Source organism: Trachurus japonicus, chromosome 4 (assembly GCF_045865225.1).
Source record: "Trachurus japonicus isolate A0001 chromosome 4, Traja_1.0".
Lineage (NCBI taxonomy): Eukaryota > Metazoa > Chordata > Actinopteri > Carangiformes > Carangidae > Trachurus > Trachurus japonicus.
In genome coordinates this window covers 4241683-4313771 of record NC_140910.1, presented here as the reverse complement: position 1 = coordinate 4313771, position 72089 = coordinate 4241683, and the positions used below count along the sequence as shown (strand labels likewise).

The following is a 72089-nucleotide window of genomic DNA, read 5'->3' as shown; positions in this document are numbered from 1 at the left end:
GTGAGTTGGATCCGCTGGCAGGGGAGGAAGCTGGTCAGACCTGGAAGACCCAAGTGTATCGTGAGGGTCTGCTGGGAACGTCTGGCAGAATCCCCTGTCAGGGAGGTCTTCAACTCCCACCTCCGGGAGAGCTTTGACCGGATTCCGAGGGAGGCCGGAGACATTGAGTCTGAATGGACCATGTTCTCCACTTCCATTGTTGACGCGGCCGTCCGGAGCGGTCACGGAAGCAAAAACTCGGGTCTGGGAAAAGTTCGGGGAGGCCATGGAGGAGGACTACCGGTCAGCCTCGAGGAAATTCTGGCAAACCATCCAGCGCCTCAGGAGGGGGAAGCAGTGCTCCGCCAACACTGTTTACAGTGGAGGAGGGGAGCTGTTGACCTCGACTGGGGATATCGTCGGGCGGTGGAAGGAATACTTCGAGGATCTCCTCAATCCCACTGACACGCCTTCCGTCGAGGAAGCAGAGGCTGAGGATTCAGAGGTTGATTCATTCATCACCCAAGCTGAAGTCACTGAGGTAGTCCGGAAGCTCCTCAGTGGCAAGGCACCGGGGGTGGATGAGATCCGCCCTGAGTACCTCAAGTCTCTGGATGTTGCGGGGCTGTTGTGGCTGACACGCCTCTGCAGCATCGCGTGGCAGTCGAGGACAGTGCCTCTGAACTGGCAGACCGGGGTGGTGGTCCCTCTCTTCAAAAAGGGGGACCGGAGGGTGTGTTCCAACTACCGGGGGATCACACTCCTCAGCCTCCCGGGGAAAGTCTATTCCAGGGTGCTGGAGAGGAGAATTCGGCCGATAGTCGAACCTCGGATTCAGGAGGAACAATGCGGTTTTCGCCCTGGCCGTGGAACGCTGGACCAGCTCTACACCCTCCGCAGGGTGCTCGAGGGCGCATGGGAGTTTGCCCAACCAGTCCACATGTGTTTTGTGGACTTGGAGAAGGCTTTCGACCGTGTCCCACGTGGCATCCTGTGGGAGGTGCTCCGAGAGTATGGGGTCGGAGGCCCTCTGCTGAGGGCTGTACGGTCCCTGTATGACCGGAGCAGGAGCTTGGTTCGCATTGCCGGCAGTAAGTCAGACCTGTTCCCGGTGCGTGTTGGACTCTGGCAGGGCTGCCCTTTGTCACTGGTTCTGTTCATTATTTTTATGGACAGAATTTCTAGGCGCAACCAAGTGCCGGAGGGGGTACGGTTCGGGAGCCACTTGATTTCATCTCTGCTTTTTGCAGATGATGTGGTCTTGTTGGCTCCCTCGAGCCAGGACCTCCAGCATGCACTGGGGCGGTTTGCAGCCGAGTGTGAAGCAGCTGGGATGAGAATCAGCACCTCTAAGTCCGAGGCCATGGTTCTCGACCGGAAAAAGGTGGCTTGCACCCTCCAGGTCGGGGGAGAGTTCCTGCCTCAAGTGGAGGAGTTTAAGTATCTTGAGGTCTTGTTCACGAGTGAGGGGAGAACGGAGCGCGAGATCGACAGGCGGATCGGTGCGGCGGCCGCAGTAATGCGGTCATTGTATCGGTCCGTCGTGGTGAAGAAGGAGCTGAGCCGAAAGGCAAAGCTCTCGATTTACCGGTCGATCTACGTTCCCACCCTCACCTATGGTCATGAACTCTGGGTCATGACCGAAAGAACTGGATCCCGGATACAAGCGGCCGAAATGAGTTTCCTCCGCAGGGTGGCGGGGCGCTCCCTTAGAGATAGGGTGAGGAGCTCTGTCACCCGGGAGGAGCTCGGAGTAGAGCCGCTGCTCCTCCACATCGAGAGGAGCCAGCTGAGGTGGCTTGGGCACCTGTATAGAATGCCCCCTGGACGCCTCCCTCGTGAGGTGTTCCGGGCATGTCCCACCGGGAGGAGGCCCCGAGGAAGACCCAGGACACGCTGGAGTGACTACGTCACTCGGCTGGCCTGGGAACGCCTTGGGGTCCCCCCGGAAGAGCTGGAGGAAGTGTCCGGGGAGAGGGAAGTCTGGGGATCCCTGCTCCGACTGCTGCCCCCGCGACCCGGACTCGGATAATGCGGCGGACAATGGATGGATGGACCTCTTTCCAATGATGGGAACCACCCCAGATAGCAAAAACCTTTTGGCATCATTTTGGCCCAAATCTGGCTGGTCATTTTGGCAAGATTATGGCCAGGCTTCCGGGCCCTAAATGGCCCAAAATAGGCAAGCCAAAATCAAACCAAAAGGGGGCCAAAACTCACCCAAAACTAATTGTGGCCTTCCAAAATACAGCCATAATTGTCCCAGAAGAGTCCCCAATCCCCACAATCCAGCCAAAAGGAGGCCAAAAGGGAGCCAAAAGGGGGCCAAAAGGGAGCCAAAAGGAGGCCAAAAGGGGGCCAACCCAGCCAAAAAGTAGCCAAAGCTAAATAACCCCCATTAGCTGCGCTCTATTCCTGGGGTCCACATTTAAAACCAATACATTCAAACATAGCCTACATCAACAATCACAACATGTAAAAGACAAGGCAAGTCAACAAAAACTTACATTAAATCACATCAAAGAACATATGTGAGATAACTCCAATATATACAACATATGGCAACAACTGTTTCATAAAAACAGAATAAAAGGCTGAGTGTGAAGGTGTGTGTGTGTACTTATTATTGGAAGCCACTCAAATATTTCAAACGTGTGTGTGTATTTGTCTGTCTGCCTGTCTGTCTGTCTGTGTGTGTGTGTGTGTGTGTGTGTCTATTTATCTGTCTCTGTCTGTCTATTTGTGTGTGTCTGTCTGTCTGTCTATCTCTGTGTCTGTCTGCCTGTCTGTCTGTCTCTGTGTCTATCTGTGTCTGTCTGTCTCTGTGTCTGTCTGTCTGTCTATCTCTGTGTCTGTCTGTCCGTCTGTCTGTCTGTCTCTGTCTATCTCTGTGTCTATCTGTGTCTGTCTGTCTGTCTCTGTGTCTATCTGTGTCTGTCTGTCTGTCTGTCTGTCTCTGTCTATCTCTGTGTCTGTCTGTCTGTCTATCTGTGTGTGTGTGTGTGTGTGTGTGTGTGTGTGTGTGTGTGTGTGTGTGTGTGCGTGCGTGCTTACTTCCACACATCTGACTGCAAACTGAGGAATTTTGGAGGCGTTGCCTCGAAGATATTGGTTCCTCCCAGATTGGAGCTGGGCACACACCCCCAGCCTGTCCTTGTACTTGTGGGGTGTCAGCTGGCTGAGGCTCCATGTCATTGGCCACCACAATGGCCTGCCTAAGTGAGGTCTCGAGGGGGATGTTATCCTAGGCATGGGGTATGAAAGATATTGTCATGATTTTTAATCCTTAATATGACTAATTTAGACATCTGAATTACTTCTCATTTCGCATCTGAAAAATAATTGTAACACCAACAACTGATATTGAATGAAATTTTGAAATTTACACTTCTACCTGATAATCTGAAGTCGAGCCCTGGTTGAGTGCAATGCACTCGGTTGTGCCATTGGATGGTCTTATCATAAATCGTTGAAATGATTTGGGGGCTTTTGCAAGAGCTCTTTTTTTGGGTACAAAGCCATCCTCCTCACTCTCAGAACTGTCCATGTACCTAGTAGGCCTGGCAATAAATACAACAGAGGATGAGAAGAAGTAAGTTTAAAAAAGTACACAGCTTACATTACATGAACATTAAAGTATGTAGCATACCCATAATTGACTGTATATCCAGTATTTCCTATTACTGTAACTAGGCTTCCCATAAAATATCAGCAACCAACAATTTAACTTGTATAAATTACCTCGAGATGCAAGGATATGTGCAATAAATGGGAGAAAAGTGCAGTGCAGAGAAGTTGCAGTAACACTAAAACACTTACAACATTTAGCCTAGATTCATGAAATTCTTACTTGATCTTCCTCTTTGGAGGCCTTCCACAGTCAGCCTCAGCATCTGACTGGAGGTCTGTCTGCTGCTCAGCAAGTGGCAGCTTTCTCCTTGCCTCCAGATAATCAGCTGTTTATAACAAAGCTTAATTTAATATTATGTCATTACTTTTTCACAAATCAGTTTATTACAGAAGTATTTACACATACTTGCTGTGTATAATATTCTGGCTTTATACGAGCCCCAGGTGTGGTCTGGTTGTAGCCGGCTCTTTATGGCCCTCTGCACACCCTCTGTCTTAAAGGGGGGCCACTGGCAGATGCCATTATTGACCCACAAGGCCGGCACCACCTCTACCTCCGCTGTTTCATCGAAACTGACGATATGATACATCATGAATCTCTGCAATTAAGAAAAAAAACACTGTCATTAACCTGTGTAATCCCTCCTGGAGAAGGGGTTTAAGTATTCAGTAAATCTATTTCCTCACCTCCCTGTTGCCATCAGGCACTGGTAAGGTGAAGACCCCAGCCATGTCAAAACTCTCCAGATACATCTAGTGCTCCTCTTGGTGAACCCAGAGCCCTCCCTGATAACCAGGCTGAAGTGTATCTTCTTCAGAGCACACCCATGAGGATTAACACCCATCATCTGGCGCTGCGTCTTCAGCTCCTCCAGATTCAGGATGGCTCACCTCTGGGGCACACCATGGACTTTCTCGCACTGACAAGGACTCTCTTTCTCTGCCTACCAGCACTAGTATCCAACTGCAGTATACAACAATAGCTTCCTCTACTTCAACACCTCATAAACACAACAAAACACTAGACTGTTGTAACACAGGGAACTGCTTATGAACTTTGCAACACACACATTACACCAGCATCACAGGAGAAGTTTTTACAAAGAAACAAATTGGTAGTTGAGGCCAGTATTCCCTCCTCTGGTCGTATCTACATGTAGGAGAGTCCACTTCACTTCAAGAGTTTTGTCCCTTCTGCTCTAAAGTTGAATGTTTATTGAACTATCTTGTACACCAAACTGTGAAAATGATTTTCCTCTGGGGGGAAAATAAACTACCTAACCTACTGAAACCTTAGGGTTTAACCCTCTCGTACTGTTGGGGACGTTTTTGTCCTCTAGGGCAGCCTTTCTCAAAGTGGGTGCCGCGGCACCCTGGGGTGCCGTCTGACTGCGTCAGGGGTGCCGTGAAAAAAACTTCTGACATTTCATAGAATAGCTACATTCTTTTTACATATAGGCCTATGCAAAGGGGCCGTGTCCACCGGACGCTCTTTTAACCCGCCCTCGGCGGAAAAAAAGCTCTCGGGTCGGGGCTTCTCTTTTTTTGTCGCGGCGCTCAGAGCGCTCAGAGTTGAAATAATCAACTTTTGGAACAGCGCCGCACTTATCAAGCGGCTCGGACGTGAGGCGGCTCGTTTCAGCAGCGTTCAGAGAGAGAGAGGGAAAGGGAGGGGGAGAGAGAGAGAGACCGCTCCGTGGACACAGCCGTTGGTCACGGGCGCTCAGAGCAGTAGGGGCCGTGTCCACCGGACACAGGACGCTATGAAAAAAATGCGTCGTACAGACAGGCACACATCACGAGTCACCCCCCCTCCTCTCTCCAGTGGATCTGTGTCCGCTCTGTTCCGACTCCGGTGCGTTTGATGTATAAAAACACTCTGCAGTGACACGGTAGAAACTCTCTGATTGAGAGAGTCAGAATGGAGCGGAGACGCCGGTGGATTCATTTGAGCGCGTGCCTGCGCGCTGCGCGCATGTAGACCTTTCTCTCTTCCTCTCACATTGCGGATTATTGTGTGCGTGTGCGTGTGTGTGCATATGTAGGCTACAGAGGCACCTATGCACCCTGCATTTACAGTTTGTATTATGCTCTGTTAAATAATACTGTCTCATCTAAATAAACAGGACATTTACATTTAGGCTATGCAGTGTTATTTTGAATTACATTTTACACAGGGGTGCCCTGAGATTTTATTCACTTTTGAAAGGTGCCCTGACTGAAAAAAGTTTGAGAAACGCTGCTCTAGGGGGCATTTTTCACTCATTATTTTAAAAAGAAATCTCATTATTTGGCCATAACTTTCACTGTGTAACATGAAATTGGATGATTTTTGGTGATGAATCTTAATTTTATAAAGGTCAATAATACACTAGGGTAAACCCTAGACCGGAGATTTTAATGTGTTATCACAGTCTTGCCTAAGTTAGTTGTAATGTCAAACATATGTCTGTCTGTCTGTCTGTCTGTCTCTGTCTATCTATCTCTGTGTCTGTCTGTCTGTCTATCTCTGTGTCTGTCTGTCTATCTCTGTGTGTGTCTGTCTTTCTGTCTGTCTGTCTCTGTGTGTGTGTGTGTGTGTGTGTGTGTGTGTGTGTGTGTGTGTGTGTGTGTCTGTCTGTGTGTGTGTCTGTCTGTTTTTCTGTCTCTGTCTATCTCTGTGTCTGTCTATCTCTGTGTCTGTCTGTCTGTCTATCTCTGTGTCTGTCTGTCTATCTCTGTGTGTGTGTGTCTGTCTATCTGTCTGTCTGTCTCTGTCTATCTCTGTGTGTGTGTGTCTGTCTGTCTGTCTATCTCTGTGTCTGCCTGTCTGGCTATCTCTGTGTCTGTCTGTCTCTGTCTATCTCTGTGTCTGTCTGTCTGCCTCTGTGTGTGTCTGTCTGTCTGTCTGTCTCTCTCTGTGTGTGTGTGTGTGTGTGTGTGTGTGTGTGTGTGTGTGTGAGCGCGTGTGTGCGTCTGTCTCTGTCTATCTCTGTGTCTGTCTGTCTCTGTCTATCTCTGTCTGTCTGTCTATCTCTGTGTCTGTCTGTCTCTCTCTGTGTGTGTGTGTGTGTGTGTGTGTGTGTGAGCGCGTGTGTGCGTCTGTCTCTGTCTATCTCTGTGTGTGTCTGTCTGTCTGTCTGTCTGTCTGTCTGTCTCTGTCTATCTCTGTGTCTGTCTGTCTCTGTCTATCTCTGTGTGTCTTGCATTAGTCAAAAATTATTTATATAGGTGGATCTGTCTGTTTCCCAGAAAATATAGTGGGTAAATGACATAATCTTTACCTCTTTCCAACGAGGGGGACCGCAGACACCACAGAATGTATGATTATATCCTTTTATGATCGTGCAATCAAAACATGCAGTTATAATGGCAATCTATGGGACAAAAAATTCCTCTAACAGTAAATTAAGGTGAAAAAGTTCAAATATAATACTACACAAAAATGAATAATGCATAAAAAACTTTTTTTTAATAATCTTTGACATATTCAAGACTGTGATAACATGTCAAAAATCTCTGGTATATTAATCTGATACAGCCATCGTTTTTAGAGGACGTTTTCGTCCCTAACAGTACATTTGGGAGTTTTTAAACGATACCAGAGGCTTAAACAGACTAATCAAGGTGTAGCAGAGGGAAAACAACGAAGCTGCCCCTAGTCTCGAGTGGAATCCTAATATATTTTCTCATATTACTGTCAAGCCTTGCACATTTTAAGTCTGATGACAGACCTGAAACAGCAAGGATGCCAAAGTCAGAAGAGTCAGAAGGATACGTGAAAAAATTCTCCTTTTTGGTGCACTCCTTATACACTACATAATAAAAACCCTCATGCAGAAGTATATTTTGTACCAAAGCAACAGCACTGTTAATTCCAATGCAGTTATCACTACATGAAGTTGTGATAGTCACACCATCAATCAATAAACGCTTAAACTGTTTTACAGTGTCCATTAAATGAGGCACAGGTCCTTCTCTGTGCTACCCCTTTGCTATAGTTTTCTGTGCCTCAGTTATGGTTTCACAGGTGCTGTCCATTTCTGAGATACGTCGGATTATCTGACTCAAAGGACTGTGTGGTTTCCTGACCAGTTTCTTTAATTTATAGAGATAATTTTCAAAAGGAAATCCAGATATGAGATCTAAGTGGCCATGAACCTTAAAGGGATAGTTCAACATTTTGGCAAATTGGCCCATTGCCATAATTGCTATAGTCATAGCAGCAGGTTCGTTACCTTTAATTGTAGGTGTACGCTATTTTCAGTATGGCGGAGCGCAGCAGCTGGCTGCTCAGAGCTACGCTATGGAGGCTAACGGAATTTCTTGGTTTCCCTCATTAAACTCATCAAATACAAAATCCCAAAACTCCACAGCGCTTTTGTAGACAAGTTGTGACCTGCACAACCACCACGCTATGAGATAATGACGGAACGATACGAAACGGAGCCGTTTTCGAGGTAAATACATACAAAACCGCTGATGCGCGTTGCGTTCAGGGACAGTTTTTCAGCAAGCAGTCTCCGTATTTACCCTGTATTTACCTCGAAAACGGCTCCGTTTCGTATCGTTCCGTCATTATCTCATAGCGTGGTGGTTGTGCAGGTCACAACTTGTCTACAAAAGCGCTGTGGAGTTTTGGGATGTTGAATTTGATGAGTTTAATGAGGGAAACCAAGAAATTCCGTTAGCCTCCATAGCGTAGCTCTGAGCAGCCAGCTGCTGCGCTCCGCCGTACTGAAAATAGCTTACACCTACAATTAAAGGTAACGAACCTACTGCTATGACTATAGCGATTATGGCAATGGGCCAATTTGCCAAAATGTTGAACTATCCCTTTAACATCGTCACTGAGGTGGACTAAACCATGAATTTTGTACACAACAAAGTGAGCACCATAGCTGACTGAAATGGTCCACAAATGAGCACAGTAAAGCCCTGGCAAAGTCATTCATCACTAAACATAATGATGGGCTAGCTAAAATGTGAATGGCAACTGAAAGCAGCATGAAGTTCTTGTAGACCTCCTCAGCCAAAACACCCCTTAAAACAACTGGACCTGTGTATAATAGAAACTGTCTCTGTTCAGTTGCTTTCCACCTCAGTCTCTCTTTAAGTGCTCGCGGTTTCCTGGCAAACTCAGCTGGTATAAAGGCTTTCAAACTGATCAGTTTTTCCGATATGACACTGCACTGACCAGCAGATATGCGGCAACATAGAGGTCCAGCACTTCCCATCCATAGATCTAAAAGCCTGCGTACTACCCCAAGACATACTTAATGCATATAGTCATGGGGGAAACAGCTCACCATTCCAATATTCACTTCAGTAAAAGGTGAGTGCCCCACATGATGATCTTCATCACTACAGCATTTGAAAAGCTCGTCAGTCCTCGGAGCAGCATGCATATCTGGGAAAGTCATACGATGGTTCAGGTAAAGACCCGGCTGAATACATTTGTCACATCCAGAATACCCTGTGTGAGACTTAACGGCTTTAATGTAGGATCTAGCGGGAGCATCACATATAACTGAACTCACTTTCACAAAAAAAGTCTTTGCACCAATAAGAAATCCATCTTTCAACTGTTTGAGTTCATTTACAAGAGCACCCAGGTACTCAGGCAAAGAAGTTGGTTTGGATACACCACTGAACAATGCAATCAGTACAGGTCCTTTCACACAGGCATGTTGTAACATGCCCAAGATGGGCCAGAACTGCACAGAGGAGCTTTTAAAAAGTGGTAGACCATCAATGTTCAGCTGTAATTTGAACACGTGTCTATCTTGGACTTTGCTTGACAGTTGCTCGAAAGTTTTCCTAAGTACATTCATGACACCAAAATAGTGAAAAGAGCCACCTGCTACATTTTCCACCACATAATGTGTCTTGGTTTTCAGCAAAGAACGACCATCCTTTGGGAGGCTGGGATGGTAAACCTTGAGAATCGACAGCAGTGCTGAAAGAGCAACTAAAGAGACACCATACTTAATGGCCCAGACTGATAACACAGATGCCAAGCTGGGATGAGAATCATTGTCATCATCGGAACTTTCATCAGTTCCAGCTTCACTGCTTAAATTCTCCTCCTCAGACATTCCCATAGAACTGTCAGCTGTACAGTAGCTGTGTCTCAATTCAGGGGCTGCAGCCTTCGAAGGGTGCATTTGAAGGCCGATTACGTCACAGCGCTGCGCGAAGGCTGTCCCAATTCAATTCAATCCACCACTTTCCGGAGAACGACGCTGGGTGTCGCCATGACACTCCATTCATTACATTTTAGATTAACGTTAGCTGGGCTAACCGTTAGCCGTTAGCAGTGTCTTAAATAACTCAATATACACTAAACAGCCCATGAAAAATATTTTTTTTCCAGCGGATATCTTTGTAACAACATGACTGAGCTAACTGGAGTAGTTTCATGTTGTGTCCGACAACGGGAGGGTTTTAACAGCTGACGTCCTGATGTTGGTTTGCTGCTGCTGTTAGCTGTCAGCAGCAGCGAAGCTAACGGCTACGATAGCCATGACTAGTTGCAGAGGCGTGCACACAGAAGCGGTGGTGTTTGTTCGGTAATTCGTTTTGTAGACTTGACAAACATCAGATTAGTCAGGGCGGTTTTGCCAGCCCGGAGCCCCCACATTTGGTGCCTACACCGGTGGCTAACGCTACCAGTTAGCCGCTCGCTACAATACGGGGTTGAAAACCGACTTCCGTTGTGGTGTGATGCAATGGATTATGGGAAAATAAAGTGGTGGATACAGAAGGCTCCTCCAAATGCAGCCGACAAATGCAGCCTTAATTCCCTGAGCTCGGAGGACACAACCGTTGGATCCTTCACGGCCCACGCTATCCCAGAATGCAAAGCGAGCCGAACAGTTGCCAGGCAGCAGAGACGTTCAGGCAGTCGAGCAGTCAGAAGCCGGGTACCGGTAAAAGAGACCGACGAGAGATGGCATCGCCGACGGAGGAGTATACGTTCAAGTGTAAGTATCAAGTTTACATTCACTCGAATAACTCAAACGCTTGTGACAACTTATTAAAATTTCAAGATGTTTTTTAAAAAGCTATTTCGGGCCGTTCCCCTGTTATCTACCTGGAGCCGCATATGTGACTGTTCGCATCTGACCAACCAAACTTTAATGCTTATATCTTACCAAGATTGTGGGGATTTTATACATAATTTGAGCTTCATATTGAGTTGCCTGTCACTTTTCACCTTCAGTACGAGCCCGAGGATTATTTAAAAAGCACATTCATCAGTAACGTTACACAGGCACAATCATCAGTACAAACGGGATTAACGTTAACGTTAATTACATTTAATTTAAATTAAACAGCCAACGTTAACCCTAAAGAACGTCCGTTTGCTGTGGTCCGGACGTTTCTTCAGTTGGTTCTTTTGTTTTATTTTGTTTACTGTGATGCGCAGTCATGTTGCACTTCTTTGCATGCGGAGTAAACAAAAGCCACGTGTGTTTGTGTGTGTGGTAAACAATCTTGAAGAGTGTACACACTGCAGTCGTTGTTTTGATACTGATCTGGCTCAGACATGATTCACAGATCATTTTGATCATCGGAGTGTTCAATACATGTTAGTGTTATCATGCTGTTCTCATATTCTGTTCTTATCATCTCACATCTTATGTCATAATTTTTGCTTCAGGGAGCAAGGAGCACACGGAGCTTTTCATAAAGCTTAGAGGGGAGAAGGATGACCTGTTCACGGGGGCCAAATTCTCTGCCAGTGTTGCTTGGAGGTAATATAAAGGCACTTTAACCTCACCTTTCATATAAAGGCAACACAGACCATACCACCATAGCTAGCCTATATAATTTGAGTAAATGATTTAGTAAAGTATTTTGAGTCTGTCCTCCAATATGCATATGCATCGCTGCCTCAACATAATTGCTGAATGTTTCACCTTTTTCTTGTTTTCTCCACATTTAGGACAATTCTGGATGAAATGGGCCTGCAGGGGAAGGTTACTCCTCTGCAGGCCAAAAAAAAATGGGATAATTTAAAAAAAAAAGATATAAGGTAAGTATGTAATTATATTTATTGCAGCAATTCTTCACACTGTGTGTCCTTACTGTTTCAGAAATAATAATAGTAATGTATGTAGTCATTTCTTCAGTGTCTGTAATTGTTGTTGATTCTGTGCTTGTATATGTGAACTTGCTTAGTCAATAAAGCTGATTCTGATTCACACTGTGCTGGAATTTGTTTTGTTGCCTCTGCTATTGTTAACTGCCGTGACTCATTTCCTCTGCCTTAGGATTGCAAGTATCCAGGTTCTGGAGAGGGTGTTGGAGGAAAACCCACTGCTGCTACCTGGCCCTGGTTTGTCCTCATGGATGAGGTCTTAGGGCAGAGGCACTCCATTACACCCCCTGTCCTAATTGCCTCCATCCCTAAGGACAAACCAGGGCAAAGTGCAGCAGTGGGTGACCAAGAGGAGGAGGAGGAGGAGGAGGAGGAGGTTGAGGAGGTAGAAGAGGAAGACCAGGAGAGAGAGAGCAAGGGAGAAAGAGAAGGAGAGGGAGAGAGGAGGATGAGATGCTGACGCTGATGAGGGAGGACATGAAGTGGCAGAGAGAGGCAGAGGAGAGGAGGGCCAAGGAGAGCAAGGAAAGGATGGACAAGCTCTTTACTGTTTTAGAGTTACTTGCAAAAAAATAAAAAATATATATTGTTAAATAGATTGTTTGTTTTTTTACTACAAATATGTGAAATTTCATGTACAACAATTATTCAGCTGAGCAGGGAGGCCTGGGTGCTGCTGCTGGACCTGAATGGGTGTCCTCTGTCAGTGGGACATCATCTGGGGTGGTCTAAAAGAAAGACTAAAACTTATGTTACAATGTATAAAGTTTATTGGTTGACATTGATTCAAGTTATTAAAAATATATTTAGGATTAAAAATGTATTTAAGATTAAAATTGTAGGCTGAGCAGGAGTCTGTGGCAGTGCTGCTGGGCTGGATGGGATGCCACAGAAGAGACCCTGGTGTTTTCTGGCTGTGCAAGTGGGACATCATTGAGGGTGGTCATCACAGTGTGCATCGGGGTGCAAGGCTCCACAGTTCACCGCATCGTCCATCATATGGGTTTGCTAGGGCTGACTCAATCGACGGCTGCCATGTCACTAAAAATGAAAAGGTAAAATGAGTCTGTAAATATTTGTAATTATGGAAAATACAGCATTTCACTCTATTTAAATAATTAGAAATAGCACTGTGACTACTTCATATGCAATGCATTTCTTCCCATGGTTTGTTGGAGTTTAACAGATATCTCAGATCTGAGGGAAAGAGTTTGAATAGTCTGTGCAAAATGGTGCAGAGTCAGTGATCATAACAATAATAATAACTACTTGCCTACTACAAGTAGTCGTGGTCTGGGTTAACCTCCTCCAGGGCAGACACCTCCGCAGACAGCTGGTTACGCCACGGAGCACCACTGACGTTCTCCAACACATTCTCCCCCTCATCCTCTGGCATGTCGTCCTGCAGTCCATCCTCTGGGGCAATGATGTCACCAGCCCCCAGGCAGATATTGTGCAGGACTGCACATGCTGTAATGACCTGACAGAAAAAAACAAACACATTTTTACTTTCCTCAATATTAACCTCAATATTTCATAGGCTATTGTTAACTTTTAACTTTTTTTTCTTGCCTACTCCTGCTGTGTAATGACATACCTGTGGTACAAAGGTGTGGTGCACCTCCAGCGCTTGCAGGAAGATGGCACGGAACCTGGTCTTCATCATCCCAAAGGCACGCTCGATGATGCAGCGTGCCCTGGAATGATGGGCGTTGAAGCGCTGGGCTCCCACACCTTGCACCGGCCGCTTGTAGGGAGTGATGAGGGGGAGTGGGTGCTGGAGGCACGGGTATCCACCGTCTGCGAGGATGAAGTGCCCTGGAGGAGGGTAGGTGGTCCGTCTGTACAGTGGGCTGTGCCGGAGTACTCTGGAGTCATGCACCGACCCCGGCCAGCCCACGTACGTGTCGATAAAGCGGCCCTGATGGTCACAAACTGCTTGCAGGATGATGGACAGGAACAGTTTTCTGTTTTGGTAACAGTGACCATCAGGGCCGCTCGGGGGCTTCATTCTGACATGGCAGCCGTCGATTGCACCTGCAGCTTTTATAAAAGCTCGGTGTCTTGCCAGCCCTGCAAACCCACGAGTTACTGCCGCCAGGTCGTCTGCGGTCTGGGGGAGGTGGATGACCCTGTGGCGAAGGGCCACCACCTCCTCAGTAACTCGGTGGACGATGCGGTGAACTGTGGAGCGAGGCATCCCGAACACCCTGGAGACCACCCTGTATGATGCCCCACTTGCCAGCCAGAAGAGGAACACCAGGGTCTCAATTGTGGCACCCCACCCATGCCTGCGCTCCTGTTGGAGCAGGTCCAGCAGCACTGCCAGGGCCTCCCTGCTCAGCCGGAAATCTGGCTGTGTGTCCTCTCCATTGAAGTACTGGGCCAGCACAGGTACAGTCATGTTGATCCTGCAGTACAGGGGTCTGGTCTGGAAAAAAAAGAAAAAACTGATATGTAATCATCCTGTTGTAGCTGACTTAAATCTAATGCTATTATTAATAATAACGTATTTAAAATATAAAAGTACAACAGAGTGTTTTTTAAAAGATACAATTAAATGAGATCATATTATCAAAGTTGAATGATAATAATCATAACTGACCGTTATGTTCACTGACCGTTAACCGTAGTTAACGGTGGAATTACACAGTAAAGTTAAATTAAATAACTTAATAATTTCTATTATCTTCATTTACCTGGCCACGGTCGCCTCTCACCCGGAGGAACAACACACGCCGGCGCAGGCGGTGAAACCGCTCCATCTCCTCCAAAATTAAATAAATGAGCACAGTAAAGACGATTGCTGTCTCTCTCTCCATCTTGCTTGTTGTGTTGTGCTGAACAGCTGTGACCGGCGGACGGGTGTCAACGTTGCTAGGCTACGGGAGCAACGCTCTCTTACGCAAGGACGTTGATGGCAACGTAAATATGACGCCGCGGCAAACCAGACCGTCTCATTTACCGACGGTTGACGCAGCCTGCGGAGGAGCCTTCGAAGCCGTTGCCTCCGGAGACCGCGTAGGCTGGGTCCTCCGAAGGCTGCAGCCCCTGAATTGAGACACAGCCAGTGTGCCACATCATTTTCCTGAGCTAGCTCTATCCCAGAATTCTCAGGCATTTCATTTTCCAAGGAGCTAAGCTTAAGATCGACTCTTTTCAGGGCCCTCTTGCGAATGTTACATACATCACTGCATGCCATTTTGCACTGAAAACAAAAAAGGAAAATAAAGGGAAAATGTAATTAGTTTTATTGAATGAAAAACAAACAAATTAAAAAAAAAATGAATCCATGAACAATGTCAAAAATAGTATAGAAGACGTATAATCTGCTCAGTGTATTCTTTTAGAGAAACATATACTAAAACTACCACAACCTCATGGTGAAAGAAAATAAAATAGTGGAGGTTTGCTCCTAAATATTTGAGAGAATTAAAAGCAATTTGGTAGCAAAATGAAATGTTGAACCTTTAAATAATGATGAGGGTCAAACCTGACACATTTTTACATTTGAGAAGTAAAAACATTCCTAACCCAATTAACAAATAGCCTAATCAACATTGAAAATCAGAGGAGTGATATAGGTATATGCAATGATGAAAAGGACTACAAGAAGTTTTGGAAAGCGAGTAGGCTATACCAGAATATTTAATTATTTACGTATAATTTATCATAGTAATCATAAAAAGAGTTATCGTAATTTAGATGTCTTCTTTTTAATGCAATGTTAGCTGGATATATTTTATATAAATACTACACAGCATTTGTAATAGTGGTGGTAGTCTAGTGGTTAGTCACTTTGTCAATTGCTTCATTTTACATCATGGGTTCGCCAGTTCGCATCCCAGCCCCGGCGCTTTCATTAGTGAATTATTGATTAGTGTGAATGCTGAAACCATTTTAATTACTGTTACAGTAATAGAATCTGTGTACCCAGCGGATATTTTTATTGAAATGTGTAACAAGAGATGATGGGTAAACATACGTGATTAAATGTATAGCCTAATGAAAAATAGGCCATGATGATAATGATAACATTGGTGCGTGACACCCGGGGGTCAAAGCCAGGGGGCGCACTACTTTGGGTTAGGGTTGAACGGGAGACAGACGATCAGCCAGCATAAATGGTCAAAGTTTATTGTTTACTGTAATGTTTCTACAACTCAAAACACATATTTCATATCATAGTATTACCATACTACAAATTGCATATTGAAACGATATGAAAGATGTGTTTTGAGTTGTAGCAATCTTAAACTATAAACTTACTTGAGGACTTTGAGCAGCAAGGGTGCCTGGGCCGGGAAGCGAACCGGCGAACCCATGGTGTAAAACTGAATTTTTAACAAAAGTATTAACCTCTACACTATCATCACTACTGCTTCTTTCATACAAAATTTATAGGATACAAACTATATCCCGCTAATATTGAATAAAAAAAAAAAACATTTAGGCTACTGTAACTCTTTTTAGGATTACTTATAAAATAAATTATACATATGATGGCATCAGGTGATGATTCAAATAGCTGGCTAATATGGCTCAACTTCCGCCCCCACAGTGCAGGTGGCCTCATGTCTGCCACTGCTACGGTTGGTTGCACTGGACGCGGAACCGAAGCGCAGCGCCCTGGAGCGGAGCCGCGAGCGCTGAGACCGCCGTTTGTCAAGCTACATAGACCGGATCGTACCAGACAGGAAGTCGGGCACAGAAAAGGCGAGAGAATCCGGTCAATTTTCAAAATAAAATAAATAAAATGATGATTAATGAAGTTGTTGCTTGTCCATCTATAGCCTAAATACTTGTCAGTTGCGTCTGCACACGAGACTATACACACACACACACATGTTTAAAATGACATGTGTGTGGAAAACCGAGTGAATACGAGTATGGGCGACTGCAGTCGATGTCTGACGGGCGCGGAGAGAGGGCACGCTCCCAGTGCGCGCGCTCAGCTTCTGCATGCAGTGCTGGGAAAGCCGACCACTAAATAATAATAACAAAATAACGATAAAGACAAAACGATATATCGAAAATGGAACCATTAACAAGTGTGGGTAACATAGATTAATCCACATTAATATAAGACTCTTTTATAGCAAAACAAAACAGAAAAAAAACTCCTCAATGTCCGTTTAAGAAAGAGGAGAGACACAGCGCGAGGGGAAACCGGGTCTCACACAACACCTGTCTGGCACAATACCGGAGGGAACCGTGCCTGTCCGCAACGCACAGACGCACGGACGAATAATGTTGAACAGTAACAGTTAATTCGACTTAAGAAAGGCAAAGTCATTCGTTGTTTACATCAATCTGACTTTATACACGGTTGTTATGAGGTTAGCTTGTAGTTCACCGCCGGTCTCCAGCTGCTGGGCTCCAGAGACGGAGCGGAGATGCATGCAGTGGAAAAGAGTTTGGAGTCGGAGCTAAACAGCAACGGGGCGGAGCGGTGGAGCAGTGAAATGAATGAGCAATGGTTCTGATGATCCTTTATTACTTAACCAACAAAAACTGAAGAAAGAATTAGTTTCCCCCAAAAAATTACAAAAACATACATATGACAGTGCTGATGAAGATCTGACGGAGTTGACAAAATTGTATTTGCATTTCTGATTAATGAGCAACAGCTTTTTTAAACATTTGGAAGTGACAATAGATTAAGAAATAACAATCCCTTGTCTTATACTGAACATATTTTTTAATTCAACTGTAATAAACTTTTTCAAACTATAACAAATTGCACTTCTTCATTCTGTACTCTGAAGCCCTTCTATTATGGGTATCAGTATCTAGCATTTGATTGGAAGATGTGTCTGTTTTGGACAAATCTGCCACAGATGACACTGTACTGGAATGTAATAACGGTGGAAAGGAAGGGTATTGCACACCGAGTCAAAGAGACTGGATGCTGTGACATTCTGGACACATATCCTATGGATCATGTCTTAAAATATATCAAGACAAAATTACCACAGGTGCACTTTGGGTCTGATGGTCCAAGTAAACTGATTGGAAAAAGCAACATTGAACTTCGTCCCCGCTCTATCCACCTTATTCCTGGGGTCGTTACTGTAGAAACGGTTATGGGTGGAACTTCCGGTCAGCACCGGAAGTAGCGGTGAGCCATTGGCTAACAGCAGTGGTTGCTAGCGGTCTTCATTACTGTTAGCGGTTTATTTGAAAGTTTTCACATTGTTTTCTGTTTTCTTAGTTAATTCGGTAGATGAGGCAATTCATGTAGTGATAATAGATCGGTTATTGATCCACGGTGGTGAGCGCTCGTAATTAAAAAATCAGCTCGAGTGAAGAGAGGGAGTAGCGCTGTTTGGTTGACCCGTCTGCAGCTTCTGGGGGCTGCGGGTGGAGGACTGGACTGTGTTGGACGAGTCAGACCAACAGGTCCGCTTGGACCGTGGCCACTCAGACCAACAGGTCCGCTTGGACCGTGGCCGCTCGGACCAACAGGTCCGCTCGTACAACGTAATCTGGGCAGGAGACCGGGGCTGAACCGGGAGAGAGGCAGTCACTGGGCGTGTGTGTGTGTGTATGTTGTGACGGGAGTGAGGGGGCGCGCCGCCCGTCACAGAGGAGAAATGCATTGTAATGAATGTAACGAGACCCCCCCCCCGGAGATTATTGTTATTCTGACACATGAGTTAAATACCGTATTGACCCGAATATAAGACGATATTTTTTCCGTCAAAAAAAGTCGGAAAAAGACGGGTCGTCTTATATTCGGGGTCTAGATATTTATATGCAAATCAGCGGGTGACATCAAACAACGTCTGTCCAAGCAAGTCAGGGCTTTTCTTCCTCACTCACACACCAGTGACCTGGAGAGATGCAGCTGCGTCTGCGCCAAGTGTGTGTGTGTGTGTGTGTGTTGCCCCTTCGCCACACAGCAGAGCGCTGCCACACAGTTACAGCTCAACTTGACTCGGTTTAGGTCATTTTAATCACAGCTGACTCCGGGGGCAGGGTCGTCGTATCACAGCGGCTATGGCCGCGTTGTCGCTGGGGACAGGGACACACCGGACACACCGGACGCGGAGGCGCCGAATAGCTGCGAAGCGCCGAGAAGCTGAGCCAGTTTCCTTTCGGGGCTCATGTTAAAAGATTGTGTCGTTCACACCAGACGTCCTGCAGTGAACGTTTCGGTGTCTGGTCTATTTTGTGCGCGAGCTGCGAGTGATTGCGTCAAGCCGGGCAGGTCAAACAAAGAAACACGAGAGAATCCGCTCAACTTTCAAAATCAAAACAATTTTCAAAATAAAACACCGCAATTGATGCGCGTGCCTTTTTGTGTAAACAGAGCGCAAGAGAGATGGACACACACCTACACACATTCAGAGAGATCAGTGGGCGCTACAATCTACCAGAACGTTATTTCACAGATACTGAAAACATGATTTTAAAAAGATTAATTTTTTCTTTGATTTTGTCTGAAAAAGGTATTTTTCCAAAGACAGGTCTTGAAAAAGGGGGGTCGTCTTATATTCAGGGTCGTCTTATATTCGGATCAATACGGTAACAGCTGTGTTTGAAACCACGCTGCGGTTCGTAATCGCGGTGCAGAAGAGTGAGTTTGGAGCTGACGAAAGGAGAGAAAAAAGAGAGTCGGTGGAAAATGACAGCGATCAGCTCCGGTGCAGCTGTTCCGTGGTGCTGACGAACCCGCTTTAATATGACTATGATTGTGATTAAAAGAACCTAAACCAAGTCGAGTAGAGCTGAGCTGTAACTGTGTAGTGGAGAAGGGGCAACAACACACGCTATGCGCACACACGCACACGTCCCCTCAGATGCGGCTGCATCTCTCCAGGACACTGGTGTGTGTGAGTGTGAGAGAAATAAAAGCTGTGACTTGCTTGGGCAGACGTTGTTTGGTGTCACCCGCTGATTTGCATAGGTACATAAATATCTAGACCCCGAATCTATAAGACTCCCCCGTCTTTTTCAGACTTTTTTCGACGGAAAAAACACTGTCTTATATCCTGGTCAATGTATAAAATATGTATAAAAAAATTGCGTGTATCATTTAGGGGTTTTTATATCCCTAAATGATACACGCAATTTTATGTTTACTGTTTCATTCCGTGTAAACGTTGTGTACACTGACACACATGTACCCCTGTATCAAAAGTATAGGTCATTATGATTAAAATAAACTAAATAATGGATTTTTTTTTTACTACAACTTTGTTGGTTGGACACTCGGATGTGTCTGTGTGTGGTCTTATAATAGATCCATGGTGAGAACCTACAGTAAAATACCCCCCCCACCACCACCACCACCACCACCACACACACACACAATCCCTGAGAGCAGACAGTAAAGAGCTGGGTGAGTGAGAGAGAGAGACCCCCCCCCCCCCTCCCACACACACATATGCATTTCTTTATAAAAGAGGAATGTGTTTTAAAATAAACTTATTCCAACTTATATGAGGCAACTTTCCAGAGCTAGCAGATAGCTCGTTGCCTCAACAACTGAAGCAACCAAGTTAACAAGTAGCTAAATATGCTACTGTACGTTATCTTTGTATCTTTGGCCACTTTTTTAAGTCGTCCTCACACCTCACAATATTAGTAGGCAGCGGTATTATGATATTGTCTCGTTTGAGTTGTAAAAGGTGGTGTTTTATGTCTCTAACGCTCGCAGTGCGTACTGTTAGCATGTAAACAAACGCGACTTCCGGTTTGCACCGGAAGTTGCGCCCATAATTCCCGCAAAGCATCATGGGGGGCTAGGAATAAGGTGGATAAGAAGTGTGTATATGCTGCAAAGTTATTCAATAATAAGCAGATAGAAAAGAGAAGAAAATGATTCAATAAGCAGACCACAGCCTGCCTGTGCTCTACAAATCTATTGTAAAATAATGTAATTGCATGCTACCTACATTAATGCGCAGATAAAACCCTAAAATAACATTCTATTCCTTTATTGTGTTTGAAAATAGTATAATATTAGTACATTAAGCGGTTGGCGAAATGGCATGTTTTTTCCTTCTGCAGAAAAAAACACTGCAGCTAGCTAGCTAGTTTTTGGGAGGACACAACTTTGATGGGTAGATTTCTACGTAAAAGATTGTAAGATGTTCATGGCATGCATTGTTTTATAGATTTATCTTTGATTTGATATAAATGTTTTCATAAGGTTTTTAACGTTTTTTGAGGCTGGTGAATATTGTGGTGTTTTGCTGAGGACAAGAGAAATAACATGGGCCGTCTAATCACTGGTCATAAAATTGAACAAATATCCCCCAAAAAAGGAATTATCTATGCTAAAACATAACATCAGTATTCACAGTTCCTTTAGATCTAACTTTGCATGTCAATCGTTATTAATTTCTTTATTTTTTATATAAATAAGACTTTTCTACGTGGGACATGTTTTGTCCCGACTCTCAATAATCAGTGATCTAATAGCACAGCTATTAGAATATGATTTACCATTCATAAAAATCCTAAACACGCAAGATTTTATTTTGCTTTTATTGGTGAAAAACAGACAAAAATCAAGTTCATAACCATGTAAAATCTAAGACAATTCAAAACATAGCATGATCTTTCAATTTCAACAGGCAAATATTAACATTCTGCATCACTTCAGAGGATAGCAAAAGTTGAAACAATAATAATATAAAAATCTATTGACAGATATTTGTAAAAGGGGATGCAACATGGTGATTCTGTAGGGTCTGTGCTGCGGTGGGTTCCTAAAATAACATTCTATTCCTTTATAGTGTTTGAAAATAGTATAATATTAGTACATTAAGCGGTTGGCGAAATGGCATGTTTTTTCCTTCTGCAGAAAAAAACACTGCAGCTAGCTAGCTAGTTTTTGGGAGGACACAACTTTGATGGGTAGATTTCTACGTAAAAGATTTTAAGATGTTCATGGCATGCATTGTTTTATAGATTTATCTTTGATTTGATATAAATGTTTTCATAAGGTTTTTAACGTTTTTTGAGGCTGGTGAATATTGTGGTGTATTGCTGAGGACAAGAGAAATAACATGGGCCGTCTAATCACTGGTCATAAAATTGAACAAATATCCCCCAAAAAAGGAATTATCTATGCTAAAACATAACATCAGTATTCACAGTTCCTTTAGATCTAACTTTGCATGTCAATTGTTATTAAAGCAGAAGTAAGTGATATATTTGTGTTAATATAAGTCTTAAATAGTTATATCTTCCGACAGCAATCACTTACATAGAGTGTTTGGACTGAAACACGGGTCTCTCTGTCCCTCGGCTCTACTCTGAGTCGAGGAGAAAACATTTATCGTATCCTACAGTTTTTATCCAATGAGGAGAGAGAACGGCATGCAGGGCTGTGTGTGCAGCCAAGGGACGCCGTGAATGTGGCGACGTAGGGATGAGGACTGTTATGGTGCGTTCAAGGAAACTCATATTTTTCCGACCGTGAAGTCGTACCAGTTCGACCTGGTACGAGTTCACGGGTCGGAAGTTACGAGTGGCCGTTATAGTGACTTTCACAGGTAAAACAGGTCGGAAAAACACGAGTGGGTTGCCTGGAACGCTACAAAGTCGTAAGTTGTGACTTGAAGCTGTAATTTACGATTTCAAAAGCCTGCCTGGAACGCAGCATTAGCGAAAACGACCGGACCACTTACTTCTGCTTTAATTTCTTTATTTTTTATATAAATAAGACTTTTCTACGTGGGACATGTTTTGTCCCGACTCTCAATAATCAGTGATCTAATAGCACAGCTATTAGAATATGATTTACCATTCATAAAAATCCTAAATACGCAAGATTTTATTTTGCTTTTATTGGTGAAAAACAGACAAAAATCAAGTGCATAACCATGTAAAATCTAAGACAATTCAAAACATAGCATGAACTTTCAATTTCAACAGGCAAATATTAACATTCTGCATCACTTCAGAGGATAGAAAAGTTGAAACAATAATAATATAAAAATCTATTGACAGATATTTGTAAAAGGGGATGCAACATGGTGATTCTGTAGGGTCTGTGCTGCGGTGGGTTCCATAGCATTGGAACGTAAGTGTAAAGTCAAAAGATTGCTCAGTGAATTTCTCTGGTCTCCTTAACCACCTTGTGGTAGGTTGGGGTTGCGCTTACCGTGGTGGAAGAGGTATGAGAAATGTTACCCATCTTGGACAGACCTTGTGTCTCTTGCACCAACTGCCCTCCACTGCCTGTTGCCCCTCCAACCACCAGGACTCTCTGAGATCCTGAAAGCCCCCCTTGCTCTTGCACCAACTGCCCTCCACTGCCTGTTGCCCCTCCAACCATCAGGACTCTCTGAGATCCTGAAAGCCCTCCTTGCTCTTGCACCAACTGCCCTCCACTGCCTGTTGCCCCTCCAACCATCAGGACTCTCTGAGATCCTGAAAGCCCCCCTTGCTCTTGCACCAACTGCCCTCCACTGCCTGTTGCCCCTCCAACCATCAGGACTCTCTGAGATCCTGAAAGACCCCCTTGCTCTTGCACCAACTGCCCTCCACTGCCTGTTACCCCTCCAACCATCAGAACTGTCTGAGATCCTGAAAGCCCTCCTGGCTGTAGGGTACCTCCCTGCACAAGGCAGGTCTGACTCCCTTTCAGCTTTTTCATGGTCCCTGCAGGGACCTTGCCCTCCACAACCATCATGGGCTGAGAGGCAGAAAGGTTTCCAGTGTGGAACAGGTTGGCACCATCTCCCTGGATTCCGCTTGACTCCACCAGCACCATGCTGGGGCCTTGGGATGGTCCACTAGACATTACAGTCTGACCCTGAACCACCATGCCAGGAGCGGGTCCAGTGTGGGTACCATTCACCAGTACCATGCCCTGCAGGTTGGTGGCTGGTGCTTCAGCCAGCAGCATGGTGTTCTGAACCTGTGGCTGGACTACATAGTGCATTGGTTGAAGCATAGGGGCTGTGGTGTAGTACATAGGCTGCTGTTGCTGTAGCAGGAGCATCTGGCCTTGACTTGCCATTGCCCCATTCACTGTAGACATACTTTCCTTCACCATCTTAGGACGCTCAGATTTCTTCCTCACCACCGTCTCCTCTGTTGTGGAGATGGTTGGTTGCACCCTGGGTGGAGGGGACAGCCGTGGGGCAGTTATCAAACTAGATCCAGTGCTGATCGTGGTACTGGGTGGAGGGGAGAGCACCGGTTTGACTTCAGTCTGGATCGTCTTGCCTCCACACACTTCAGCCAGCGTCTTAAACTTTGGTCCGAGGTCATCGAGGAACTGCAGGTCATTGTCAGACTCCAGGAGGCTGCAGCAGCCCACTGAGCCAGCAGGAGAGCCCTGGCCCTCATAGTCATAGACCAACAGACCATCCTTCACTCCAGAGTTCTCATTCCCACTAGTGGCCTTCTGTTGAAAAGACAAAAAATAAAACATTACCTCATGTAGCAGAACAAGCACTTTTTTTCTTACCTCTGTTTCTGCAAGTTTCTGTTTAGCTCCAAGACAGTTGTCAGCCAGTCATTTCAGGCACAATAGAAAAAGATCAGAGGTCTACCTTTTAAGAATTTGGTGCACATCCCTTTCTGTTCACCAGACTTCAGACACCCCAGGTACTTGTCTGTGCTCCTCCATGTCTCATTGTTAATAATTGTTAAATAACTCTCCATACTACTCCAGGGTTTCTCCCAGAAAACTTGTTAAGCCCGGTGGTAGGGTGGCACCGGCGGCCCATCGGCGGGCCACCGGTGCCCAAGCGTGTTTTTTTGTGACAGGGGCCTGAGCCTGACCGATGGCAGGGCACTGTAGGGAACAGATTCATTAATGGAGCAGTAGCATTTAGCGGGTGTGATTCCATAAGGCCTTAAGATCAATGTTAAAAGTTGACTAGAAATTTGAAAATATTATCATAAACATCTGTTATTATAAGACTTTATGTAACTTAAACACCAGCTATAGCAGAGTCTTACAGAAAGGCACCTCTTTTTACAGTCTATGAAAGGCACTCTTGAAATGCTGTTCAATCAACCACAAAAAAAAGTAGGCCTAATAATTATGATTATAAAAAAATATTTAAATAAATAACATCAACTGTTTGCATTAAAAACTAAAAAACAACTGCCTGGTGTCTCCATTGTTAAAGTCTAGCCTTATTTCCATGGATGTATTATAGAGCGATTCGGCGACGTCACCGGAAATCGAACGGCCGCCATTACTGCGGTGACAACTCACAGTCAGGCAGCTGTTGGCTCTGTGCGCGAAGCGGGCATTTGAATGCAAGTGGACCTTTTCTCTTCCCTTTCTCTTCTGCGAACATGTCCAGGAAGGCTGGGAGGACATGTGCCGTCCTCGACTGCTCTAATATCAGCAAAACACAGCCCCTTATTTCAGGAGGAGTGTCCGTGTTTAGACCGTAACGTTACGTACGGCGTGTCAACAGCAGCAGCAGCCGCCAGCGACGCAGTCACAGCTGACCTGTACAACCTGGCTACCCTCCCTTCTCACCGTTACCTTCACATCGTGTGGACAGTCTGTGAATGTCTCACTGATCCCTTCAATATGATGTGATCATGGTCGTCTAAAAGCCGGTGTAAAATATGTCCGACCCATCCGGAGCTCAGGTAATTTTGACCATAAATCAGAGACCTGTAATTGACGTTTTTTCTGATCATCGGAGGCCAGCTGGTCAATAAAATATTCTTGAATATCTAAAACAAAGCAAAAGTTGTTGTTGTTTTTATAATCTTATTCATGTAGCCTGTCCACATGATTAAATATCCCGCTGCTGGCTTGCTAACGTCAGCACGCATAACGTACCGGTATGTTATATCGTTTATGATACAGTCTCTTATCTCCCTGTTACTCTAATCTTTCCTGCTAATCGCTCAAACAAATGATTAATTACTAAATGAATATTGGTATTCATGTAAGATACCTTAATCAGTTACTGGGGGGCACTAAACATCACAAATGCAGCCTATTTATGATGCTGTCATAGAGAATCAGTTTACTATGACTGACACATGTCACCGCAGCAATGGCGCCGCCGCAAGATGGCGGCATACACAAAACGTTCTCCGAATCGCTCTATAGATCCATCATCCATGTTTTGTTTTTTTTATTTATTTTTTTACATCTGGAGTCACGTGCACATGACGTACCACGCTCTTTTTCCGGTCAGTCGTCATGGAAACGTGACACTCATGGATCTACTAGAACAAACGTGTGTGATCGTGAACTTTACGAGCTGAAAAATGAAACAATGGATCATTTTCACATCAGGTGAAAGCCCCGCGGCTCACAGGAGTCCAGAGCTCAGACGCTGCAGGGGACGACGTGCTAACAGCTACCAGCTAACAGCTGCTACAGCAGCTGATTGAGCCTCTGGAGCCGCGGCTCCGCTCACGTTAACGTGGACTCGGTGCGTTCCTCTCGGTCAGCTGGTGAAGCAGCGGGCTGATGCTGTCTATTGTCTGATGAGCATGATGTCCGTGACGTGTCTCGTTATGTGCGACGAAGTTGTAACGTTGTCAGGTGATGAAAAAGACACCTGATCACGTGTTTATTGAGTATAAAAACTGATTAAAAAAATAAAATAAACGATGTTTAGCCTGGCGGGGGGTCAAGTAAGGCCTGGCGGGCCGCCAGGCTTATAATACACTGGGGGAAACCCTGTACTCTCTCCTCTTGTTCACAGGTGTACTCATCTTGCAGAAGTATTACAGTATGTTTACTTTGTTTCTTTTGTTGGTCATGTCACTTTGTTTTGTTGTGTTCCCTCTCTCTCATCCTTGTGCACAAAAGACAACGCCAGAGCAGTCAGTAGTCCCCCCCCCCCCCCTTTTGTTTAGCTTTGGTTTTACTCACTTTTATGGATTGTAAAATTATTATTTTTTCTCTATTTTCCATTTAAATTACTTTAGATTGAACATTTTTTTGTTGATACTGGTTTGGTGTAGAATTATTAGTTTGTCTCATGGTTCGTATTACAACTATTTAATTATTGATTTGTGTTAGTAGTTGGTCAACTGTGATGAAGTGTTTATTTTCTCCGCTTTTCTATTTTTCTTTATTTTCTTTATTTGTTATTTTGCAAGTAGTGTATAACCCCACCATTAAGTGTTTCTCTGCTACCTTGAGATGCTGAGGGCCTCAACTGGTGGTGATTTGGCTCTCTTGGTGAGAGTATCTCCTTGTGTGGAGTACTGGCATTCACCACTGAGTGTGTGTAGTGTGTGACCCATACAGTTACCCTTGGATGATACATCTACCCCTTACTTGCCACGGTAGACCTCAGCTCTTGAGCAGTGTTTTAAAAGTGTATGTGTATATTGAGCGTGCACAGCCATATGTGATCAATTCATAATATTACAGCTCAGATAGATAGGATAAGACAAAAATAAGTAGAAGTACACAGATGGATTTTTGTTGAGCTGTTAATAGCTGTAATAGACAGAAATTTGCAGTCCAGCAAAAAATTGTTACAGAAAATAAAGAGCAGAATTTTTTCTCACCTGACCGTAGTACTGCGCCAGGAAGTGGTGTGGCAGAGCCATGCCATCATAAATTTCTCCACCTCCTGCTGATTCTCTGCTTTCAAACTCAGAATAGAAGCCGCTCCCTCTGTTCTGGTTCATCCCTGCCCATTCTCTGTTGCTAACTGCAAAACTGGCCGCATTTAACCCATTCATGGAAGTGACTGACTGTTCCATTGGTAGTGCAGCTTTGGTACCCATTCCTGTATCCACTTTGATCAAATCTCCACCCATCTGTGTTGGCATGTTCAGCAGTGGCACCTCCTGTAATTAGCAAATATCCAAACATTAGAGAGATTTTCCTGCTGCTTAGTCATTAAAGAGTTGTTGAATTGTGTATTTGATGAGTTTGATGAGGGAAACCAAGAAATCCCTTTAGCCTCTGTAGCGTAGCTCTGAGCCTCATCTTCATCCAAGATGAAGATGAGTTTTTGTGAATGGAGCAGCATTTACAGATGCTATGTCTTATACTCAGCTTAAGTATTCTCACGGTTCACTATAGGTTCAGTGGGCTACAACAGGAAAAAAGTAATGTCCCAATTCTATAAGACTAGTTTTATTTTCATTTATTTTGAACAGACAGCATTTGGAGGTTACAGTTTCTCCACTTGGCAACAGATCCCCTAAGGGCCAAGCGAGGTGTCCACACCAGGCTACATGCTAATCTGTACAAGCTAGCAGTGCCTAAACTCATGCCAGCAAATGTCGCTCCTTTGTCAACAATGTGGATTTTATTTTAGATTGTGGAGAGCTTTCCAACATAGCAGGAGGAACTGCTGTGTTTTTGTTCTCATGGAAACCTGGCTGAACCAGGGCACCACAAATGCTGCAGTCCATTTGAAGGAGCTAATGCTACATTGCGCTGTGAGAATAAAGGCCTCCACACACCGCCCCGACGCAACCCGACCCCGACGGCCTTTTGTCCGACGAGTTGGACAGTCGGGAGAAAGGAAGCAGTGAAACACACCGCCCCGACTACTGCCAACTACACAGCAGCCTGTACGTTCTGCACTTGCGCGAGATGCAAAGTCTCCCTAACAGCGGGTGGCCAATCAGATTACCCGACGAGTCTACTCTCCCGACGTCCGACGCTCCCCGACTGTGCATGTCGAATCGGGTCTGACGAGATCCCCGATGCAGATGAACACACCAAACAGACACGTACCCGACGCCGTCCGACTCTCCCCAAAGCGACGCGACCCGACCCGACGGTAGGGCCGGTGTGTTCCTGGCTTAACTCCACTAGTCGGTAAGCTATGGGGAGGTGGTTGGGCTGTGTACACCAACAAACCACCGTGCTAGTGTAACGGAGGTGCACTCACTCACCCATAAAGGACGTGCAAACCGGATGCCAAGCGCTCATTGAGCTCTTGGTGAAATGGTTTGCATCATCGCCTGCCGTGCAGGAGACCAGGGTTCAAACCCCACCTGGGGCAGTCCGTACCGAGAAACACAATGCAGAGGGCCAGATCGACATTGGCTACAGTGGTGCCGTGACCGGGATGCCTTGGGTGGAGTGAGTTCAGTGGGGGTGAGTGTAATGGAGGTGCACTCAGTCACCCATAAAGGACGTGCTAACCCCACTGCCAAGTGCTCATTGAGCTCTTGGCAAAACAGTTTGCATCATCGCCTGCCATGCAGGAGACCCCACCTGAGACAGTCCGTAGCACATTCCCGCCACCTGAATTGGAGTGAGGACTGACTCAGACATTATTTTATTTTATTTATTTTTTACTCTGTCAGACGTAATTGTCATATGACTGTGCACAGAACCGTGATGGGACAAATACTGTTACGCTCCATGTGCACAACGATAATAATTTTCGTTTCGTATGTTCGAAAAGGTAAATATGTTGGTCTTACTGTGTTCTCTCCCTGGCCTTCAGTGCGGTAGTTAATGAGGTGTGATTTGGTGTCAAAAGGCATCTCAGTAAAGCCCCCTGGCAGACCCGCAGCTGCTCCACATTGGCAGAAGAGCAGCAACAGTGGAATGACTGTGAAAACAACAGCAATGTTTTAGTCTGAATTGATGAGTAAATATAAATGTTGCATGTCTTTAAATAAGAGTGTGGATTCTTGAATGATGTCAGATTTACTTTTCCACTGGAACTACTGTTTCCTCGTTTTTGGTTTATTAGTGATGGAATCCTACAAAGACACACTGTCTGATAGTAAAGTGCTGCTGAACCTCTCTCCCTTTCAACTTGATTCCACAAAGTTACTATACTTACGTGCTAACAGCAGCAGACCCAGGAAAAGTAGTCCAATGCCTGCAGGCCCGAATTCTGCTCCTTTGCTCGGCTGACCGTTGGCACCTCGTTTTCCACACACCACACCATCCTCACAGGTACAAACTTGGACTTTCACTTTCTGAGGTTCTGGACAGGCCTGACCCTGCTCATCCTTCACTAAGAATTCCACTTCATAATAACCAGGCCACAAGGGCTCCTGGGCTCTGAGGATAGCTGCAGTGTCTATTGGAAACAAACATAGAAAAGGCATAGAAAATCAATACGTTTTATGTTCTGGACCTTCTGCAAGTTTGTGATCTCAAACTGTGAAACACTTAAACGGACACAGAGGAGTTTTTTGTTTTAATTAATTAGTGTGGATGAATCTACATTACCCACACTTGTTATTGGGTCCATTTTCGATAAATATATCATTTTGTCTTTATAGTTATTTTGATATTATTATTTAGTGTTCGGCTTGCCCAGCATTTCCTAGTTTCGGTTGCGCAGACGCTGCCCGGCAGGTCATGGTAATAACGCCGCCGAATCGCTGTTTATGGTCGGAACTACGACGGTATCTGATCGTTTTACAACCTCCGACTTTCATTCTTGGTGTGGCAAGGTGAAGAGGGCCCAGGCGGGCTTCGAACCCCAGACTCCCGGGTAAGAGTCATGCACGCTAACCACTTGGCCATTGGCCAAGTAGCCAGGGCACATGATCAATTGGAGGCATAGTGACAGGACCACCACTGTCACATTTCTCCCCCTCTTTTCACAAGCATGTCCTCGTGCTTCCGCGCAGGCTGCCACACATTAGGAATCCACGGACCCACCACTAATGCTACATGGATCCTGCCAGCAACGCCAGAATGTGGCAAGGTGAAGAGGGCCCGGGCGGGCTTCGAACCCCAGACTCCCGGGTAAGAGTCATGCACGCTAGCCAGGGCACATGATCAATTGGAGGCATAGTGACAGGACCACCACTGTCACATTGGCAAAAGTTTTGGCTTTCATCGGTCTTGTGCCAGTCCAAGAATTTCACTGTGCGCGCGGAGGCTCAACACTTCGCTTTCCAAAACTCCTCATAGTCCCTTTAATGTTTTTCTACTACAAACAGATTTCAACAATATTTTATTCTCACCATTCAGATGCTCCACTTGCCACTTTCCTTCAGTGCCTTCTGGAATGATGGCAAAGTCAAAGGGAGGTCCGTTGGGGAAGACATCCTCATCTTTTGCATTCACAACAACAGCATCAGCCGTGGTGCACATAGTCTGGATATTACTGGTCAGAGTGGGGCAGTGATCATTAAAATCCTCCACCTGGATGGCTACAGTGCCAGTGGAAGTTTTACCAGGCATGTCTAGGTTGGCAAAGCACAAATGAGACACAACATATCATTCAGCATTTGCTTTAAATACAATTTCTTTCTTCAGACACCAGTTCAGAGACAAACACTTCACTCTTCCTGCCACTTGACATCAGGTTGTCTGGCTTGTGATGTCTTCAGGCTGAGGAAGCAGATTTGATCTTTGCTTCATTGATATGTGTTGGAGTCTAATCTGTGCAGATATTATATGTAAGTACACAACTAGCTAGAAACTAACTGGTTATGAGTTTGTGTTACTTGCATTTTCCACCTCCTATTGTTGTTATGATCCCCAGGAGGTAATCCATTTTGACTCACCTCCTCAAAATTCTGTATTTTAGGCTTATCTACCTTCTGCTTAATACTTTATTTTTTCTATATTTTCCATATTCTTCTACATTGCAGAATTGAAGACGTCACAATGAAATAAAATATGGAATTATGTACAAACCTAAACAGTGTTAAAAACAACAACAACAAAGAAAACAAACCAAATGTTTTATATTAGGTCGTTCAAAGTAGTCACCAATTACCTTGAGTAACTTCTTCTTATTGTTGTTATTATAAGCCTCATGAGGTCATCACATGGAATTTTAATAAACACTTACTTTCTATCTATCACTTTCAGATCAGTTGTTCTGTACACTGCATGTTCAACCAATTTAGAAAATGGAAAGAATTTTGAATTTATCTGTAGTGCAGCTGCACAAACCAACAAGGCTATGATGAATCTGACTCTCATGAGGACCATCTCAACAAAAGAGCACTGACCTCTGCTGCAGACAGTAATTAAAGTTACCATTGTTGTTTCACTATGTAGAAAATAACAAGCAGATAAGTAAATAAATAAATAGCACTGAATTCAAAGGTATGTCCAAACTTTTGATGTGTGCTGGAATATTATACCTTCCGAAATGGCGAGCACTTCAGCATAGTATGTCCCATTGACCAGGTGAGGAGATTCTCTGTCAGGCATCTTGTTCAGTCTGATTTCAGCTGTCTCTGGGTCGATAATTAGCCAGTTGCCTGGGTCTGAGCCCTTGGCATACCTACAGAACAAAGATACTGGGTCAGTAATTCTTGGATGTGGAAATCAAGCTGACACTACAGAAATGTATGTGCGTGTGTGTTTGCATATTCACTGACTTGACATTCTCAGCTGGTTTCCCAGTGTCTCCATCGATTGCCGGGTAGCGGGTAATAACGTCATTAATGTTGAAAGAGGTGTCTCCCTCAGACATGGGAATGGCCTTGACTTTGGGGTCAAAATGTGCACCCTCAGGCTGGTTTTTCACCTTGATTTTGACTGGATAGGTTTTAAATGTCCCACTTTGCCAAGATGATCCTCCAGATCCACCTCCACCAGCACCTGTTGCGCCCGTTGATCCACCTCCTCCCCCTCCGCCACCTCCGCCTCCTCCTCCTCCTCCTCCTCCTCCTCCTCCTCCCCCTCCCCCTCCCCCTCCTATGTTTATACCGCCAGTTGCCCCAGATCCAAATGGTGCATTCTTGTTTCTCACAGCAATTCCTAGGTCAAGATCTTTGACATCCTCATAATCCACAGCCTGTAAAATGGCACACACAATCACATAGAGAACACACTGTTATTATAAAAACGTTATCAACATTTGTAAATCCAAGATCACTAAATTATTTTTTGTGTATAGCTATAACGTTTAGGTAATGTTAGTTGGATGTGTCCCTTTCACTTGTTCTGAACATAAAAAAATAATAATTTTTTAGTAAAAAAATTTTAGTAAAAAAAAAAATATATATATTTTTACTAATAATATAATAATAATAAAAAATTTTTTTTACTAATAATAATGATTGAATGTCTTGTACTGGCAAAATTCTAAAGTCTATCTATCTTTTTTCTATGTGTATCTACCGTATATATCTCACCTGCCATCTGATTGGAGGTTTCTTCTTCTGAACTGCCCCCCATACCCTTCACTTTCTTATGACTCTGAGTTTTTCAATTTTTGTTTATTCTTAATATGTACTCAGAGACTTTTCTGTGTTACACTATTTCTATGAAAGGGCATAGAAGTAGTTGACGCCACCGTCCTCCACACCTCTTGGTTAGCTGCCTTCAGGTCTTAATAACCTGTGACTTGCCACATTTTTTTTTTTGCTAATCACATTTACGTCTTTTAAGGATTAATTTCTTTGAATCTTTGTTTATGGAGCATGCCTACTGCATTTGCCATTGTCACTAGTACTACAAAACACATATTTATTCTGAATAATTCGGCTGCAGTACCTTGTCGAGCATTAAGATACCCTCGTTGGTGTCTGGGTCAGTTTTGATGCTGAAGTACCCGGCCTCGTTGCCTTTCACAATATCAAACACAGCATCCCAGTTTTCTGTCCCCTCCAGGTCCAAGTCATTTGCTTTGAGTCTCATCACCTCCACACCTTCAGTATTCTCCTCAATACTGCCCTCATACTGCAAGTAAAACACATGATGAAATCAATGTATCAGGATCTGCCATCTCTCACATCCACATTTCTTATCAATTCTGAAAGCCCATCAGGAAACCATTTCTTTTTGCACCAATATACAGAATAATATATTGACATTGTCAAGTGAAAGAAAGAAAGCTACCTCATCTTTTTCCAGAGTGGGAAGGTTGTCATTTACATCTCGGACATTAATGGTAACAGTGGTGGTTGCAGTGTTTCCCCCTGGTTTACCGTTGAGGTCTTGACCTTTCACTGTAAGAGTGTACTTATCTACTGTCTGAAACAATTAAAAAAATAGCCATGAATTAGGGAGAGGAGGTTTCTGCATCACATTTCGCTGGGAGATGAGGAATGAAAAAAACTGCATGGTTGCACCTCAGCCAGAACAGAACAGCTCCTATTTGCAATTTGTTCCATAAATTAAATTAGTCATGGGTAATTAATGTGCCTGTGTCATTCTTGGTTAGAGTGTGGACATAGAACCTTACTGTATGATTTGGCAGATTCCAAGAGGATGACAAGACCATGTAGAAAAAGAACGATACTGCTAAGAACTATGTAGTGTATGTGAAGCATGAACACTGTGCTGATCACTTTAATTAATGTTGCCATGATGTTTCTTTTGTCATCAGCGTTATTGCAAACATTTATATAATTCAAATGTTCAAACCATCTTCCTGTTGACAAGCCAGCTGGGCACCAATGTTTGCAACACATACTTTATTTTCCCTGGACTGAGCTTTTGTACTGTTCTTTACAGCTACAATTGAAGGAGGTATGATAACATACAGTAACAAGAAAAGACCATGATATGAACATTGAGGGTTGGTTGGGCAGTGGCATGAGGACAAGCAGTGATAGACCAGTCAAAGCTAAACATAGACAACATTGTTGCTGTGTTTCATATTGTACCTCTCTGTCCAACAGGTTTTTGACCCTGAGGGTCCCATCAGCATCAATGTAGAACATGTCACCGGGTGGATTCTGACCTATGATGCTGTAGGCAATCTGAGAGTTCTCATTCCCTGGTTCATCAGCATCAGTTGCAGAGACTTTCATTATTGAGGTTCCTTTAAAGACAGAACACAATCATGTTGTTGTAGTATACAAAAGTTGTTTGGATTCAGTGTTTGTCACACAATGTATATCTGTGCAGCCAGAACATTTCATCTGCAAAGCTGATTTTCTGAATAGTTGTGCACTGTTAATGTCCAGGTTTACTTTACAGTCATCTAGGCTACAACAACTATTAATCAGTAGAGCAATGTGAAACCAATAATCGTGATTATATTGTGCGTGCGTGCGTGCGTGTGTGCGTGCGTGTGTGCGTACAATACAAGAACAAGGTAGAGAAACACAACCTACTCATCCCAACATTCCTTCATTAATTCTCCACAGGGCACCTACTACAGCCACATGGCCTGACATGGAAAAGTTTTTAATGGTTGAGTCAGCCCATTTTGTTTGTGATGTGCATATGCATCAGACAGACACATAACACAAAAATGTGTAGTCCGAGCTCAGTGTGTGTCTCAGACGTTTGATTGACGGATGATGGATCCAATATCAGTGGCTGATGAATCATGAGCAGGCTGACGTATAATCCGTGCGCCTGCATTATCCAATGCAGAAAAAAAATACCACACTTTCATCTCGGATTTACTCAAAAATAGAATTTTGCACAAAGTTTGGCCTACATCGTCTGATAGATGAGTTATTTCACTAATGTTAGGACCCAGAGTGGGCTCAAATTAAATTTTCTTTTCTGTACCACTTTAAGGTACTCCTTCAAACACAAATGTCCAGCCGGTGGTGCATCCGGCTCCTGTTCCCAGTGTCCAACTGGTGGTCTGCCCAGCTACAGCCTCCACTGTCCAGTCGGCGGCATGCCCGGCTATTCTCCAGTGACCAGCTGGTGGTCCAGTCCACCCCTCCAAAGGGGACTCGCAAGCGACGTCACCCTCCAGCCCCTCCTCCAGAATCTCCATGACTTTTCTGCCTGGCCTCCTGGCCTTCCTCCTGAATCTCCAGGCCAGTCTGTGTGGCCTTCTGGCCCCCCATCAGAATCTCTGTGCCCATCTGTCTGGTCTCCTGGCCGTCCTCCAGAGTCTTTGTCAGGACCTTTTTGTCCTTTTTCTTGTTTAAATCAGTGTTTTCTCATTTTCCTTTGTTTGAGTGTTTAAGTTCTTTCCATGTTCATGTTCTGTGCTGTGGTTCATTTGTTTAACCCTACGTTTCTCGCTAAGTTTAATAAATCCTTTTGTTTTCACCTTACCTGTTTTTGTCTGTGTGTCTGCATTTTGGGTCTAGTTCAACCAAAACCTGACAAAACGGGCCAAAAATCCAGCATGATAATGTGTGAAACTTGTAGAAGGCTTTCCAAAATAAACTTCTGATTTCGATGAAAAAAAAAATGTCTTGTGTCTAATTATTCTGACATTTAGCAAAGAAAAAAAGGGGACTCTAATAGAAGTTTACAGTTTTTCTTAACTGTAAACTTCTGGTTTCACCTGTATCAGGATGGAGGTAATTTCACAAAAACAGAAACACTAACCTATAGCACTGAGCTCATCCACTGACCCCTGCGGGATTGGTGCAAACACTGGAGGGTTGTCATTCTCATCTCCAACCTTGAACTGTATGTCAATTTTATTCTCTGCCAGCCGGCCATCAGTGTACGTAGCAACACCTGTTAGCTGAAACAACACAGACAAGACATTCTTTTCACCTTAAACCCTTTGTCACAAATGGCCTGTGAGTCTAATGCGTATGCATGAATATCAAATATGAAAAGCAGTAATGCTGAATATCATGACAGGAAATGTGATATTGAAATTATAAAGTAGAGCAAAATAGAAGCTTCCATAGATCACTCACATTGTACATATCAATGACTTCCCTGTCAAGTATTCCGTTCACTGTAATGAATCCAGTTCTAGGGTCGACGACAAACAGATTGAATGGAGCCCGGTTCGCACCAATGCCTTCCAGGGAGTAGCGAATATTCCCTTTGCCATTATCAAAATCTGTATGAATCTGAAACAGAAAGAAGAGTCAGCTGAACAGTGATGGATTCCACAGTATAATTTCAACAGTGTTGGGGAAGCTACTTTGCCAGTGTAGCTTGTAAAACTACATGCAGTTCAGCCTGGCAGTAGTTTGAACAAACTACATTTCTACCCCTGGAGAAATGTAGTTTGTAAAACTACAGCTAAAAAAAAGTAGCTTTAGCAACTACTTATTCTCATCATATTCATTTAACTCAGCGTTAAATGAATCAACATGTGGTGTATATGAAACAAAATATAATAGCCTACAAAACATTCACATGCCAGCAGAAATATGTCTCTCAACTATTTCTATTTTTTTAAAGAAAAAAAGCTGAAGTTTTTGGTCAACATACTGTAGGTTCACCATAGATATGTTGGGTAATCTATAGACATGTTGGGTAATGTAAAGAGAAAATGAAAATCCTACCCCAATACCCACTTATAAATCAGAAATGTAAATCAGTCAACAAAAAATGTAATAAAAAATACAAAGATTGATAGATTGCTGTGTCTTGAACAACAATGTTTAAAACCATGACAGGAACGCCAGGGCCAGCCAATCAGAGGCAGCGTTGGCTTGGCATGTCATGACATGATTCATGCCTTTTTTCAAAGAGAGTTCTGGAACACAATAATGGTAAAATAAAGTTAATTTTTTCTATAGGTCTTTTGTTAGATAAAGAATATTTCATGTTATTGGCCAAAATTGTAGTTTGTAAACTGAGTGGTTAAACTACAAAAAATGACCCAAAAAGTAGTTGAAACACTTGCCGCAGCACAAAATATTAATGTAATTTAACTACCAGCCAGTTACAGCAAATTGTATGTAGTTCAAAATGTAGTTTAAGTCTCCCCAACACTTAATTTCAACATAACAAACAACAAAACATGTTTGGGCTAGACAAATGAGAACTAGAAGCTGTGAAGTTTGAAAATGATCAATTCATGTACAGGACAGACACACAAAACAAATTCTAAACCACCAGTAAAATAATCTGCCATTCTTCAGTTTTCCTCCTCCCACTTGCTTACTTCCTTTTAAAGATCTCCACCTGGATCCAGGCTGGTGGTAAAACAGTAATGATAATAATAACAACACACTTACATGTAAATAATCTAATTTTCCAAGGACACAGATCAACTAAGACATTGAAAATAACAGTCGGAAGCAGTAAAGACCAGTCTAAACAGGTGTGTTCAGCTGTTATGGATGTGCTATGGCACAGAGTCATGGAATGGAAAGCAAGCCAAATGATAGTGCCAGCTGGCCAGCGACAATTGAAGACAACAAGTAGTTTAAAGTGGACATTTAACTATGAAGCAGTGCAAAAGATAGAGGATGGGTGTGTTGTGCCAGATGGAGAACTCCTGTAAATGTATTTAATGTATTTACATCACAAAGTCTATTCATCGGCGGCACGGTGATGCAGTGGTTCTGGGTTTGATTGCCAGGCCTGGGGCCTTTTAGGTAAAGTTTGCATACTTTCTGTATGTCTTCGTGGATTCTCTGTAGGTAGCCATTGTCAGCTTCCTCCCACAGTCCAGAAATATATTATTAGCTATTATTCATGACAATAAAATATGAAAGGTATGTTGTTTTGCAAAGAGACTTGAAGTACAGTGACTCACCCTGGCAACAGATTTCTTTTGAGTATGGTCTTCATTTTCCATCAGGACCTTTGGTGGGGGAAGCCATTCTCTTTTTTTCCTTCTCAGATTGTCTTCGGGGTTAGCCCTCACCACAGCAACAACCTGGAGCAGAATAGACAGATGTAATGACTTTATAATTTTTATCGGACAGAAAAACCTATGCTCCACATGTGGAGAGAAAGTAAACAGTTTCATTACTTCCTCCTGGTCCAGTAAAAGTTAGCAGCAAACATTTGAAATTTAAGGAATCTTTCATGGACATGGACTTTCATTGAGACACTGACAGATTCAAACATGGCTGACAGTGGGGGAGATGCTGTTTTCTCCTGTAATTACCACAGTTTACAGTTTGTCACATTTTTGAAAATGAAGGAAAGTTCATCCACTGACTAAAAGCTCTGCTTCAAATCAACAGTGCAACAGCCAATAGTACAATATTTTATTGCTATTAATATTCAGGGCAGCTGTGGCAACACATGTAGCTTACCACCACTGGTGTGAATGTGGTATGAATGAATAATGGTTTCTGTACGCACTTTGGGTATCAGGTTTCAATAGAAAAGTGCTATATAAATCTAAACCATTATTTGTTTTTTACACCTCTTGGAGTAACGTTCAGATGTTTAAAAAAAAAGTGTATGCAGAATAAATCCCAGCATAGGATGAAATTGCGCAAAAGTGGTACTAATTTACAATAAGTGTCCATCTTTGGAGGATCTTTGTAATATTGACAAATAATTCTACATATTCTCTTAAATTCTAGTTGGCCACAAATCATCTAAATCTGAGAGAGAGAGTTTAGGAAATGATATCTGCACTTGCCCATAGATGGAAGCAGGTATCCTTACAAGCTGTTATTAAACATTTTTCCTTTCAGAAAATAATATCACTATATTAAAGCAGTACTTAAGAACTTTCAATTTTGGTTGAGTTTGGCGGCGCCAGTGGCCCAAAGCGGTAGTGTTTTGCCTGAAGGAAGACACCATTTCCCATGAGCACCAGCGCGTAGCTTTCTGTTACCAGCAAAACATTTCTCAATAATACACAATCCGACGGAAAGGTGCATTGCCTGCTCCCTCCTCGTCGTGACTCGCAAAAGTGAAAGTGAAACTTAAGTGAGAGCCGGTGTCCTACCATGCTCCTCAAAGCTGCTTAGTGCCAGTGAAGGCGATACAGACCCCCTCGGGCCATGACAGAGGTGTCATTCAACTTGTTGTAAGTCGATGTACCATCACAAAAGTTATGAAAATATTATATGAAGGTTGAAAAGTTCTTTAGTGTTGGTTTAATATCATATCTCATAATCAGAAGATAAAGATTAAAGATGTCTGTCTGCATTTTATATGTATAAGGGCCTGAGCACCAACGCTGCTAAGATTTCAACAAGAAGAAAAATCACCCTTGGGAATTAATGTGGAAAAATGTCTCAGTGGCACCAGAACTATTGTTCACCTACAAGTATGGAATCTGCAAGACACACATAACACACCGAGCCCTACAAAAAAACAACAACAACAACAACAACAACAACAATGTGAAGTCTGCCACTTTTCTAGCCAACACAGTGCAGCTGATTCAGCTCATGTCCTGCTCCAACTCCACCAACTCTGGAGGACTGGAAGAAATGCAAAGACTTTCTCTTCCAGTGTAACTAGTTTTTTTCCACCAGCAACCTCTGCAAACTGTTTCTGTTGTTTTGCACGTTTGCTTTGATCTGCCATTCAGTTCATCAGTTCAGTTCAAGGCCCAAAACCAGTGACCCTAATAACACAAAGTCCATCAGTCCTGCCCAGTTCCTTTCTCATCCAATATCTGACCTGCCAACACTTAGAATCAGCAGAGCAACATACACTCAGAAGCTATTGTCCATCTTTAATACTCAATACTTATGGCCTAACCCACCTAACAGACACAAACCTGTCAGCCATTATCTCAGCAAATCTCTTCCCATCACTCCCTCACCTGCTCTGCCTCCTTCACTACTCCACCCAGCTCTTAGACCGCACCTTATTATCTCGCCTCAGCTGCTGCAGTGTCTTTCTGTCTTTCCTTGTGCATAGTAAGGCCCTTCACAATGGGCAGAAGTCTGTGTGTTACCTAGTCAGTCCAGATGGGCAGATGAAAAACCTCAACTCATCTCCCTCCCCTCCCCAGTGATGAAAAACCTCAACTCATCACTCTCCACTGGCTGCCTGTATCATATTCAAGTAACTAAAGCTGGCTTCAAAATGACTTCTGCAGGATACGTAGGTGTATTTCATTATTTTCAACAAACTAACAACTAATGATTTTATTTAGTCTTTAAATGCCATAAATTTGTTCTGCTGTTTGTATTTATAAAAGCAGTTACAGTAGTGGCTAAAATAATTAAAACAGCTGACGGATCTGAAAATACCTAACTTTTTTTTGTTTTTTTCCTCCAAAACATGATTTCATTTCATAATGTTCATGAAATTTGCAGACACTGTTCAGTCCTACTGTTTGTATGCACTGTTAGCCTCTGCACATGGGGCGCCTGCTCTACCAACCGAGCTAAACGACACCCCTGGTTGTATCCACTTTTAACTTTAATATTTGGTATGTTCAGCTTTTGCAGCAATTGCAGCAGCACATTTCTCTTCCCATGCCTTCAGCTGCTCAAGCCAAAGGTTTTCCTTTGAATGTATACTACCTCTGTTTATTTTTCATCTTGCTCCACATTTGCTTGATGGGGTTGAGGTCCAGACTTTGTGAATAATTTGGCTTCTTCTGTGAAGGAACATGATTGTGTGCCATTGACAGTGAAATAGACCTAGCTAAATTACCTAAATCTTCTTGTGATGGCTCTATTCTAGGGTTTATAGAGCATAATGATGATTAACTGCCAATTCCACAAAAACAACTGAAACATCTTAAATATGCCAAGTGTTCTAATAATTTTAGCTACCACTTTATATAAACAAGGATGAAAAAGTCGAAGAGTATTACTTGCTTTGTTGGTCCTGCAGTCAAATTGAGTTGAGTATATTTAGGAGATGCAGAGCCTTTTACTAATTTTCTCATTCACTTTGGCTCAATTTAACAGTTTAAAAAAAAAAAAGCATTTTAGTGGTACTGGCCAATTAATCTTTAGCAAACATGCAATAGAGTATTGATGTACCTGGGCTAACATCATCGATAATGTTAAAAATGCCTTGAAAAATGAGCCAAAACAGTTGAGAAAACTGTAATAAACAGAGCAACCTGAATCAGAGCAAAATTGTATCTCATACTTTGGTTTTCAGACTTTTAATTTTACTCTCACTGATCTGCTGACAGGGATGGACAGACATGGAATTGCATCTGCAGCTTGTTAATATATTGTGCCAAATGGAAGCAGACAGTATACTGTATTTGTCAGAAAGTCGGTCTAACTTGTAATTACACCCACAAGATTAATGTACGAGCCTTTTCCATTGGTGTTAAGATACCATGAGGGTGTGTTTGTAAAAGCCTCCACCTGTCACGTACGTGTGTACCTGCTGTATTCAGAGGAGAGGCTGCCACACCCTACCACACCTGGGAAATGAACCTCTTCAGTAATACATGTGGGCATGTCAGGATAATAGAAGTATGAGGAGAAGAAGAGAAAGGTGTGGCAGTTTTTTTTTTTTTTTAAAGAGAAGAACTCAGTATGACTCACCCTCCCATGTTTGAAAAACTGTTGAGTGCAAAGAATAGACTGAGCCAACACTAATGACAGGGGCTGTGTTTGTCTCCGTCTGAGAAATATCTCTGAGGCACTGCCTGAGAGACATGAAAATTACTCAGGAATGATTAATTGAAAACTGAGTCCAAAAGTGAGAGGAAAATAACACCTCAGGTAACGTGGTTGCTGTGTTAACTTGTTCGGTTTAGATGAGTCACTGAACTCCAGGGAAATGGGCTGGACATTGATATTGGAATTTTCTGCTTTATACAGCAGAATCCAGTTGAAACATGTTGAATGTCACAGAGGTAACATCCAGCTGAAGCTCAGGTCACTCTTTTCCTTCAGTCTGCTAAACCTCCGTCTTGTATCAGCTTTCTGCTACCATCTCTTGTGTTAGGGTCAGTTTTGACCTGTGTTTTAAATCAGCTGTAAAAACAATTATCAATCAAATTTGTTTCTCATCTCTTGGTTACATTGTCAGACTTCCTTATCCATGAAAAATGTTGGTTTTAATATCTTTGGTGTGGGCCCCTGGGCCTTTTTTGTCAGTACACCCCTTGTCCTCAATTGAACCTTCCTCTTGTAGCTTTCTGCTACCATCTCTGTTGGGGTCGGTTTTGACCCGAGTCTTAAATCTTCTGTAAAACACAGTAAAAAATATTATTTATCATCCCATTTGTTTCTCATCTCTTGGTTACGTAGTTAGGCTTCCTTATCCATGAAAAGGTTGGTTTTGCACTTAATGATTTCAGTTTTACCTCTCATTATTGTTCTTATCGTATTGTTCTAAAACAACAACAAAAAAAGTTTGTTTTATTTTGTTTAAAGGGACAACGAGAAGTTTTGGAAAGTGAAGTGTTTTCACACTACATTTCCCACGGTGAAATTCTTGGACGGACGAAATCGAAAACATTTGCAAGAATCAGCCTGTGAATATTCTCATTTGTCCAGGTCATAGTTATCTCAAGGAAGTTTAAATCGAATGCAACTGGACTTGGTTATTTGTCTAGGAAGACGTTTCACCTCTCATCCAAGAGGCTTCATCAGTTCATGTACGCATCTGACCAGGCTAGTCCTAGTCTGGTCAGAGGTGAAACGTCTTCCTAGACAAATAACCAAGTCCAGTTGCATTCGATTTAAATTTCCTTGAGATTTGCCAAGAATGTTTTCATTGATCAAGAATTAAAGTCGGAGGTTCGACGATCAGATACCGTTGTAGTTCCGACCATTAACGGTGATTCGGTGGCATTATTCCCATGACCCGCCGGGCAGCGTCCACGAAACCAAAAGTAGGAAATGCTGGGCGAGTCGACCACTAAATAATAACATCAAAATAACTATATAGAAAAAATTATATATTTATCGAAAATGGACACATTAACAAGTGTGGGTAACGTAGATTCATCCACATTAATATGAGACTCTTTTATAACCAAAAGCAAACTCCTCGGGGTCTCTTTAAATAGAGGTTCCTGACAAAGTCAAAAAGCCTTGATGCAATAAACAAATCTATGTGGTACTTTTATGCATTTAAAACCTGTCACTGGTGACCCGAACACAAGAGGAAGGTTAAAGCTGGTTTCAGCTCTAATCTACAATTCTGTTGTTGTAGTTAGGGTTTTCTGGATTTAATTTAATGTTAACATGCATAACATGTTTTCCAGTTTAGTGGTTTCAGGCTGATCATAGACCTGCTCCAAGATTCACAAGACCCTGATCACACATCAGCACATCATTAATGTCAGAGTTAGAATATTAGGCTGACATGATATGATCATGGACATCTAAATATTCACTGCAGAGTTAGAGTTTGACATTCTTTCCTGCTCCTAACGAGACTATGATGTCAAGACCCTGTCAGACAGCATAGTCACATATCTGTCTCCATGGCAGCCAGGTATTTGTCAGCATGAGCAAGATAAACAACCAATGGTGTGAGAGGGTAAGCAAACTTAGACTTAATGAAGATAAATGAAGATTTAACAACAAGAACAAGTGAGGATTTGTAAATAATTTGAGGAAAGTGAAATGTTTCTTGGTTGATGTTTCAAAATTCTCAGTGTACATGAAAAGTCAAGGAAGTCGTTCAGTTCTGAGCTTTAGAAAATTTGATTATACTGCTTATAAAAAGTACTCACTGCGATCAACAGTGTTGCAAACTCGGGCCACGAAACCCGAACCATGACTGGAGTCCGCTATCCGTATCAGGAGAACAAGTAGAGTCCTGACGAGAGTTACTGACTGACTGAGCTGATGGAGACAGGAGGCGGCTTATGAGAGAGGGGTAGTCCTGCAAACACACACACACAGAAAGAGGAAGAGGGAGAGAGAGAGCACGTGACAGACATAGAATAAAAGAGGGAGGGGTCCTACTGTATAACTGCAGTCAAATATTTCAGTGAAAGACAAAAGGACTTAATGCAAGACCAAATGAAACGCTTCCAATGTCATTTTTGTCTGAAACCAAGTTGTTGTAATGTTCCAGTATTTGCCGAGCTTCAGTCAATCAATCAGACTTAAATGTATAGCACTTATGTGAAATGTAAGCCCAAGTACTAACAGAATAAAAATAAATACATTACAAATCATCTGTCATAATGATGAAATATTCAAAAGATAGTGAAAGTGAAAGTTGTGAAAGTTGATTTCTACTGTTGTTTTTGGTTGTGTGAATTATTTGATGAGGTGTGTTTTACAAACATTGCATCTCAGCCACAGATTAAGAATCCTGTTTGAAAGAAAGACACTGGAAAACCAATCCAATCTTAAATTCATTCAAAAAACTGCATAATTTGTACACACAACTTAAGCTTCTCTTATCTAATCGTATTCTATAAAAATTGAGTCATCAACATCAAAGATGTTGTGCGTGTGTGTGTTTTTTTAGACATAAACTTAAACACGTATTTTGACAAATGCCACACAATTAGCATTATCTAGCTACTAAAACTAATAATTTTATGAACACAATAATATAAAGAGACATAGTCCAGGTCAATAGAGTAGTGTTCAGTTCCCGTGGGAAAGTTGTGGTTTATATTGTTTGTATTGTTCGTCATGTTTGACTAAGTTTAGCAACACCACAAAGGAGTCTAATCGCTCACGACTCACTTTTCTACTTGTTTTGCACATTGCATAAAATTTAGTTTGTTCACACAAATGAGTCTTCTCTCATTGAACTATATACACAGCCACAGGACGGACAGCTGGAACCTGTAGGTGCACCTGACCCGTCTACACCCAGTCAGCCTTAACATGCTTTATATTTACAAAGCCTTCAAATGTGTCTGTCCTATAGTATAGCATGGAGCTGAAGATGCTACAACGTAGAAAAGCGACTGGCCTGGAGGATTCAGTACATCCTCCAGAGGTTTTTTGACGGGACAACCCAGTCCTGTGGAAAATATTACTGTATGTCATCTTCTGGTAACTACAGGTGTCTACAGCCACTGCGTGGCGGCAACTCATGGCATGGCAAGGCACAAAAGACCTAGAATAGTGATTGGTCTTCCTGAGAGGCTGCATATAAATTCACAGGCCAGAACATGATCATGATTATTAATGATGCATGCTGCCTTTTGCGAGACCCGTCTTTCCCAAAGGGAGTTCAAGTCGGTAAGTTGGGTGCCAGTAATTTTCGAGCAGACTTTCTGGTAGACCCCTGCTTAATGTCCTAGGACAGTGGTTCTCAACTGGTGGGTCGGGACCCAAAAGTGGGTCGCGGACCCGTTCTGGATGGGTCGGGGACAGCTGGTCAAAAAAGTAAATAATATTTAATGCACATCTGATGATGGACATGTCTATTATTTTGAAAAATAACTTATATTGAAAGGCACACGAGACACGTGAACACATGCAGTTGTAATGGTCCTCCTCACTTTCTTATTATTTGCTCCATTTGCTCTGAATGCAAATATATCAGTTTCTTATTAATGTGGCCTGAATGCAGTGAAAATACCTTGTTTTGTGGGTCTCTATTTTGTGCAATTTGATATTTAGCCTATTCACTTTTGTGAACATGCTCTGAATGCAGAGATGCATTAGAAGTCAAATATATCATTTTGTTGGTCTCCATTTTGTGCAGTTTGATATTATTTTATTCACTTCCGTACATGCAGTTGTCATGGTCCTCCTCAGTTTCATTCATGTGCTCTGAAATGCACTTTGCTCAATAAAGAGCAAAATGAGTTTTTAGAGGCTTAAAAAAAAAAATCTTCTATAAAATTCTATAAAAGTGGGTCGCGACTTAATGACCATGGGAAAATGTGGGTCCCAGAGTGAGACTAGTTGAGAACCCATGTCCTAGGAGACTATCTGACAAGATTATATCTATCTGCATCACGACTGCTTCAATAGCATTGATTCAGTTTCATGTATGCATAGACAAACACAGAATACAGCATGTTAATGTAATTGCAGTTCTGCCGTGTCAGAATAGACAGGTCACCTGAGGCAGTTCCGTCATAATCAAGTCTCTTTTTTTGCTGCTGGAGACTCACAGAAAGTTGTTCTCAGGATCATGATTATCAGAGAGTATAGGCAGGCCTGAGTGACTCTCATCTTTGGACCCCTCCCATGGACTAAGCTGATACTTTTACGCCCAGAGATTGTGAGTAATTTTGAAGCCAGTCTTTGTGAACATAGTTCTGCTTGGGTCCCTCCCTCTCTAGTGCAAACTTTAGTAGTTGGCATAATTGACCCTTCGCCAACTCCTCCCACAAACGGCTATTGTCCAATCCTACGTTAGCAACCGTAACTATAGGCCTGGCAAGCTTTCGGCAGTTGACTCATTACGTTTGCTTTTGTGGACACATTTTGAGACTAGGACGAAAAACATTTGTTTGTAGAGAAGGATGTTGTTGCTGCTGCTGCTACTACGGCGGCGGCGGCGGCGGCAGCAGCACTATAGAGATGTTCAGATACGAGCTGACTTTTTTTTTGACTTGAGCAAGTGTAAATATGGGGATAACCATATGTTCACATCCGAAATGACAGCTGTACTTTTAGGGCTTTTACCTGGGCTTTTAGGTGAGGGATCCTCCAGGCAGGGACTGCTTTCACTGACTGATACAGCGGTGGGAGAAAACAAAACAGCAGCGAAAGCTGTATGTGGTTCACAATCGCCCCAAAACTTGCAGTTTGACAACGTTTCATGACCAGTGAGATGACTTAAGTCTTCGTGGGTTGATAGACGGTAAAATTACCGGTCCTTACTGCTGCTCTGTACATTGTCCAGTCGTGTCGTTGAACAGATGTTTTATCCTCCTGTGCGAGTCACATCACTGAAAACTCTGAATGATCTTTGTGACTTCTTCTCTCTATTATCTCAGAACAGTTTATCCAGAAATTTTCTGATATTTCCTTTGAAATCGATACCAAATATTGCCAGGAGCATGGCTGGGAGTGAAAGCTTGCCCGGCGTAGCAACAGTAACCAAGGGGGCGGGGCTTACGCGAAGGGTCAATTGCTGTCAATCAGGACATAGTTTTATATTATATTTTAAAGGCAGAGTTCAACATTTTGGCAATTTTGCCTATTGTCATAATCCCTGTAGTTTTATAGGGGTAGGTTCATTACCTTTGATTGTTGGTGCAAGCTGTTTTTAGATCGGCGGGGCAGAGACGTGAGCTGCTCAGCTAATGCAATGGAGGCTTGTGGTACTTTCCCTTTCCCTCATCAAACTCATCAAATGCACAATCCAGCAACTCAAAAGCAGTCATGAAGAGAAGTTGTGATCTGCACATTCAGCACACTATGAAATAATAATAAGACACAGTTGTTTTCGAGGCAAAAATTTTGAGGCAGAGTGATTTCAAAAACACAAGTAGTTTGGACTATTTGCTTCCTATAAACATTATTATTTCATATTGTGGTTAATGTACAGGTCATAACTTCTTCACGAGAGTATTTTGGTGTTGATGGATTGTACAGTGGATGAGTTTTGAGGGAAAGGCAAAAATACAGATTCGTGAGCAGCTCGCGGCTCTGCCCCGCCGATTTAAAAACAGCTTGCACCAACAATTAAAGGTAATGAACCTACCCCTAAGATTATAGGGATTATGGCAATAGGCAATTTTGACAAAATGTTGAACTATAGCTTTTTTTTTTTTTTTTTAAAGTATATTTTTTGGCTTTTTGCCTTTATTTGATAGCTCAGTGAGATCGACAGGAAAGGGGGAGGCAGAGAGAGGGGGAATGACATGCAGGAAAGGTCTGCCCGACGCGGGATTCGAACCGGGGACGCCTGCGTTGAGGACTGTAGCCTCCACATGGGGCAGCCGCTTTAACCACTGCGCCACGCACCGCCCCAGAACTATAGCTTTAAGTGAATGTGCAGTGTTGCAGAAGTTTCATGTCCCATTCTCCCATTGAGTGATTTGTGGAATCCTAGACCTCCTGTCCTGGAACTACGGGACCAGAGAGGACAGCAGTTTCTACCAAATGGATGGTCCAGGACTTGGGTTAGGTTTGACATATGGTTTAGTTTATTTAATAAATAATAATTTAATGAGAGCATAGATCTCTGAGACGACAACTCAACAGATAAATCAACAGACCCAAATACATTTCATGAACTCTCACACCAGCAGCAGCTTTTGATTAAGACACTGAGACTGGTGACGAATTATTGAAACAATTCATCAACAATTATCAACATAAAGGCTGATTATAATGTTCTCTGTACACCCTGCTCTCATCCTGCTGATGCAGGGTGTGTGTGTATGTGTCTATCTGTGTGTCATCATGACGTGGAGACACCTGCTCTAACAACCGCAGGTGGTTTTGAGTACAGGTGTCTTTCTGTCCGTCTGCCTGATGTGTGTCTCAGACACACCTCTTTCTCAGTCTGTCTGTTTGTCTGACTGTGTCTCTGTCTCTCTATCTATCTGTCTTCCTGTTGATGTGCTCAGACCTATGACCACTGAGTCTTACTGTGACACAGAATAATAACTACTGATGAGTGTGAATATAAACATGATGTCAGGTATGATCCTATCGCTGCTCTAATGTAATACTTAATATAATGTGATAAATGTCCCTATGAAAGATTATTATGATTATTATTATTATTATATAATATGATTATTATTATTATAATGATTATTATGTTTCAAACCAGTTGTTCCAGATGTCTGTGTGATCTGTTTTTTGGGTTAACATTATGACACCTCATACAGTCTGTTTTAAATGGCTGCATGTATTAGATTAAATGATCATAGTGGCATGAATTCCTGTCATGTCTTGGTCGCAAAACTACAAGTATGAACCTGACCAATCATCACTCACGACCAATCACGACGCTGCACAAGTTCAAAGGTCATCGGGGAGGCGACACAACAAACTGTCAATTATGGCTACTGTAGCGCTGTGATGCTGCTGGGCTTTAGCTCAGACATGAAAAAGAGAAGGAAAAAAAATGATCATGGAGCCGTTTCTGGGTCTGGTGAAGAGGACAGTATGACTGTCTGTCCTAATGTAAGGTATGTGTCAGAGCGCTCTGTCATCCTATTGGTCAACATCAAGGCTCACGTCGTAGGAGATGTCAGACTAGGCAAAGAAATGCAAAAATTCTAACATGCTAGACTTTCCGTTAAGGCGTCGGAGAACGTCGTAAAGTGTTCATTATCAGGCCCGACACTGGAAATGTGTCAGCTTCAACAAAATCATGTGAAAATTGGCCTGAATTCGTGTGGTCTGATCCTGCCTTAAACTGCAGAAGAGGAAGAGAAACCTGCTGTACAGATCTTGGTTTCGCTAACTGTTTCAAATTTACTCATCTTTTTATCAAATTTAAAGAAGTGCTTAATTACACCATTCTCAACAAAAGATAGAAAGTAAAGAGTTAAACTCCACAGAGCTTATACTGTAGGTATGCTATAGTCTGAACAGAGGCTGCACCACAGCAGCTGGATCTCATCCTGACATGAGACTCGGGTGTTTAAAAGTCCTCAGCTGAGACACTGTTAGGGGGAAGTTGTAGGCTGCAGATGATAATCTACACTCTCATTATCAAAATGACAGGCTCAAACTGGTCAGACAGCTGGACACACAGGAGGAACACAGATGTGTCCTTTGTCTAGCGCTTATCTGTGCAGTGTCACGGGGGTCTGGAGCCAATAGTTGACATAGGGTGAGGGCAGGGTGCACCCTGGAGGTCACCAGTCTGTCACAGGGCTCATCTCATCTCATTCCTCACCATAGGCAATTTAGAGTGGCCTATCATGTGGAAGGAAGCTGGAGCAGACATGGGGAGAACATGGAAACTTGACCCAGGAAGGCCCCAGGCCCGGGAACCCAGAACCTTCTTACTGGGAGGCGAGACTCCTCACCTCTGCACCACCATGTTATCTGGAATACAAATATGGCAGACACAAACAGCACCTGTTTCTTACCTGTAGAGTAGAAGTGTGTATTTATGTTTTTATTTGTTTATTTGAATGGGACAGTGATATTCCAGATTTTTTTCTTCCTTTCAATAGTCATTATAACTTGTGTCATTTTGAACTACTTCTGCTTTGTTTTTGTTTTTTGCATGTGTGACAGTTGACGGTCCTGTCACTATGACTCTTACCCGGGAGACTAGGGTTCAAACCCCGCCAGGGTCCTCCTTCGTCCCCGTCACACATGGATCAGGTTGTTGACATTTTTCCTACAGGCTGTCAGGATGTTTTTTTTTTTTTTTTTTTAAATCTATGATCACGTGTCATGTTTTGGTTTCAGATGTGTTACTAGTAAGCTGTTGGGTAAGATAGTGACAGTGAAAGCCAAGAGAAACAGTACTTGTGCCAGTACAAGATGTTCTTTGTTCTCTTTCACCTTTAATACAGAGTAGTCAGGTGGATGGATGTGTGTTTGAGAAAACAGACAGGCAGGGCGTGGTGGTTTCTTACAGGCGTTTCTGTCTGTGACTCATGTCTTGGTATGAGATGAGCTGTGTTGTGGAGATCTGTTGATGCCTTAAGCGATTTGGAACATGCCCATTCTCAACCAAAGTCATGGGTAAAATCCACATGGCATGTGGATACACACATAACACCTGGAACCTGTGACTTGGACGCAGTCAGAGGCCTGCCTGGTCTGCTCATCTAAGGTTCAACGCAAAGTCAGATTTACATAAATTCAAAACAGAGCAGCATTAGACAGAGTCTGACTGGGATCAGCAGCTTAAACAAAATGTTCAAAAATATTCAGTAATGAACAGAAATGTATTACCCAGTTCAAGCTTCTTCTTGTTTCCTATCGGCATTATATTTTTCAGAGCCAGAAGAATTCCAGATGTGGGCGAGAACATAAAGCTGGAGCTGGGGAAAAGGGTGGATCTAAGCACACTAATCGCACCAACCATGCCCCCGAGTGCTGCTGGAGCACTGCGAGCTGGGAGGAGCTATTCCCATACTGTGGTTTCTCATGTCAATTCATTTACGTAATCAAACATGATGTTGGACTTGAGACTCAACCGCATCTCTTTATTATGCAATATTATGCGGTATTTCAGTAATCTGACACTGAAACATCTTCAAATAAATAAAAAAAACATTCACTTGGAGTCAAGGGGGAACTACAGTAAATAGATTTGGGGGGTTGGAGGGGTTAAAGGTCAAGGTCATGATCAGGCCGCGTTCAGACTGCAGGCAAATCTGATTCAAATCTGATTCCTTCTCATATCCGATTTTTAGGGCTGACTGTCCACACTGTTTTTAGCAAGTGTCCAAAATTGCATTCGGCTCTGTTCAGACTGGGCCACATTATTGACCCATCTGACAGGTTGCTGTAGCAACGACGTCGGAGCGGAGGCTCCGCCATATGTGACAGGCGATGCCTCCCGGACGCGGCGGCTACTCTCGCTGCAGCACGGTGATCTGCCCGGTGCTGCAGCCGCACTACTGTACCCCGCTAGTTTCAACCTCAGCCCGCCTGGTGTGTGTGTGTAGGCTACGTGTACCAGAGACTGGTGTGTATGTGTGTGTAGCCACAGAGACGGGAAACTCCAGCACCCTAGAGCTGGGAGCGCGACGTCGCCGTCACTCCTGTCGCCGAGAACAGGGTAGTTTGCATAAAAGAAAAGTAACAAGGAGGAAATTGATATTTAACTGGAGCTCACGGGACCATACAGGACCTGTAACACATTGACAGCGCTGCGGGGAGTGACGTCATGGACAGTCAAAACCGTTCTGAGTGTTTGGAGCTGTTCAGTCTGAGACGCATCTGTCCAAATGCGATCTGAAACTACCTCCTGGAGGTGGTTTCGATTCGTTTTGCAAAAATCGGATTTCATGTGATTTGGGACTGTTCAGACTTAAAAAGAGCTATCTGGTTCCAATCTGGATGGGCTAAAAATCGGATTTTGGCTGGCAGTCTGAACGCGGCCTAAGGGACGTATATCTGCTATGTACAGTTCAATTATAGAGCACACTCAACCACCGCTAACAGTAACAACAGCGTGGAACATTGACTGCCCAAAACCACCAATAAATTGGGCCAATGTATGGAGGAATACGAGACAAACTTCTCAAAATCTAAATAATAAATTAGTAAACATAAATATTATTTTTAGAACATACTTAACACCTAAGAGGCGCTATAAGATGAAAATAGTTACAACTCCTAATTGTACTTTATGTAATCTAAACCAAACAGAGACATTCATACATGTCCTCTATGAACTCCTCCAGCTAGAAATTAACTGTAGACCACAAAGTATGCTTCTGGGGGACGACTCAGATCTACAACTGGGTCCAGCCCAGAGGCAAGTGTGGCTGTTGGCATCCACTGTGGCAAAATGGATGGTGGCAGTTAGATGGAAGCCACCACATAGTCCATCTATACCACAGTGGATCCAGTCGCTGGTGGAAACACTGACTATGGAGCTGTCAGTGGCCAGAGTAAGTAAGAGTTAGCAAGTTTTATTTTTTTTCCTTTCTCTTCTTCTCCTTTCTATTATATTATGGGTAGGGGATTGGGTGGGGGTGGGTTGTTTCTGTTTTTGTTTTTTTTTTGGGGGGGGGGGGGGGGGGGGTGACCAAGATTTAGAATGATGCTGTAGTTTTTCTTTTTTGTTTGTTTGTTTGTCTGTTTATTTGTTTGTTTTGTTCTTGTTTGTTATTTTTACTATTGTGGGTGTTTCCTACGGGATGTTTTGTTTCTCCATTTACAAAAAAAAAGGAGAAAGTTTCCAGTTGTATGTTAGGTGTGATCACTGTACATCTCTGAGTTTATAACACCTTTGTTTTATTTATTTCTACTCCGATGCTGTGAACATTGGTCTGATTCTTGGTGACGGAGGGATAGAAAGAGAGAGAGAGAAACACAAACCTCTCTTTGTCTGTTCTGTGTGTGTGTGTGTGTGTGTGTGGGTGTGTGTGTGTGTGTGTGTGTGTGTGTGTATGATATGGACTCATTTACTGTAATAAAGTGATGAAACTGTTAAAAAAAAAAGAAGGGTAACACCAAGGACAAACACCATAGAAGGAGGAACAACAAAAATCAAGACGACAAGAATGACACATTGAACTTGCAACCACTGGAGGGAACATGCAGCCTATAATTAAAAAAGAAAAAACTAGACATGGGTGTGTAAGATGCAGGCAAAGCTAGAAACAACAGTGTAGGAAGAAGAATACACAATGGAAAGATTTTCAAAATAAAACAGGAAACGCAAACGCAAAGTGTTGGTTTTGACTGATGTAGATGGCCTGTACTCTCACTGAAGGGATGCCATCTGCCTGTGGTGCCTTTGATGAGTTGATTTCTATTGTCAGTTGCTAATGAGGAGAGAAGTCTGACAATGTTTTCAACTGTTGGTGTTCAGTGACGGTTAAAGTGCACGTTTTTGTTCCAGAAAGCATTCCTGCATGTAGGTCTTTAGGCCGTGGGTGGAAGTAGTTAAAGGGATAGTTCAGCATTTTTGGCAAATTGGCCCATTGCCATAATCCCTATAGTCATGGTAGGTATGTTACATTTATTTGTCAGTGCAAGTTATTTTCAGAACAGCTGAGCCAAGCTGCTCAGAGCTAAGCTACGGAGGCTAATGGGATTTCTTGGTTTCCCTCATCAAATTCATCAAATACACAATCCAACAACTCCAAAACGCTCTGGTGGACAAGTTGTGACCTGCACATTCACCACGCTATGAGATAATAACGGAACGTTAGGAGACAGAGTTGTTCTCAAGGTAAATACAGAGACTGCCTGCTGAAAAATTGTCCCACGCGCATCAGCGGTTTTGCATGAATTTACCTCTAAAATGACTCCTTCTCGTAACGTTCCGTTATGTGCAGGTCACAACTTGTCCACCAGAGCGTTTTGGAGTTGTTGGATTGTGTATTTGATGAGTTTGATGAGGAAAACCAAGAAATCCCATTAGCCTCTGTAGCGTAGCTCTGAGCAGCTCGCGGCTCTGCTCCGCCGTTCTAAAAATAGCTTGCACCGACAATTAAAGGTAACAAACCTACTGCTATGTGTGGTGAGTGTGCAGGTCACAATTTATGGCAATAAATCTGAGATTATGACAATGGGCCAATTTGCCAAAAATGTTGAACTATCCCTTGAAGTTTTCAGTCAGAAATCTATCACCAACACAGTTGAGATACTCACCATAGTTGAAAGCAAGCAGCAGAGTGTGTGCCCTATAGGTTGCTATCCATCATATTTTATATTTTAAATACCACATTTTTGGCATTATCTATCAACACTAAATGTATGGTGGAATCCTTAATGCCACTGAGGGAGCAGATGTGGAGAGGGAGTGAACTTTTGGGGAGACAGACATCAACAGCCTTTGTGTCATATTTCTCAATAATTTCCTCAGGTTTATTCCTCATAGTTATGTGGCTCTCAATGTACGAAAACGAAAGAGACAGTCTCTGCTGGGCCATAGTTGTCCTCATTCAGTTGCAGACCCAGTGCATTGCTGAGAATGTGCGCTCATATGTCACTGTCCCAACTGGAAGCAACAGTGCCAATTTAAAGCCATAGTTCAACATTTTGGCAAATTTGCCTTTAGCTATAATCCCTACAGTCTTAGGGGTAGGTTCATTACCTTCTATTGTTGGTGCAAGCTGTTTTTAGGCAGACTGATTTCAAAAAATGCAAGTAGTTCTGAATATTTGCTTCATACATACGTTATTATTTCATAGCGTGCTGAATAACTGTCATAACTTCTTCACAAGAGCATTTGGCGTTGTTGGATTGTGTATTTGATGAGTTTTGAGGAAAAGGCGAAAGTACTGTTTCTTGAGTAGCTCTCATCTCTGCCCAACGATCTAAAAATAGCATGGCTGTCATGTGTAGTGAAGGCTGAAGATGCCACAAATATAGTTTTTTTTTTTATGTTAAAGCTATAGGTTGGTAAGTCGACTAAAGCGAAAGTAATGTCTGCAATTTGGTTGGAAATTTCAAGACAGTAGGCCTACACCGTCAGGTCCCTCTATGAACCTCTCCCTAACAAACACAAAAGTGTTTGTCACACAACTTTATCACCGCGGTAATGTGCAACACAGATGATAAAGACGTGTTACAGTAGAGTAGAGTAGAGTCAGTTTATATTTGACCTGTTTCTTCTTTGTCCAGTCATGTTTATTGTGTATTAATTATCTGTGATCATTATTATTAGACTGCATTTCTTTTACATTATTTAAAAATGAATTGTATACCTTTTGTTGGAAAGTGTATGTTTATTGACAACTTACACATCATAACTTATATTACATTTTCCTATAGAACCATTTTAAATCTGAGTGGAGTCTTTGGTTGATAGTGTTCCTTGATCCAAAAGAGTGTGTCTTCCAAAGGAGAAGTTTTGAAGATTTATTCCACAAAGGACATGAACAAACATTAATAAATCCAACTAGATATCTTTGACTGACATGTCCGTACTCGGTCAGACATCCATGAGGTACCTAATGTCTCACACCATCCAAAAACATTCATACAGTGTGGCAATTAGCTCAAAACACCCCTATACACCCCTAGTACATCATACACAAAGTAATGACATTATCTAAAGTGACATACTTGAAATACCTTAAGTGTGCTAAACACCAAACCAAACTTAGTTTACTATTGATTGTGTAAAGAATAATTACCATTCATGAACCTAGTAACTCAAAAAATGATTAAATCATGAAATTTATATTAAGTCCGAAATGAAACCAATCATGAGCTGAAGTTAATATCCAAATACATGTTGCCTACAAACAGACTAACATATACACCAGGCAGAGAACACAATATTTACAGAGCAAATTGATGTAACACAACAGATAAACATTGTTTTTGGCAAATATCATCTTAATAAGGCATATGGCAGTCAAAAAGGTGGATATTGCCCGATACAAATGTAAGCTATAGCCAACAGAAAACAGATGTTTAACAGATAAAACAGATGAAACCATGTAAAAGGAGTGTTTTGCTCTGTTTCTGAACACATTTTTCTTCCAATCTTCAATTTCAAATATTTTGAAACTGAATATTTGAGTAAAACCGTCTCACTTTAAGTATTTCTTGGCAACTGGAAACAATATTAGTTGTAGTGTCTTTCTATTACAGTGCGTTTTTATACTGACAGAGTGACAACACCTGCCTGGGAATCACAGGATAGCACAAAAATGTCTACCATCTTCTCTTGCCATTATGACAATTTTCTATTAGTTTGGTTACATCCCCAAACAAGGGTGAGATTTAGAATCCCATGTATTTTGGAATTACCATTAAAGTCTCATAAAAAAAACCTAAACACTGAAGATTAACATTTTATTCATTTTTATTGGTGCAAAACAAACAACAAAGTGGCATGTAACCATGTAAGACCTAAGACAATTCAACATTTATGAGATAAGATAAAATATATCATAGCATGAAGATGCAATTTCAACAGGTGAATATTAACATTCTGCGTCACTAGGCAAAAGTTAAAACAATAATAAAAAATGTATTGACAGATATTTAGTCGCTTACCACCACTAGTGTGAATGTGGTATGAATGAATAATGGTTTCTGTAAAGCGCTTTGGGTGTTGGAAAAATCGCTATATAAATGAAAGCCATTATTATTATTTGTAAAAGGGGATGCGACATGGTGATTCTGTAGACAGCTGTCCTGCAGTGGGTTATGCTCAGTTCATAGCAGTGGAGACAGGAAGAAGCGTACAGTCAAAGATTGCTCAATGAATTTCTCTGGTCTCCTTAACCACCTTGCGGTAGGTTGGGGTTGCGCTTACCGTGGTGGAAGAGGTATGAGAAATGTTACCCATCTTGGACAGACCTTGTGTCTCTTGCACCAACTGCCCTCCACTGCCTGTTGCCCCTCCAACCACCAGGACTCTCTGAGATCCTGAAAGCCCTCCTGGCTCTTGCACCAACTGCCCTCCACTGCCTGTTGCCCCTCCAACCATCAGGATTCTCTGAGATCCTGAAAGCCCCCCTTGCTCTTGCACCAACTGCCCTCCACTGCCTGTTGCCCCTCCAACCATCAGGACTCTCTGAGATCCTGAAAGCCCTCCTGGCTGTAGGGTACCCCCCTGCACAAAGCAGGTCTGACTCCCTTTCAGCACTTTCATGGTCCCTGTAGGGACATTGCTCTCCACAACCATCATGGGCTGGGTTGGGGAGAGGTTTCCAGTGTGGAACAGGTTGGCACCATCTCCCTGGATCCCGCTCGACTCCACCAGCACCATGCTGGTGCCTTGGGATGGTCCACTAGACATTACAGTCTGACCCTGAACCACCATGCCTGGAGCGGGTCCAGTGTGGGTACCATTCACCAGTACCATGCCCTGCAGGTTGGTGGCTGGGGCTTCAGCCAGCAGCATGGTGTTCTGAACCTGTGGCTGGACTACATAGTGCATTGGTTGAAGCATAGGGGCTGTGGTGTAGTACATAGGCTGCTGTTGCTGTAGCAGGAGCATCTGGCCTTGACTTGCTATTGCCCCATTCACTGTAGACATACTTTCCTTTACTATCTGAGAATGCTTAGAAATCCCCTGAACCACTGTCTGCTCTGTTGTGGAGATGGTTGGTTGGACCTTGGGTGGAGGGGACAGTCGTGGGGCAGTTATCAAACTAGACCCAGAGGTCAGAGTGCTGATCGTGGTACTGGGTGGAGGGGAGAGCACCGGTTTGACTTCAGTCTGGATCTTCTTGCCTCCACACACTTCAGCCAGCGTCTTAAACTTTGGTCCGAGGTCATCGAGGAACTGCAGGTCATTGTCAGACTCCAGGAGGCTGCAGCAGCCCACTGAGCCAGCAGGAGAGCCCTGGCCCTCATAGTCATAGACCAACAGACCATCCTTCACTCCATTTTCATTTCCACTCATTACCTTCTGTTGAAAAGGAAAAAAAAACACCTTGTTATCTTACATAAGTTTCCCTTGTACTGAGTGTACACATTCATTTTTGATACAGACTTCTAGGAAATGTAGAAATCTCTCTCAAATCATAACATCAAAACTCTATACAATACACAAATCTCCTGATTACTCATTAGAAATCCCAGAAACACATGTTGGCCAATCCATGTTTGGTTAAAGCAAAGAAACTGTTTTGCCTGGTGTGAAGCTCACAGTCTCATGCAGCCTAAACTCCCTAAATACAACAGGATGTCAGCCGAGTTTATTATTATCACTTTTATCAAATTTTAATCTTTTTTTTCTATTTACATATTTGGTGTTAGTGAGTTCTCACCTGACTGTAGTACTGTTCCAGGTAGTAGTGTGGGAGAGCAATGCCATCATAAATTCCTCCACCTCCTGCTGAATACTCAGAGTAGATGCCACTGGTTACTCCCTGGTTGATCATCTCCCATTCACTTTGGCCTGTAAAAAAGCCTCCATTTTCCATGGAAACAGTCGACTGCTCTATAATTGGTCGTCCAGCTTGGGTACCGAAGCCAGAATCCACTGCCAGTATCTGTGTTGGCATGTTCATCAGTGGCACCTCCTTAAATAGACCAAGGATCCAAATGTTAGAACAGATTCAAAGGTTTTTTGGCTGCCAAGTGGCCAAAAATCAATAAACAAAGCTATTAAGTAGATTTGGTCTCAATAGCAAGTGACCAGTGTGTATGTCAATGTTCAACCAGTATGTTGATCCTACCGTGTTCTCTCCCTGGCCTTCAGTGCGGTAGTTAATGAGGTGTGATTTGGTGTCAAAAGGCATCTCAGTAAAGCCCCCTGGCAGACCCGCAGCCGCTCCACATTGGCAGAAGAGCAGCAACAGTGGAATGACTGTGAAAACAACAGCAATGTTTTAATTAGAATTAACTGCTCCATGCAGCGTGGTGTGGGAAATGCAGTGGTACTGGCTGTCTCAGTTTGCCTGGTACAATATAATGAGGTTAGGTTAATGAGGATAAAAGCATCAGGCAAATGACTTCAGCTTTGCCTGTCTCTAGAGTGAAGATGTTAATTGTCTTATCGCAAAACCCTTTGGTAGAATTAGTACCACATCATACTTACGTGCTAGCAGCAGAAGACCTAGGAACAGTACTCCAAGTGCCGCAGGCCCAAACTCTGCTCCAAGGCTGACCTGTTCAGCCCTGTTCCCACACTCATCTCCTTCCTCACAGGTACAGACATAGATTGCCACCTTCTGTGGTTCTGGACAGGCTTCTCCTTGATTATCCTTCACTACAAATTCCACTTTATAGAAACCAGGCCACACCGGCTCCTGGGCTCTTAGGATAGCTGCAGTGTCTGGAAAACCATACAAACATATGAAAAGTGTAGAAAATTAACATGTGTTACTCTGAAGGCAACAAAAGGTCCTGGGTCTTCTTCAAGTCTACTGGTCTCAAATGTTTTGAACACTTCCAGGTTCCATTTGAATTCAGTTTCAGAGGATTTTCAATTTAAGTCTTCAGGGGTAACAGGGTCCAGAGCATGTGGAAAACTGCTGGCTCTGACTATAGACTGATGCAACTCATATATATATATATTTATCAATACATTTATTAAAAAACTGTTAGAATTTTAGGCCTGTTAGTTAAACTATCACCTGCTGTTACATGAAATAACATCATTACCACTGAGCAGTTGAGTCAGTATTTTCTTTAAACATTCTCCGTCATCTCAACTCAAACTGCTGTATCGCTCAAACAGAAATACTCTCTTCTCACCATTAAGACGCTCCACCTGCCACTTTCCTTCAGAGCCTTCTGGGATAATGACAAACTCAAAAGGAGCTCCGTTGGGGAAGACATCCTCATCTCTGGCACTCACAACTACAGCATCAGCCGTTGTGCACATAGTCTGGACATTACTGGTCAGGACAGGGCAGTGGTCATTGAAATCTTCCACCTGGATGGCTACAGTGCCAGTGGCTGTTTTAGCAGGCATGTCTATGTTAAAAAAAAGAAAAAGAAGAGGAAGAAGATAAAAACAGGTCATTTTGCAACATCCGGCATGAATTAAGAGGCAAATGCTTCACTCTCCTGTTATGGTTCAGATTAAACTGTGCATAGGTATACAACCTAATTATTCAAATTCAAATACACACAGTGAGGCAGAAGTAGTGAAATGATACTACAATAAAAATATAATGCAATTTAAATGCAGTGCATAAAAGGAAAACCAACAGAACCCTGACAGTTACAGTCAAAATAGGTAAAATAAAAAGCCATTGTTTGATATGAATAGGCTGGAAAAATACAAGTCACATGAAGACCAAAGTCCCAGGAGATAACCCATTCTGTGTCATCAGGTATTTCTATTTTATTGCCGTTGGTGGTCCTCAAAGAAGGCATCCTAACTCTAGTTTTAATTAGCAGCTGGACAGGCTTTTTGTTTAAAATGCAAACATTACCTCAGAATTATATAGTCCAATGGGAATTGTAATTGTAATATTGTACTTAAATTGTGGTCTGTAGAGGCAGAGCTTAGATTATGCCTACTTCTAAGTATAGGCTACTGTTTACACATCTGTAGCTGGAGGAGAGAGATGCTGGAGTGAGTAACCCTAACTCTAACATACCTTCTGTAATACAGAGCACTTTAGCGAAGTATGTCCCATTGACCAGGTATGGAGATTCTCTGTCAGGCATCTTGTTCAGTTTGATATCGGCTGTCTTTGGGTCGAAAGATAGCCAGTTGCCTGGGTCTGAGCCCTTAGCATACCTACGGAGGACATGCACTCTAAGTAAGTCTGTATTACTTCATTTACATAGCACTTTTCAAGAACAAGTAGTAGCAAAGTGTTGGACAGGCAAGAGCATTGAACACAGTTGGAAGCATAAAACATGTATGTATGACAGGACATAGAAAGCAAAGTCCAAGAAGATAGGTCAGGGTTGCATAGTAACACCTGATTTTCTTACTGAGGTTTTGGGATACCTTTGGGATAAGGCTCTGGGTTCAGAAATAATAATTTCCGTTTTCAAGTGTTTAACTGTTAACCCCCCCCACGCCCCCCCCCCAGAAACGTATATATCAGGCATCCAAATTTCCAATGGCACTCACACAATTGGTTAAAGTTGACCAATTGTGCACCTTAAAAAAGACATAGACATAAAATAAAGTAGCCTTATTTAATGTTAAAAACATATTGAATTGTAAAGCAATTCATGTGTGTGTGTGTTTGCGTAGATACTGACCTGACATTCTCTGCTAGCTCCCCAGTGTCTCCGTCTATTGCAGGGTAGCGGGCAATAACTTCTTTAATGTCGACAGAGCCTCCCTCTGAGATGGGAATGGCTTTGACTGCGGGGTTAAAACGTGGCCCCTCAGGCTGGTTTTTCACATTGATTTTGATTAAATACTCTTTTTTTTTGGGTCCAGCCCCAGTTGCCCCAGTTGCCCCAGTTGCACCAGTTGCTCCGCCCCCAGCTCCAGCTCCAGCTCCGGCTCCGGCTCCGGCTCCGGCTCCGGCTCCGGCTCCGGCTCCGGCTCCGGCTCCGGCTCCGGCTCCGGCTCCGGCTCCAACTCCAACTCCAACTCCAACTCCAACTCCAACTCCAGCTACTAATGGAGCCTTGTTTTTCAAAGCAAGTCCCAGTTCAAGGTCCTTCACATCCTCATAATCCACAGCCTGTGAAATAGCACAGAATATTAATGACAGTTTTGTGGTCCTGTTTATTGTGTTTGTTCGTATTTGTCAATATATTCAACCCAAAATCCAGTAAGATGAACAATGGATTTTCTATACCTCTATAATGTTTAACTCATGGCACTCACTTTTTGTGCATACATTATAGAATACTCTTGTCAATAAAATGAGAATGATATCTTGGCCAAATTGCTGAGCATCTTTAGCCCCTCATGTTGTTGAGAGGTCTGCATACATTCATGATGCAGATGGTTAATCCGTCAGGGGCAATGCCGATGGGTCACTCAACACAAATCCCAAGTGACAGGTCAGACCAAAATTGTTTCCAAACACCCTAATAGATGGATAGATGGATAGATGGATAGATGGATAGATGGATAGATGGATGGTTGACAGAGAGATAGTTGTACAGTGAGGACAGAAGATCTCCTGCTGCTGCTGTAGCTGCTTCTTTGACCTGCCTCAGTGTTGTGAAGAGGACAGTTGGTGTCTAATACGTCCTGCTTCCTACACTGCATGTGTGTCTCAACAACAGTCCTGAGCGTCCCAGCCCCCTTTTAACCAGCTTGTCCAGGCTCCTTGTGTTCAGGTCAGACTGCAGCATTAAACAGTCCATTGACCACTGACCACTGACCGATGAGACATGCAGTGTTTCACTGCAGACGTCAGAAGAGCTGAAGAAATGCTGTCTCTTCTGATAGAGGACACCTGTGTTCAGAGACCAGTTTACTTTTCAAGAACACACATAGGTAGGCTATTCAGAAGTGTGCATCACTTCAGTTTCCCTATGTTGCCTGCCTCTAGAGTAGGCCTAGGCTTCTAAGGGCGTATTCACACCAGGCTTGTTTAGTTAACTTGAAACTGACTTTTTCCTTGCTGCGGACCTTTTGGGGAGGTGTGAATACAAACTACCAGACGCTGGTGATGACCAAACAAGTGAACCGAGACCACCTCTGCTCGGCTCGGTTCACTTGTTTGGTCCGTACCACAGTCCGAAAAGAACCCTGGTGCTATTTGTGTATGGTGTGAATGCAGATGAGCCGTGGGTCAACATGGACAGAAGAGGCACGCTGCCTCCTTGATATTTGGTCAGAGGAAAACATTTATCAGATGCTGGAGAGGACGCACCCGTAGCCGTTATGGATGCATATTCTTAATTTTTTTAAAAAACTGATAACAGAAGCTCGTTATCCGATTAATAACCGTTAACTGATAGGAATTAAATGCTCTGAGTGTCTGTGACTAGGTTTATGCCGATTGGCAACGCAATCATCCATCCTGAGACGATGATTAGGCTAACAATGTTTTTTCTTTTGCTGTTGTAATACACACATGCTGCTAAAGCTGTGCAGTGCACTGTGCTCTAGGTCAACTGATCTTTGCTCAGATGGAGGTTAGATCGTCACATTTTGAACTCTTGCAGCCAAAACACCAGCTGTAAGAGAGAGGAACAGCAGAGCTCAGGTGAGTTAGCCTGTGAGCCGAGCACAGCGCCGTCTTTCTTTTTTTTTCCTATTTATTTTTTAGCGCACCATCCGCCTGACGCACATGCATACGTCTGTGTTTGTTGTCTGACGATCCTTCATGGGGACTGCTGCATAACGGGTACATAGCCTACCGTAGGCTAAGTAGCCTAATCCCATGTAATTTTTTGCTGCGGAATATGACTGGAGGCAAAGTTCTTGTTATCAGTTAACGGTGTGCATCCTTAGTAGCCGTCTTGCACATCTTTGTCCTTGACAATGTAGGAATAAGGAGGTTGTCCAAGTGACGAATAAACACAGGACAGATGCAACTGGAAATACCAAACTAAAAGGGCAGCAAGAAACGCATTCATGACCTCCATTGTGTACTTTTCGTGGAAGATCCCAACGATAATTCTTATCCAATGATTGAGCGACTGTGGGGGACATGCGCTTTTGTTTACAAAGTTGGTCCGCTTGTAAAAAAAAAAATGCAATGTGAATACAAACCACACCAAGTCAAAAAAAAATGTGGTCCGCACCAAAGCAAGTGAACTATCAGACTTTACAGGTGTGAATATGCCCTAAAAGTCAGTGAATATCTACTAAGTCTCTGTTAAAGGGATACGCCAACATTTTTTTTTCATGTCTTGCCTCACTCCCGAGTCCATGACCAGCAGATAAATACCATCCTTGTGCGTGCAGTAACAAGGGAGATAGAGCTGTATCGCCCGTAATTAGCTTAGCTCAAACGCTGGAAGTGTATAGGTAGTGTAAGCCTGCCTCCTACCCAAGCCGAAATCAGCAGTCAGAAGCTGATTTCATTTTAGCTCTAAACTCTGTAAATATATCACTTTATCAACATTTCAAACATTTTTAGGTGAGAAAGTAGCCGTTTAGATCAGCAGTGTGTCGTTAATTTGTCTAAATACCAGCGGTTTACAATTTTGTTTGGACGAATTCGGCGCTACTCAAGCTAGCCGTTGTGACCAACGCACTTCCGGTTACTTCTGGTTACTTCCGGTTACTTTCACAAAATAAAACAGCCGTTGCCTTTTACATACAGAAAACCATGACGATAGAATTTGTGCTTTTACTTTGAAATAGGAAGCTAACCTACCCTTGATGTAGCTAGCTTGAACCAAAATAAACCGTCTTTGCTTGAACCCTCCATTTTGACCCATCTCGTCCCGTTACCGGCATTTGACCGCTCAAGATTCCTTACAGGAGAGTTTTGTCAGCTCTGAGACGAAGATCGGCCCGCCGGTTTCCGTTTAGAGTTGCTGAAGAGTTTCTCTGATGACTTGAGGTGGAGGCAGGCTAACATTACTGATACACTTAGCGTTTGAGCTAAGCTAATTACGGGCGATACGGGCTCTCTTTACTGCACGCACAGTGTCTATCTGCTTGTCATGGACTCGGGAGTGAGGCAAGACACTTAAAAAAAAAAATGTTGGCGTATCCCTTTAAGTTCAGGTGGAGGCAGTTCATGTTGCTGCTCGTTCCTGACACATGCCCCACTTGGTGTGCTGGCCATACACAGAGTGAACAGGACCAGAGGACCCTGTGGAAGAGGTTCATAGAGGGACCTGACCGTGTATTGTCTTGAAATTTTCGAACAAGTCGCATACTTTACTTTCACTTTTGTCGACTTACCAACTGTACCTTTAAGAACTGGGTGTTTGGAGACAGTGTTAAATGAACTTGAGAAATCAAAGAATACAATACTTACATAACATCTGGCTCAATAGCTAGGCCTATATAAAAATAGTCTATATAAGTGTAATAACAGTGTTACTGTATTAAACACAACACACGCACACATTTCTTTTGAATAGAAGCTGCAGTACCTTGTCGAGCATTAAGATACCCTCGTTGGTGTCGGGGTCAGTTGTGATGCTGAAGTACCCGGCCTCGTTGCCTTTCACAATATCAAACACAGCATCCCAGTTTTCTGTCCCCTCCAGGTCCAGGTCAGTTGTTTTGAGCCTCATCACCTCCACTTTTTCAGTGTTCTCCTCAATACTGGCCTCAAACTGCAAGTGAAACATGTGATGAGGTCCAAATTACTTTCAGTTGGATTTGTTTATATTCTCTATCATGAGCACATTCACATTTTCAAATAACCTTTTTTTTTGTCAATAAAAGAAAAATTTAGACAACTGTGAGAAAGAAAGCTACCACATCTTTTTCCAGAGTGGGAGGGTTGTCATTCACATCAAGGACTTTAATGGTAACTGTGCTAGTTCCAATTCTTCCCTCTGGTTCACCATTGAGGTCTTGACCTTTCACAGTGAGAACGTAGGTATCTTCCGTCTGAAATGCGAAATCATTACGAAATGAATCACACACACATCCACCATCATTTTGTACAATGAGAGGGTGATTAAGTAAAGAACACCGACTATTTCAAAAATAAAGAAAACACTTTTTTCTCTAGTTCATACTATAGACCTACCTCTCTGTCCAGGCTTTCCTTTTGGACATAGATGGTCCCATTGGAATCAATAGAGAACATGGCATGAGCTGGTTCCTGAGATATGATGCTGTAGGCGATCTGGGAGTTCGGAGAGCCTTTTTCATCAGCATCAGTTGCATAGATTTTCATAACTTCAGTTTCTGTAAGACCAGAGTGAAACAACAAGAGTGATGAAACTGAACAGGTTGTGTTTGTACAGCCCTCTGTCTTTAGCCAGATGTGATTCTGAATTCATTGCATTTCATTTTGTTCCTGGTCATAAGCAACAGACTGACTCAGAAAAGACTTTCACATTAATGTTGATGTTGTATGATAATTTGGCCCATTGTCAAATACTCAATAACTTTGTTTGTTTCAGCTGTTACCTGCCTTTGTCATTAGTTGAAGTAGTTTAGGAATCTATTTTCACACTGGATGATTTCATGTACATTTCCAGATGGTTTGGTTTGTTCAACTAAATACTAAATAGTAAAGGCTTGGTTTTGAGCAACAGAATGAAGCTCCTATACGCTAAATCCCTCCTTGATCAACATTAGGTTGAATCCACTTTCACTAATGAGCTGACTATAGAAATCCTGAACTATCCAATTCAATATTTTCAATCTGTGAATGGTCTTTGTTTGAAAATGTAAATAAAGATAGAAGAAAGAGAATAAAAAGTCATTATTCCATTTGTGATAAGAGCATATCAAGACTATTCTGAAGATACAGTGTGGATGCATGCAAAGCACTCATAGTTTCATCCGTTGTCAAAGATCTGAACCTGTGTGATATAGTTCAAAGGTGTAACAGTGGTAAACAGGTATATTGTCTATACACTTTGCTTGGTCTGCATTTTGCATTTAGAATTGCGTAGCCTGACTTTGCCATGACAGATCAGGATGGATTCAGAAAAGCAGAAACACTTACTTGTGGCGCTGAGCTCATTCACCTCCCCCACTGGGAGGACACCAAACACTGGATCGTTGTCATTAACATCTACAACCTTTATTCGTATGTCAATTCTTTTCTCTGCTTGTGAGCCATTGTTGTATGAAGCAATACCCGACAACTGAAAGACCAGAAGAGAAACACATGACTTATGTCACCTTTACCTAATGTCTTTGCAGGTATACCCCAACAACTCCAATATTATTGTCTCAATGTTAAATATCAAAAGCAGCGATATTTGGGTATCATACCGCAAAATAGAATCTGCCATGGATCACTCACATTGTACATATCAATGAATTCCCTGTCAAGCACTTTGGTCACTTGAATGAATCCAGTTTTAGAGTCAACGATGAACACGTGGAAGGGATCCATGTTTGCACCTCTGCCTTCCAATGAGTAGCGAATATTCACATCATTCTCAAAATCAGATCGAATCTGAAACACAAAATAGAAGACAAGATCATTTTATTGAAACACACACATACACACACTCCCATCCTTATAAACCGGTTTCTTATCCTCCGTAATAAGGAGCAGTACTGCTCACACCAAAATCAAGCTGGGCTGTAGTCTGCCACTGTTTCTCCATCTTACACAATTTTTCATACATTTAATATTCAAGTTCAGTAAAAAACAAAAACAACAAACTGGATCATCTCAGCATGACGCTTCGGCCTTCTTCTGTTTTCAGGAGCCTGTCATTTCCTCCAGTCAGAATCTACGTGGTTAAAGTAGAGATAAGTGACTCACCCTAGCAACTGATTCCTCGCGAGTGTAGTCTTTGTTCTCCAACATAAGCTTCGGAGGCAGAATCCACTCTCTTTTCTTTCTCACCAGGCTGTCCCCAGAGCTGAGCTTCACCACAACAACAGCATGCAGCTGGAACACACACAATACATGCCATTATTTTAATTTAAACCTTTACTTGACAGGTGAAACTCCTGCAGAAGTTAATTTTTCACTGTCTGATTTATGTTTATTGTTTGATGATTTGAATGATGCCATCATTTGGACATCTAAAGGTTTATTATTTGATGGACATTATTGCCATCAGCTCTTTGGCTCTTTGGCCAGCCGTACAGACAGTTCACTACTGACTGTACTGTACCACAGTGTGACGGTCATGAATATGAGAGGGGCTGAGCTGCTGAAGCTGGACTGGTTTGAGCTGTGTGTGTGTGTGTGTGTGTGTGTGTGTGTGTGTGTGTGTGTGTGTGTATGACGCTAAGCACTACTATGTTTTCATTTCAAAGCAGTAGTTCAAACTGCGTCTCCATTTTCTGTGCCGAAAAACTCCAGAGTCCTGTAGACAGGAAGTGAAAATGTAGAAAAAGAGATGTGTTTGAAACCAAAAAATATATAGCATGGACGTAGCCTTAGCCTGCGTGTTGTCTTGTGTTGATCATAAGCTTCAGTTACACAAATTTAAGAAAAGGTCAACAAGGTCATGAAATGATTTCCTGAAATCAAATAAAATGTAAAATGTTTATACCATAAGTGTTCAGAGGCTCACAGATCACGTCCAAACGTGAAGCATGATCTCTGAGTGCCTGTCTCCAAAATTAAACCATCTCATTAGGCGAGATTAACACTGAAACATATTGTAATTGCCAGTTTATGGAGAGTGACCTGCATGTAATCAGACCATGTGTCACGTTTTATAGTCAGACTGAGCTCTTTTCTGTCTGAGCTGCTATCAGGGTCAGAGTTGCGTTTGATTGTAACTTGTTAACATTTTTGTCATTTCTCTGCCAAGTGGAGACACCTGTAAAAGCATCCACCTGTCAGATACTGTAGCAGCCTGTGGTCAGACAGAGAAGAGGCCACCACACCCTGCCACTCCCACCACGCATAGCTGAGTGAGGGCAAGTCAGGATAACAGACAGACTTTTAGCTTCCTGAGAAAGGAGCGGCACATGAGTGACATCAACCACCATGAAGACACCATTGAGCAAAACACATCAGTTCCTCCAGTTTGCATGCCAAAGCGTTGTGTAAGATATACAACCCCAGAATACCTTGATGGCCAAAAAGTTGTGTAAGATATACGACCCCAGACTATATGGCAGCTCCATTAGTGTATGTGTGTGTGTGTGTGTGTGTGTGTGTGTGTGTGTGGCATTTTAGGCATTAACAAAACTCACACTATCTTTATCATTCATGTAAGACATTGTCAAGACAGCTATTTCTATATTTTGTCTCCTTTGATTGACTATTTCTACATAAACGGTGTCATGCTGTTAGAGATGGACAGAGTACTCGACCCCAGTACTTGAGTAAGAGTACAAATACTACTGGTCAAAATTTACTCTGTTAGAAGTAAAAGTACTTGCTTTTGAAAGTACTTAAATATCCAAAAGTACATGCTTTTAAATTTACTTTAAAGCAGAAGTAAGCGGAATGTTTGTGTTAATATAAGTCTTAAATAGTTATATCTTCTGACAGCAATCACTTATAGAGTGTTTGGTTCGAAACATGGGTCTGTCAGTCACTCTACTCTGCTGTAAGCCGAGGAGAAAACTTTCCTTGTATCCTACAACCTTTATCCAATGAGGAGAGAGAACGGCATGAAGGGCTGTGTGTGCAGCCAAGGGATGCGCGTGAATGTGGTGATGCAGGGACGAGGGCGGGGACTGCTACTCCATCGGCTGACAGGAAGTTAGCCAAAACGACCGGATCGCTTACTTCTGCTTTAAGTAAAAGTAAGAGTAAGAGTACATTTCTTATTTTTCACATCAATGAATTACTATATTTTTTTCTAAATGAATTTAAGGACCTTTTAACTCTTGATTCTGAGAATTAACTCTTTGAAACCACCTGCATTGATGTGCTTGCTTTTAGGGGTTAGGGTTTCCTTCTTTGACAAACACAGCTTGTATCCAATAGTATTTTAGAAAAAAAAGAGCAGACCTGAAAGTAACGAGTACTTTTCAGTCTTCCTAGAAATTAACTTGAGTAAAAGTAAAAATATTTGTCTTAGAAATGTATTCAAGTAAGACTAATAAGTACCAAAGAAATCTAATACTCAATTAAAGTACAAATCCTCTGGATATGTACTTAAGTACAGTACTGGAGTACAGCAGTGGTTCCCAACCTCGTTTGGCTCATGACCCCATTTTATAAGACAGTATAAAACATAGAAAACAATATAAAACACACACAGAAATTATGTATTAAAAGCTGATTTAGACATTTTGACATCGCAAATCACAAAAAAAGTATATTATCAGCTGTCTGGCTCTGTGCACTACCAGATAAATGTGCACTTTAAGTGTCCAAAACATTTGCTGTGTTCACTTTATGATGTTAAATACAATACAACATGTGAGGTACTGTATTGTTAAAGGGATAGTTCAACATTTTGGCAAATTGGCCCATAGCCACAATCCCTATAGTTTTAGGAGTAGGTTTGTTACCTTTAATTGTTGGCGCAAGCAATTTTTAGAACGGTGGAGCAGAGCCGTGAGCTGCTCAGAGCTACGCTACGGAGGCACATGGGATTCAAACTGATCAAATAGACAATCCAACAACTCCAAAACGCTCTTGTGGACCTGCACATTCACCATATGAGATAATAACGGAGCGTTACAGGACAGACTATAATGAAAAATCCAACACAATAACCTTGGCGTGTTGTTTTTAATCATAATTTTAAAAAGAATATTAATTAGTTAAAAAAATATTTTTCAGTCTTTTTTTTTTTTAATCAAATACTTGACATACCAGGTGACCCCAAGGTTGAAAAACACTGGCCTGCAGAGACCTGTCCAGTCTGAATGAGGCGCTGACTTAAATCACCCCCAATCAGCTCAGACAGAAACAGAAGCAGATGACTGAGATCAGGTTTATGTCAGACTGTTCACTGCCTCTGAACTCCTGTGTAAATGTTTGGTCAGCAATTAAATTGATATATGTAAAATCATATCCTGTGTTGTTGTGATGCCTGTGTGTGGATACGACTATTAGTGCATGTGCCCTGTGTGCACGTTTTTGTTGTTGTTTTTGAATGTTTTAATCGCCTCCAGGGATGGGGGTTGTCTATGGCAGCGTTATTTTGGTGGTCGCGGGCTGAAAAGTTTGGGAACCCCTGCTCTGACCAATAGAGTGACCTGCATGTCGTCAACCTGTGTGTCACGTTTTAGAGTCAGACTGAGCTCTGACTCTAAGCTATAGCTAACAGCTATATATAGCTGCTTTTTTAAATGCAAAAAGCCCAATATACATGTATGTATATTGGGCTTTTTGCATTTAATTGATATGATAGTTGAGACAGACAGGAAATGGGAAGGCAGAGAGAGGGGGAATGACACGCAGAAAAGGGCCACCAGATTCTTATGCATATGGGGCGCCTGCTCAACCCACTGAGCTATATATCAGTATTACTTGGTTATAAATTTTAGTCTGTGAAATGAAACATGACACAAAGAAGAGAAAGACGACAAACACAGAAACACATCTCATTTTCACAATTTTCTGCGAAGTAGAAATGACTGTTTTTAGAGTCAGTAGCAATGAATGTTGTGTGTTTCCACTGAGTGATATGAATACATTTGTTTTTTCCCCCCCTCTTATTCAGATTAAACATGGTTTCAGATTTCCAGCACTCTGCCACAAAAGAACAGAGACACAACTTGGACAAAAAAAAGCCAACCATTCAACAGCTCATGTGAACTCAACACATTAAACAACTAAACACATTGTTTAGTTCACATGAGAAAGGAGAAAGTGAAGCCATTATGGAGAAACAAGTTGTTGTTGTCTTTCTGTCTACACAGCCCTGTTCCGTGTTACCATGGTAGCCAGGTGTTTGTTCTAAAACAGAGGAGCAAACACACCTAAATGTATAGCATTAAGGTGAAGGAATCTACCTCCGGGTGGAGAGTTCACCTCCCTCACATACCTTTTCTCAAACACTAACATGTCTGTCTACAAACATGAACCATTACAGGTTCGCTCACTCCTCACACACTGTTACAGAGCACACCTCCTTCAGTACTCACCACCAGCAGTGGCACAAACAAGGGCCACGAAACCCGAACCATGCCTGGAGCAGAGGCCGCTATCCGTATCAAGTGAACAAGTAGAGTCCTTACGAGAGTTCCTGACTGAATGTGAGCTGATGGAGAGAGGAAGAGGGTTATGAGAGAGGAGGAGTGCTGCACGAAAGATTCTCTGGAAGGTGACAGGGGGTGGGGGTTGAGATAAGCAGAGGCGTTGTTAAGATCGTGAGGCTGTGGGGGCCCAGCCCTTTGTGAATACTGATACCGTTTTCAAAAGGAAGAGGAACAGGTGAGACCCTATCAGGTGTGCAGTCAGGTGTACAGGCTCTACAGGTGACACTGTGAGAGTAAATCAATTGGGTTGGAGAGGAAGAGAGGGGTGCAACAAGTACAGACAAAATTTTATAAGAGCAATAAAACAATTATCATAAAGTTTTGCTTGGAGGCGTTGGAGAGGCTCCAACAGCAACAGGTGATTCACAGTTACAGATATGGGAAGCCTGGGTGCTCATGTGAAGTGAGTGTATGTAATTGTCACAGTGGAAA

At 42.8% G+C, this 72089-nt stretch overlaps 2 protein-coding genes across 2 annotated transcripts; both read right to left on the bottom strand.

The window, feature by feature from the left end:
- Positions 1 to 22723: 22723 nt before the first annotated feature.
- Positions 22724 to 43930, bottom strand: LOC146988302 (desmoglein-2.1-like). Its single transcript, XM_085773492.1, has 14 exons — positions 43771 to 43930; positions 37942 to 38064; positions 36140 to 36298; positions 35817 to 35958; positions 34175 to 34332; positions 33405 to 33539; positions 33060 to 33245; positions 31940 to 32358; positions 31700 to 31842; positions 30566 to 30787; positions 29425 to 29667; positions 29057 to 29187; positions 27173 to 27457; positions 22724 to 24068 (listed from the first exon to the last, which is right to left on the bottom strand). Exons 1-14 carry the CDS (start codon positions 43813 to 43815, stop codon positions 22761 to 22763), a joined length of 3699 nt encoding a protein of 1232 aa, XP_085629618.1. The 5' UTR covers positions 43816 to 43930; the 3' UTR covers positions 22724 to 22760.
- Positions 43931 to 56663: 12733 nt separating this feature from the next.
- On the bottom strand, positions 56664 to 71692 carry LOC146988301 (desmoglein-2.1-like). Its single transcript, XM_085773495.1, has 14 exons — positions 71544 to 71692; positions 67294 to 67422; positions 66823 to 66978; positions 66520 to 66661; positions 65590 to 65750; positions 65313 to 65447; positions 64982 to 65167; positions 61217 to 61650; positions 60598 to 60740; positions 59744 to 59965; positions 59085 to 59321; positions 58723 to 58853; positions 58312 to 58566; positions 56664 to 57950 (listed from the first exon to the last, which is right to left on the bottom strand). Exons 1-14 carry the CDS (start codon positions 71583 to 71585, stop codon positions 56793 to 56795), a joined length of 3531 nt encoding a protein of 1176 aa, XP_085629621.1. The 5' UTR covers positions 71586 to 71692; the 3' UTR covers positions 56664 to 56792.
- Positions 71693 to 72089: the final 397 nt, after the last annotated feature.

What these genes read in the sequence shown, in the direction of transcription:
- LOC146988302 (XM_085773492.1), bottom strand. Translation starts at nt 43,815, where the DNA reads ATGGTTCGGGTTTCGTGGCCCGAGTTTGCAACACTGTTGATCGCA. An exon ending in GGATGAGCTCAGTGCTATAG is followed by an intron (nt 34,333 to 35,816) that starts GTTAGTGTTTCT and finishes CTGTCTTTAAAG; the next exon opens with GAACCTCAATAATGAAAGTC. An exon ending in AAGGCCAGGGAGAGAACACA is followed by an intron (nt 27,458 to 29,056) that starts GTAAGACCAACA and finishes TGCTAATTACAG; the next exon opens with GAGGTGCCACTGCTGAACAT.
- LOC146988301 (XM_085773495.1), bottom strand. Translation starts at nt 71,585, where the DNA reads ATGGTTCGGGTTTCGTGGCCCTTGTTTGTGCCACTGCTGGTG. An exon ending in AGTGCTCTGTATTACAGAAG is followed by an intron (nt 59,966 to 60,597) that starts GTATGTTAGAGT and finishes TTTTTAACATAG; the next exon opens with ACATGCCTGCTAAAACAGCC. An exon ending in GCAGGTGGAGCGTCTTAATG is followed by an intron (nt 59,322 to 59,743) that starts GTGAGAAGAGAG and finishes ATGGTTTTCCAG; the next exon opens with ACACTGCAGCTATCCTAAGA.